At 34.1% G+C, this 72,089-nt stretch overlaps 2 pseudogenes; both read left to right on the forward strand.

Moving 5' to 3' along the window:
• Positions 1–37,781: 37,781 nt before the first annotated feature.
• LOC124109544 (G2/mitotic-specific cyclin-B2-like) lies at positions 37,782–43,525 on the forward strand (annotated as a pseudogene).
• A 26,217-nt stretch (positions 43,526–69,742) lies between these two features.
• LOC124109540 (zinc finger CCHC domain-containing protein 10-like) lies at positions 69,743–70,876 on the forward strand (annotated as a pseudogene).
• Positions 70,877–72,089: the final 1,213 nt, after the last annotated feature.

Raw genomic sequence — 72,089 nt, forward strand, 5'->3', positions numbered from 1 at the left:
CCTTAGGTACCCTCTACAGTGTATAAATAGAGTACAACAACATGGTACTTTCCTTTGTAGCTAGGAAACATGCATAACAAGAACATTAGTTGCAATGAAAAAGGGCTTAAGCACTCTGAAACCAACTAAGGGGTTGGGTCTAGTTTCTCTGCAGTTAATGAAGGACCATTCCAGCTCTTTTCAGATGGTTCCTTATTTCAGATCAAATACTTGAAATATATTTTCTCTTCTCTGATACCTAAAATTTCAGCTTTCAATACCCACTGTCAGCTATTATCTGCTATTTTTTTAATTGATTTTATTTTTTAACTACATAGTAGTGGAATATATTATAAATATTATTACACATATAGAGCACAGTTTTTCATATCTCTGTTTGTATATAAAGTATGTTATCTTCTTATGAAAGGATTTTTCCTAACTGATACAAAACAATGGGTAGTTAGTAATGTACATGCCTGAGAGGTACCATATTTACAAACTGCCTCTTTTTAAATAAAAATACTATTTCAATTATTGATTTGCATATTCACAAATGTTTTTGATTTTTTAAAATCAGGATAGAAACAGATTTACCCACATGTCAGTGAATTTAATAATGCAATATTAATAAAAATATAATGGCCTATTTTCCCATACTATATTTATAAGTTCAAGAAACAATGAATAAAAGAGTTGAGAGAATTTGTGTCCATTACATTTCAGATCAACTTTTAGTAATTTGGAGTTATGAAATGTATCTATATAAAAAATACATTAGTGCATCTTCTTGAGTAGTGACCTTTGGGGAAAAAAAACAGACCATTCTTTTTTCAAAGATAATCAGAAATATGTCCAAACATTGTTTTTTAATAGGCATATGAACTTTTAGAAGGTTAAAGTCTCTAATCCTGTTTCTTTGCAGAATCTTCCTGTATGTTTAACAAGCTCAGAACAAGTTGCAACCATCAAATGAGTTGGCAGGTTACAAGATAACTATACTGCAAGAAATCACACCTACATTTGCAGTTATCTTAATGGAATTTGAAATTATAAGACAGTGACTCAATTATTTTCTATCATATAATGCTGTCAGTTTATTAATAAGAGGCTTGATTTAAAAATCATAGAAATTCAAAGAATTTCCTTTTTCTCAGATATCAAGTCCTCAAAACAATCGTGGCACATGAGACCTTGTGCAGCAACAGGGCAAGCTTCCTGTATAAGTTGTCTGCTTTTCACTAAGACTTTGATTAAGAATTTCACATGAAGTACTAAGGAATGTTTCTTTCCAAAAGGTTATATCTGAAATGTAACTAGAATGACATAACATTTTTGAAGAAAAGAAGGCTCCTAATTATCACAGGGTCATGATACAGTGACATTTTGATCTAAAATTTCTGATTTTGATAGTGTCTTTTCAGAAATGCAAAATGACCATAAATTTTCAGACAGCACTAAACTCCACGGAGACATATGAAATTAATGAAAACCCCGCTTAACACCTAAAAGGAGAGAGAAGAACAAGATTTTCAATGAAGTGAAAATGCTCTTGAAAACTGTCTCCTCAGAAATCGCCTTCTCTCTGTTCCACAAAGCTTTTTTCTTACTAGTCTTCCAAACCAGTACTACTTCATTAGCACTTAGATTAAAAATTGAGGCTCTGGTCAGGTTGTCTCTATGGCAATGTGCATGCCCAGGCCATTGATGGAATACAGGTGACATGGAAAGAAGCTTGTCATTTCCATGGTATTCCTGTGCAAAAAGCTACCTTTCTCTTAGAAAGTTTTTAAATGCTATCAAATTCTTAATTACTCTTTGCAGTTATATCCTTTTCTTGCAACCAGAGCATAGCATAATCTCCAGCCATCTTGGAGCTGGAACAGCCAATCATTCTAGGGCTCTCAATCTGAGAATGATGATTGGGTTCAGCAGGAAGATTCCTGTTCTTCTGATTAAACAATTGAAACCATGTCCAAATATGATCAATGTCACTTTTTAATTTTGCTTCCCACCATTCCAAAACATTCTCCAAGGGAAAAGAATGAGAGGAAAAAGAAGTAAACGATGATGGCTGGATCAGCAGGGACTTTCAATATCTTTGATGAATAAGGCAGGGAAGTCACAAGAATTCTTTGAATAGATAGGTCCAAAAGGCGTAAAGGAACAACAAGTGATATGAATGTAAGCCTGGAAAGTAAGGGGAGCCTGCTTTGTAGCCTGTAGGCTGTTATAGTTGCTCAAAAGTCACAAGGGATTATCTATTACTTGTTCAATAGGACACAATTAATTTGTCCAAATCATCTAAAAACAATCTAATTCTATCCTTGATTTTTATTGTTTTCAGATGAGATCAAAATTAAAATTGCCAAAGCTTTTTTTTTTTAATCTTGTTTAACAGGTTAATCATGCTTTCCATGTGGCAGTTTACACAGGGAAAACACTGTTTATAAAGTTCTTTGTCAAAAGGAAAACTATAGAGTAACCCCCTTAGCAGTTTCTGTCATTTCTGAGCCTAGTCACACACATACACACAAAAAAAAAGGGAAATCAAGCTTTCTTTCTTACATGACTGGCACAAATGGAAATGATGCAGCAGAAGGCTACCACCTAAGTCTAGAGTTTTCCCCCAAATTCTTAGGTATACCCTCTTCCCATGACTCACCATCTACTCAACCTCAAAATTCCAAATTCAGTGCTTTCAACTTTCGTAAAGATACTGAATCGTTCCAATGGAAAGGGTGATCTTTGAGGCTCTCTGGTGTTGACAAATTTTTTTATTGTTTGTTAAATATGCATAAATGCAAAACTAAGTATAAACACCTTATGCTTATGGCTTATGTTTAGAGCTTTAATTCTACAAAACAAAGCTAACAATATATATAAACAAAATTATAAAAGAAATAAAATTCAAATTAGCAACATTTAGTGTGAGACACCATGATATTATATTGCAACTAATGTAGTATGACCATTTCTTCAGCACAGGTTAGTTATCTTGGTTCAGAATGTTTGTGTTCTACAATGACAATAAATGAATCAAATGTTCCAAGATTATTCCCTACTAAACTATTGGAAAACTTTTGGTTGTGCAATGCACTATGATGTAGTTTGACATTCACCTGACATGAAAGGCATCATTTACTTATTAAACTCACCTTCTATGTTTTTCACTTATATCCTATGGTCAAAATACCACTTAGCTTAAGCACTTCCTTAGACACCAATGCACAGATGTTCTCCATTGGGGAAATTTTGTTCTTCAGGAGACACTGAAACACTGGGAGATATTTTTATTGCCACATCTAGAAGATAGAAGCTAGGGATTCTGATAAATATCCTACAATGCAAAGCATAGATAAGAATCATCTGGTCCAAAATGTTGGTAGCTTGTAAATTGAGAAATCTGGTCAAGGTAAATATCAACTGCAAACGATCACATCTTATTTTACTACTTAATTATAAGTGGTTCTCTGGATGACAAGATAATATCTCCTTTTTTAGAAGATTTTTAGTTGAAATTATAAAAGAATTTAAAAATGCATTTTGTATTTTGGAAGAGTATCTGAAATCCATCAGACTTTGAAAATTTACATCAAGGAACTCTAATAATAACTATCATTTTATATATATATATATATATATATATATATATATATATATATATATATATAAGTTTTTGGTGGACACAATATATTTATTTATTTATTTATTTTTTAATGTGGTGCTGAGGATCAAACCCAGTGCCTCATGCATGTTAGGAGAGTGCTCTACCGCTGAGCCACAATCCCCGCCCCAACTATCATTTAAAAAAAATTTTTTTCTTACACATATTTTTAAAAAATCTCACCTGGACCTAGAATTTCTGATTCTTGACCTAATTATTTTAAAAATTTACTCCAAAAATGTGCCAGTATGTATACATTTGTAGATTGACTCCACATTGAATCACCACCAGAAGGCATTTACTAATCACTTCATTGACTACAATATTCTAAAAAAGAAGCATAAAATTTACACAGAATCCCTGCTGTAATATAACCTAAGACCTGGATATGCATTCTCACAAATGGGTGATGGCATGAGAAAATTTGTTAACTAAAATTATAGATTAGTATAAAACAATATATGGATTAATAATCCTAATACTATCTTCATTCTATCAAAAACAAAAAAGCATTTATTAATGATTACCAGAGCCTAGAAAGGGTAGAGGGAAAGGAGCATGAGAAAGAATGTGTAACCAGTAGAGGGGTGCAGTTGGATAGGAAGAATAACTTCTAATGTTCATTAATGCACAGTTGGGTTATGGTGTTTGACAACATTTAATTATATATTTCAACATAACTACTAGAGATGCATGTCAATTAATCTGATCATTACTCATGATATACATGTATTAAGATATCACACTCTAATAAATATGTACAAATGTGTGAGTTAAAATTTTAAAAATAAAATGCACTTATTGAATATCTAATAAGTAGTAGAATCTTTATAAAGTTCTAGCTCAAAGCAAGTACAATGTTTTCTCTCCATACCAGTATAGGGAGAGTTTCAGAGGTTGGGGTTGTAGCTCAGTGGCAGAGTACTTGCCTAGCATGCATGAGGCATTGCGTTTGATCTTCAGCACCACATAAATAAATAAAATAAAGGTATTGTATCCATTAAAAAAACTAGTTTCAAAATAGTTTGCATTTCAGTTCTTTTTCAACATCTACTTAGTTGCTACAAATTTTGAGTCATCATTAATATGTTCACTTGTATATTTTCCCTTCCCTAAGAGTCTGCCTAGAATCAAGCATTCTTCATTTTATTCCTGATTGTCCTGGTAACTAATTGTGTTACTCTAAGCAAGTTATCCATCTCCCTATAGCCCAGATCTTCATTTGTATAATAGAGATAACAATAATCTTTCTATTAGCCTTTTGAAGGCCAAGTGAGGTAATACGTAGAGAGAATAGAATAATATTTGGCACTTGAAGAGCTCTCAGTGTTTGCTCTAATTATTTCTGTATTTGAGCTGTTATATGAGGAATAATTAAAGGATTACAGAAACAGCAAATGATTATAAAAACTTTATTTTTAAAGCACAGCTGGATATTTAAGTGGACAGAATTATTCTGCCTAGAATAAACCATTTTCTTAATTCTCTGAACATTATTTCCACTGAAAATGTTCCTATTTACTATTTACTGTTTTCTAATTCAAGTATTATATTTTCATGAACTTCAGCAAATAAACATTTATCTCTTATGTTCCAGACCAGATGCAGTTCAGTGTGGAGATGCAAAGATGAATACAAAGGCTCTGCCTTTGGGAAGTTAATGATCTAAAGGTAAATTGATATTGGCACAGAGCCAAATGACTTTGGTCAAAGTGCCTAATTCACAAATTTACCTAAAAATACCTCGGTGACAGTATTTATAGCCACTGACTCTGCAGAGAAAACAAAGAGCAAAGAATTATGCTTTCCATGCTTCTAAGTTTGCCATACATGCATGCACGCGCATGTGTGAGCGCTCTCTCTCTCTCTCTCTCTCTCTCTCTCTCTCTCTCACACACACACACACACACACACACACACAATGCTATACATCTAAAGCATACACAGTGCTTTTCTTCTAACCCATATAATCTTTAATGAATTACTTAGCAAAGGTTCACTTCAAGAAGACTTTCAGTGACACAGATGATGGGAATCAGCCTTAGTACTGGACAGGCAGAACAGAAAACTGAAATTACAAGTGTTGTAATCAGAACACTCATGCCATTTGCTTGATTCCCCATAGGCTTCTGAAGGAGACTGATCCTAAAAATACACTGTGAATTTACAACCCTGCCTAGCTTCTGCAACATGCTCAGGCTTTGTTTGCTAAGAGTGTCTAAAGAAGCATGTTGAAGAGGTGAAGGTGACAAAGTAGGACTATGTGCAGCATGTTAGAGTTAGAAGCAGGAGATGCTTAAAAAATGAACTAGGAAAATATCAACAAAAATTAATGTGCCATTATCCTATTATAATAAAATTCCTTGGATGATAGTTCTGCCTACTGTACTCAAGTCACCATCCTTTGTTTGCCCCTTTTATAATAAGAATGATGAACATAACAATAATAAGGTTATGTTACCCTTGGGAAGAAAGAATAATGAGGTTATCATACAACTGATATATGATTAGTGAGAGTCCATGTCTTAATGCAATTTGTTTCTTTTTCTTTTTTTTTAAGTATCTCTGATTGTATACAAAGTATATTCACACCATTCATGTCTTCATAAGTGTACTTAGGTAATGATGTCCACCTCATTCCACCATCTTTTTTACAACCCTTGCCCCCTCCCTTCTCCTCTCACCCCTTTGCCCTATCTAGAGTTCATGTAATCTTCCCATGCCCCCCTCCCTACCTTCTATGAATCAGCCTCCTTATATCAGAGAAAATATTCAGCATTTGGTGTTTTGGGATTGGCTAACTTCACTTAGTATTATCTTCTCCAACTCCATCCATTTACCTGCAAATGTCATGAATTTTTGCTGAGTAATATTCCATTGTGTATATATACCACATTTTCTTTATCCATTCATCTACTGATGGTCAACTAGGTTGGTTCCACAGTTTAGCTATTGTCAATTGAGCTTCAATAAACATTGATGTGTCATTTGTTTCTGTAAGAGGAAATCAGTTCTAACATCTTTAATCAGTCAATAAGGATGAAGTGTTTGAATCTTACAACCTACTAACAAACTAACACAGAAAAGTCAATAGAATTTTGGGGGAAAAAAAGCTGGTCACTTTACACTTTCTGATTTAAAATATATTACAAAGTTAATCAAAACAATATGGTACAGGTTCACTGGAGTTTTGAGATGAGACTAGATTCTCTGCTTTGCCAATTTCCTTTTGGGTTCTTGTCTTGCAAATTTTAAGAATAAAATCCATGGACAAGAATGGAGAAGAGTAAATGGAGTAGGATTTATTTTAGTGAAAAGAGAGAGAATTCCAGAGAGGCAGTAGGGGCCAGATAGCAGGAAAACATAAACATATTTTGGAGTGCTAGTTTGAAGGATTATATAATTTGGGGATATGAGCATTGATCAAAATCTACATTAAACAGGCATCAAAAAAGTATCAAGGCTACTGGTTGTGTCCTTTAGCCTGAGTTTGTTCTTCCTATAAATCTCATCTGAGTTCACGCCCACCTTCAATTTTCCCACCTCTCTTGGGCAAAGATGTTGGTTGGAGTGTTCATACAGGTGACTCTTATGCCCTTTTATATTTGAAATAGGCCTAAATGCTGTCCATTAATATCTCTACCAGTAACCTCCTGGTGTGGGCTCTGCCTTTGAATAAGACCAATTGCCTGACCATTTTCTGTTATTATTTACTGGTCTTAAAGAACATAGACTAATGAGGCATATGAAGGGTCCAGATATAAACCCATATCTATACATCATCAGATCTTACACAAAGGTGCCAAGAAAACATGTTGGGTAAAGGATAGTCTCTTCAATAAGTGGCGCTGTGAAAACTGAACATCCACATCCAAGTGTATGAAATTGGATGGTTACCTGTTACCATAAACTAAAAGTCAAACAAAATGAATTGAAGACTTAGATTTAAGATCTGAAAACCATAAAAATACTAGAAGAAACCAGAAAAAAAGGCTTTTTACATTGACCTTGACAATTATTTTTCAATTATGACAACAAAAATATAGAAAACAAAAGTAAAAATATATAATCAGGACTAAATCTAGATAAATACTTATGCATAACAAAGTAAACAAGCAACTGCATGAAAAAAAGAACTCATGAAATAGAAAATATTTGCAAACCATATATTGTTAAGAGACTAATTTACAAACTAAAAAAGGAACTCAAAATTCAATAAAATAATTACAAAGAACCCATTTTTAAAAATGTATCAAAGAATTTGAATAGAAATTTCTCCAGAGAAGACATACAAATGTCCATCAGGTAAATGAAAAGATGTTCAACATTGATGATCATCAGGGAAAAGCAAATTCAAATCTCAATTTAAATAATAGCCACTCCTGTAAGGGTAGCTATTATTTTAAAACAAAAGCAAGCAAGCAAGTGAACAGATAACAAAGATTGACAAGGATATGGAGAAAAAGAACCTTTTACACTCTTCATGGAAATGTAAAATAGTGCAGCCACTAGAAAACAATATGAAGTTTCTTCAAATGGTAATACCATAGATCCATCAATCTCATCTCTGGGCATATACCCAAAAGAAACGAGATCACGATCTCAAAGATATATATATATATATATATAAATTCACTGCAGCATTGTTCATAACAGCCAAGAGATGAAAACAACTCAAATATCTACCAACAAATGAGTAGATAAAGAATGTATTATTTATACATACAACAGAATATTATTTATTCCTAAAAGAGACAGATTCAAAGTTAAATAAGTCAATCACGAAAACACAAATACCCCATAATTCCTCTTATATGAGATATCTAACATACTTAAAAGTTTAGAAATCATGGGAATAGAAAATACAGTAGAATGAATTGTACATATCTTTCTTATGTTCATACATGAATACATGCTCAGTGAAACTCCACATTATGTGCAACTGAAGTAATGGTATCCTAATTAGAATAAGTTAAGCTCTATGTATGTATGTCAAAATACACTCTAATACTATAATTTATATCTAAAAATAACAAATAAAAATAAATAAACAAATGCTTTGCTACAGATCACCTAAAAAAATAAAAGTATAGAAATCAGCTGGGTGTAATGGCTCACACCTGTCATCTCAGCAACTCAGGAGGCTGAAGCCTGAGGATCTCAAGTTCAAAGTCAGCCTCAGCAACTTAGTGATGCCCTAAGCAGTTCAGTGAGAACTTATCTCAAAATAAATGGTAAGAAATGGACTGGGGATGTGGTTCAGTGGTTAAGCACTCTTGTGTTCAATTTGCAGTACAAAAAAAAGTATAGAAATAGACAACAGAATGATGATTGCAAGGAGATGAGAGAATGAGATGAAAAGTTATTGTTCAATGGGCGTAAAGTTATAGTGAGACAAGATGAGTATGTTCCAGAGATCTACTGTACAACATAGTACCTATAATTTACTACATGGTATTGTGCACTTAAAAATTACTTAAAAAGTAGACCATATGTTAGGCTCTTAGCTCCAAAAAGGTCAGGAGGAGGCAGAGGAAACTTGGAAGTGATACATGTATCTGTTTTTTTGGGTTGCAGTAAAATGATCCCATATGTATGTCAAAACTCAGCCATTTATATACAGTAACTGAGATTGGAATTTTGAATAAAGAGAGAAAATTACTGAATCTTAAAGGAAACACCCACAAGCCATTAAGATGTGGAAAGCACAATTGTAAATGCTGATCAGTATACCCTTGGCCTATGCCCTTGTAAAATGAGGAAAATATGCAAACACAGGAAAAACTGGCACAAAATTGTGTACCTCCCCACTGGACCCATCTGCCCTGATACAGCCCTTCTACAAATATTGGCCCCCCTAGTCCAAGTCAGGGCTGCTTCTCACTCTTGAGATAGCCCCTATTATCCCTTGAATGTTTATCCACCTTCCTAAATAAACCTCTGTCTTTGCCTTTGCCTAGTTTGTGCTAAAATTCTTTTGCATCATGTGTACCAAGAACCCTGCTGAGTTGAGTTGTCCCTCTCCTCTGGGAACTCCATGGACCCTTCTCTGGAGACATCTCTTTTCCCATGACATAATTATGTACTGTCTTTTGTATACCATTTATACCTTAATAAAGCTGAGATGGAGGTAATTATTCTGCCATAGTTTCACAGGTACTATCAAAAAAAAAATGATACTACTGAGTTAGAGACAAAGGACTTTTTTTTTTACACACAGCACTTGCAATAGTCAGAGTGCCATAATTTTTACACGAGTTCTCTGAACACAAATTTTCATGGGTCACTGTAAAGAAGTCCAAGTAAAACCTGTAGAGTATATAACAGAAAGGAAACTGTGAAAGTAGGAAACCAAATCTTTTATAATGAATCTTAAGGGAAACACCATTTTATTTATTATATTGAACATTTTATTATGTATTAGATAGAGATTTAATTTATTATATTGAACAGTAAACTAATCTTCTTTTTGATCTGGAGGGAAATACTATCCTCCAAGACTGTTTGCTAAGGCTATAACAAACCTCCTTAAAAAGACTGAGATACAGGTAACAATGCTCATAAGACATGCAAAACCTGAGAAGCCCTTGGAGAATTATTAAATGATTGATGTCTTAATCACTTAAATATCTCCTAACTCTGAAATAGCACACAACATGTTTAAGGTTTAGAAAAAGCTTTACTTGTATGTACTACACAATATGTAACAAAATTCATATATCATAGCTAGTTTCTGAGGTAAAGAAACTTAAATGGCTGCAAAACTAGAAATTTAAAAAAAATGTGAAGCATCTGTGTCATCCTTAAAGAAAAGGGGAAGAGTAAAGTACCATTTTGTCGCGACCCCTTGCCCGCAAGGAAGACGCAACTCGAGAATCTTCTTTCAACAGTTTATTCAGGCCCCTGGATATTTCTTCTTCTCCCTCTCTGATGCCCCTCCCAGCCTTAATAAAGCATCCCAAGCCCCAATGCAAAGCTGCCGCGTGGAGCTTTCTCACAGGGTGGTGAAAAATCATGTGCCAACTTTCCCAGATAAGGAGTTGTTTGTCACAGACCACAGCGGAGCCAGCGTCATCTTGTAATGGCGACCATAATCTGCAGAAACGGCAGAAGCGGCTCACCACAGTTCCCCCTTTTCTGTTTTCTTAAAACAATACAGGCGAGAGTAGAGGTCCTATCCCACTGTGCAGAAGTGGCTGCATAGTATGACTTAGTCCTAAGGAGGCGCCTTCCCCAGATCTGAAGCCATATCAGCCGACGCCTTTTTTTGTGGGGCGGGGCGTGAACGCGTCTAACCCGCATGCAATAGGACATGCTCTCCTTGAGGTCCTCGTCAAGGATCACTCAAGTGCAGTGCCTTGCCTCGTATCCTGTATCGTGACGATGGTGGATGAAGGGGGATAGCTGAGGCTGAACTGTGGCTGTTTATAATGACAAACAAGTTGACAGCACCCTGAAAGAAAGGCACGAACTTTAAGGCGATAGAAAAGTACTAGTGTGGAAACCCATCTGCGTGCAATGGCAGTAAGACCGGCAGAGTGCAAGGGCTTTCCAACACTAAGAGAATAACAAGGAAAGTCATGTCGATCCCAGTGCAATGTTATAATAACTTGGGGTGTAACGACCATGACAAAGGTTTACTGCTTAAGATGCGCAAGCCAGACTTGAGGCGAGTTGCCATTTTCTAAAGCTGCAAGAGCTTGTATGATCATAGCCTTATCGTGAGCACTGCGGGCCTTAAGGCGACAGAGAAACCACAAACAGAGGAACATACCGAAGCAACACATTGTACCAAAAATGCCTACCCCCACCCATTCTTTGAAGAAGGAAAAAGCAGAAGATATCCAATCGGTGAATTGACCCAAAGTCACGGGATCGACACGGGTACTGTTCAAGACAGCTATCTGGGTTAATTGAGACTGGATCATGTTTTTTGCTTCCATGGACCAGGTTCCGGATAGATACTCTCCAATGATGCGGGAGGCATTTCTGGAATCATAAAATCTGACAGAGGTTATACATAAATGTGCACGTTGATCAACACAACCCAAATGTACTAGGTCAGACAATTCCTCAACTTGAGCTTGAAGCAGATCTATCCTTTGATTAGCAGCTAGAATCCCAGATAAAGTGTGTTGATTAATTTTACTTTGGGATTTAAGTATGGTGGATGTTTGTTGAATAACCTGATTAATAGTGGCAGCAGTTTGAACCTGGCTGGCCATGGCTACTCCAGCTATAACTGCTGCAGCAGCAGATACCGCCACAGCTGTCACTATGGCTGCCATAATTTCAAAATCTCTATGGGCTCTAATCAGTTCAACAATAGGAAATGACTCTGGATCTGCAGTAACCGGGATCGGGACAAAAGTTGGAATTTTCATAATCACTGCCGTAGTCCAGGAGCCATTCCAACACGCAGACAAATAACAGGTAATATTAGAACAATTAAGCATCCCCTGTAATGTAACATTAGCCAAAAGAAACAGGAACGGAGATTGGAGACGGACTGCTGCGGAGGGTAATGTAGCATTAGATAATTGTGAATTATTTGTAGAAATTTTAAGCCTCCTACCTCGCTCCGAGTCTTGGGTACTTCCAGAAACATTAAACAGCCAACTTTGGACTCCTAATATTTCCCTGGGGAAACACAAGCGCGGACTAGACTAGCCCAATCTGAGGGAGTCATGCAAAATCTAGTAAGTCCCTCCACCTGAGTGAGAGTGAAAGCAGCATCTATGCCATAAGTGCGGACAGATTCTGCCAAGGTTTTAATTATCTTAAAGTCTAAAGGCTCATGATATCTTTCCCTGTTATTGTCCTGAAATACAGGGTATGCAAGTCCCATATCTGTATTAACTGTCCTCCAAACTTGTGCATGAAAAGATCTCCCGGAACCTTGGCTCCCCCCCACATACGGAGGTGGGGCAATCGGCACCATATTTTTTTCTAGATATTTTACCTCCTCCTCCTCAGAGTTTTGTTGACCGATGTTAACTCCCTTCCCCTTCTCACAGTAGGCCTGCGTGCCCTGTGTCTCCTTTTTCTTCTTTTTCATTTTTATCTTATGTAGTTGTTGTAACAATATATCAAGGTCCTCAGAACTCTCTGAGTCGCTTGTGTTCTCAGGCATTTTTAATTCGGTCAAGTCTGGGTAGAGCCTTTTCCTATTTTTATCTTTAGGCTCTTTTGCCTTCTCACTACTGTTACTTTTAATACTCTCTGCCACTCCACTACATGATCCTTCAGATTTTTCCTCATGTAGTTGCTCAAGAATAGCTTGACCCTCACTCACAGCTTCCTGGCATTTACCATCTGTTATACATCCTCTAACTAACTTCCAAAGTGGTATAATGCCACCCTGCAAGGTACCTTGTTCATGAGCGAAATCTATATTTTTCCCTAATTTGTCCCAGCTGGGAACCGTAAGACTCCCTGAAAAAGCAAACCAAGGAGCCGCTATATCAGCTTCTCTTAAAAACATCTGCAAAGTACTCTGCTTTATCTTAAGTTCTTTTGAATGTAACAACCCATCTAGGGCCAACAAAATTGGGCTTGAAGAAGCAACACCCACAATGTTTTTAGAGCTATAAAGAAAGTGAAAGTACAAAAGTCCCCGCTCTCTTCCTTTTACAGGGGAGCGTTCTGTTCTATGAATTCCCCGCTCTCTTCCTTTTACAGGGGAGCGTCCCTGTCGTCACAACAACAAAAGAAGCACAAAAAACAAAAGCGAAAGTAGAAGCGAAAGTACACAGTGCAGCTGCAATAAAATGTAAGGCTCTCTCTGTGTTTACAGAGGAGCTGCCCCGCTTTGGTCGCGGATCCCACTTACTAGGGACTAACCCCGCTTTGATCGCGGATCCCACTTACCTGGGACTAACCGGTGCACCACCCCTGACTGTTGACAGTTCTGGTTCCCGGGTTTCGGCACCACTTGTCGCGACCCCTTGCCCGCAAGGAAGACGCAACTCGAGAATCTTCTTTCAACAGTTTATTCAGGCCCCTGGATATTTCTTTCTTCTCCCTCTCTGATGCCCCTCCCAGCCTTAATAAAGCATCCCAAGCCCCAATGCAAAGCTGCCGTGTGGAGCTTTCTCACAGGGTGGTGAAAAATCATGTGCCAACTCTCCCAGATAAGGAGTTGTTTGTCACAGACCACAGCGGAGCCAGCGTCATCTTGTAATGGCGACCATAATCTGCAGAAACGGCAGAAGCGGCTCACCACACCATTTCCCTGAATGCCCCCCAAAACCTAGTCAAGTTAAGGGAAGAATGAAAGTCTGGGCTGGAAAATATGGATATAAAACATCTTAGAGGACATTGGCTTTCTCTCATATGTGCTGGGAATTAAGGCAAGTAAGTGCTATGAAGATTTCTTGTGTGCATTCTAATAATGCACACAAGATGCTGTCATAAAAGGAACTGGGATGCTGGTCATAAAAAAAACACACAACTAAGCAAATTAATGAAATCACTGCTTCCAAAAGCTAACTTATAAAGCCCCTCTTCCTGTGGTAACTGCTGCAGATCACAGCATCATGGAGAAGGCAGTGCTCATGCAGGTAGAACTCTTGAACAAAGTGTCCAAAGTTAGGAAACATTGCTTTCTGGCTGGGTACAGAAGCACTATGTGGAACAGAGGTACCCATATCCAGTCCCCACAACTGGCCCTCTCCCACTATCATAAGCTCAATAAATTTATGTATCAAATCCCACATCTGCAGGTCTTCCTTGGTCTCTAACCACCTATCCCACTTCCCTGACACAACTGAACTGTGAGCATCACCATCATCACAGCATCAAAACCCAAAATGCACTAAGAAATGAGTACAGTTTGTGTTCTTTGGGGTTTATTCAACCACTGGCCCATGTTGATTCTCATTCTATCACTATCAACATATAGAAAAACATCAAAAGATTTTTCTGGGCTTTTTTTCAATAGATATTAATTTGCCTTCTTTATTACAGGGATATAAGTACTCAATGCAGTGTTGTTGAGTAAAATAGAACTTAAATGCTGCTCTGTCAATATTTATATGATCAAGTTGTTATAACTTTCAGTGACTTAAGACATTTAATAAAAATGCTTTTTCACCTGGATTGACAGTGGCACTATTGAGGTAAGTTTCATAAACATCAGCTAAATGAGACAAACACAGTAATACTGTGTAGAGGCTGCGTCAATCCAAAGATAAGAAATTTAGTCTCTGCCCTTCAAAAATGGACTTTATATCAGAAGGTTGGAAGTATGCATAAACCTTATTATTAGAAAAAGAGAATTACAGTAAGAGATAAATTTTATATGAGACATCAATTTCATTCTAAATATAGAAAGCCAAATTAGTAAATTTCTGATCTATAGACTATTTGTTACAGATTGAGTTTCTGCTTCACTGTGGCTGGCTAAATACAAAAATTAACTTGTATATCCTAAAAACTCACTGGATTAGCAGATGAAATATAACAAGGAACTTATTTCATCAAAATATTCAGAATATAATTTTGACATATTAGTGTTCTTTGTCAAGAAAAACTCCTACTTGGAAAATTCTAGCTATTTCTATTCAACCAGCACAAGTAAAAACTCACCTTAAATTAGAAAAAAAAAAAGTTTGGCTATGAGAAATATTAGAGTACCTGAAAAAAATTCAGAAATTTCTCTTCAGCTAATCTTTTTTTTTAATTTGTTTGTTTGTTTACAATGAGTTAGGAATTTCAGGGAATCCAAAGACAAAGAGGAGAAAATCCAAAAGAATTTACACCATGCCTTTATTTCCTTCCCAAGACAATGTCCTGTAGCATCATCCATCTTTCTTCCCAAGTCATAAGTTCTCAACCAGAGTTAACCAGGACCCTCCATTCACCTGGGTTGTAGAGAAAACAGGGAGGTCATAAGGGTAGCACAATCCAATCTAGTAATTAAAAGTCAAGCTTGGTAGCGGCTTTTAAAGCAGAAAATATTTCCAAACATTTTTATTATTTCCCTGGGTAGAGATATATTATGTTGATAATAATTCAATTACAACACTCTCAAATAATTTTAGACAGGTTCAACGGTCTTACCCCATTTAGAGCACTGAGAAGGTAAAGAACATCTCAGTTCTCTGAGAAAAACTTAAGCAGCAAACAAGTATAATATCTACACAAATATACCTCAGAGACACTTTGTAAACATTACATGCAACATCTCCTTTTATATATATGTTTTACAGTCTCATCTATGGAAAGATACTCCTATGATTTGGATGTGCTCTGTCCCTGGAAATATTCATGTTGAAATTTAATATAGTGTTATTGAGAGGTGGTAGATCCTTTAAGAGGTATTGGGTCATGGGGGTTCAGTCTTTATGAAGACTACTGGACTGCTGTAGGTCCCATGAGTGAGCTGTTATCATGAGGTGGGTTGTTAAAAAGTGTCTAGACCTTTTTTTCCCCTTCTCTCTTCTGTACATACCTGTTGCCACTCTGCCATGAGTCTCTCACCAGAAGTCAAGCAGATACTGGAGCCATGCTCTTGTATTTCAAAAACTATAATCCAAAAGCAACCCTATTTTTGTTATAAATTACCCAGTCCCAATAATTCTATTATAGCAATATAAAAAAAACAGTAAGAGATAGACACCAAACTTTACCCAGAAAAAAATAGTTTAGTAAATCCATTTGTTTCCCAAGAGAAAGATAAAATACTATGTCATCTTATTAAAGAACTCACAGTATTTTCTGATGGTCTTCTATAGTTCTAGGACCATTATCAATATTTTCAAAACACTAGTTCACTGAAGAACACAGTAAAGAAGAGTCCATTTTCACTCTTATTTCAGCTGCCCAGATCAGACCACATTGTCTCACGATTGCAAAATCTCAACAGTCCCATGACTAGTCTGATGGACTTCAAGTAACCATTACATGGCATTCATCTTCCAGTTGTCAATATTTTATTTCTAAAATTGCAGCTCTAAAAATATCATACACCCACTTAGATTGTCTTGTTGATTCCCATTTCCCATTCATTTAGATGACCTAGGTTTGGCCCACCTTTCCAGCTACATTCTCCTTAACTCTTCATCAAGTCCATAAAATTAAACTCCTTTTCCATCCCTGAAAAAAAAAAATCATTCACTTCCAAGTTTCTGTGCCAAAGATAATTTATCCAGACGTGTGATTTTGTGATACAAAATAATACTAGAAAGTAAGCACAAGCAAGTCTGATGCTAGGATACCTCCAGGGCTAGAAAGTGGTGAAACTGAAATACCAGAAGGCACTAAGGGTGAGAGAACATGGTGTCATGTTTAGAAGAGTCTAGGTTAAATATGTAAATAGGATCTAGAAATGGCTGGAAGACCAGAATAGTAAGGCAAGGAGCAACCAATGTCTTCCACTGAGGGAAAAGAGCAACTTCTGTTAGCAGAAATTGAATTTTAAAAGTTCGGGATCAAAGACACTGAGAACTTTGAATCTGGGCTATTCTAGTTGATAAGCTTCAGATATCAAGTGGAAATTGCTAAAAATGAATATATTCCTAAGGTATTTTAATGGAAGAAGGTCAAAGGGACAGAGTCTAGGGTTTTGAAATGATCATAAAAATAAAATGAGCCAGGTGCAGCCCGTAAAATGCTTTCCTGACCAAGGAGGGGCTCTTGGAGAAGGTGAAGAGAATGACATTGAAAAGGTAAAACAACTACAGATCTTGAAGACAAGGCCCTCTCAGCTCATTGAAAAAACCTACGCTTAACACCAAACTGGATTACATCTAATTTAAATCCTTGAAATAAAGTATAGCTAAAGAGAACTGCGTTTAAAAACAATTCCCCTTGAAAAATAGCCATGAACTTGATTTGTATTTTTTTTATAGTTGATTATATTTTGAAGCATACAGTTACTACAAATAAATATCTCCAGGACCAAATACACAAGATAAAGAGAGTTTAAACTCAGTAATAACCACGTGAAATGCTCCCAACTGAAAAGATTGCTCATGATCCAAGTTAAGATAACTAACCATTTAATTTTTGGCAAAATTTAAACTGTTGACAATAGAAATAGCTTGGTATATTTAAAAAAAAAAAAAACAAGGAAGAGAATACAGCCCCTGCTGTTTGAGTCAAATTTTTCTTCAGAATCTTTATTAGCAGAAGAAGCACTGTTGACACTCAGCACTATTTCATGCTATGCTGTGCTCACCCACAGAGACAGGAGTAGATTTTTATTAGAGGTATATAAGATAAACTGAAAATATGTAAATCAATGGATGTGTAACTGATGTGATTCTGCAATCTGTGTATGGGGTGAAGGTGGGAGTTCATAACCCACTTGAATCAAAGTGTGGAATATGATATGTCAAGAAATTTGTAATGTTTTGAACAACCCACAATAAAAAATTAAAAATAAAAAAAAAGAAAAAAAATATTCTAGGCTGTCTGTCAAAGAAAAGAAAGGTGTCATAAATCACTACATTACCAAAAAGAAAAATGTTATTTCAGTAGACACCTTAAAAAAGGCTGTAACTTTAAAATCAACATTAAAGTCTTCATGGGATAATGAGATTTTATTTCTACAGTTGTCAATCTGTATCTTAAAAACTAAATAATAAAATCTAAATTAGAGAGGGTATTAACTAGGCAAAGGAATTTAGATATAGCTATGTATCTTTAAATTCAGAAACAGTATTTAAGTAATTGGTCAAAGTTTTATGTTATTCCCCATTTATTGAGACATTGTAGATTGTTGACTATGTTAATGAAAATTGGAAATTATCAACAGTAACAAAGATGTTAATGAAAATGGGAAACTATCAACAATAACACCACTTTAAAGTTCAGCTTTCTCAAAAAGTAAAAGGCAGCAGAAAATAATTGCCTTACTGAACAGCCCACTGACAATGTAAGAAATGGGGTAATAACCATGTAATCAATTTCATACCTTAAGGATGGGGAGAGGTTACAAAATGGGTACTGAGTTACAGGTTCCAGTATTCTCTTGCCAGTAGGGTGACTGTACTTAGTAATGATATGTTGTACATTTTAAAATAGCAAAGAGGATTTTGAATACTCTCATCACAGAAAAATGACAAATGTTTGAGGTAATGAATAGACTAACTACTCAAACTTAATCACTACACATTGTATACATGTTATTGAAGCATCACTTTGTGTTCCACAAATACATACAATCATTAAACATCAATTAAAAATAAACAATACATTTTTTTAATCTGGGCTTTTTTCTAGAATATGGTAACAACATAAGTGATAGCCTAGTGTTAGAAAATACGCTGTTTCTGTTTACTATCACATATTTAATAATAAATTACCAAATTATGAGACTGATCATGTCATTTGCCCATTAATAAGTAGACTATGTGAGGTATGATAAACTTAGAATATATTAAATTATGCAAATAAAGAAACATTGACTTGGTGTTTTTATTTCCCTTTGCTGACCTGCTTTATATTTGTACTTTAAGTGATGGAGTGATTATCCTAAATGATTAAGGTCCCCTTGGTGCATTTAGGAATTAATAGCTTTATCTCATTAATAATTCACAATCATCATAGATATGAGAAATGAGACATGAGTTCTAGTGTCAAAGTGCCGCAGTCTGGCTGGGCACACAATCACGAGCCACCACACAGCTTGTAGATTCAAACAGCAACTCTTTATTCCTGAACTCACACCAGCCGTCTACAATCACGTTCTGGGGAAATCCACGTTCTCTTCCCAAATCCACCTCCACTGGGCTTCTATCTCCAAAAATACACTGTCTGAATCCCATGAGAACTCAAGGGGAACTCAGGCAGCAGGATACGCCCTATTCCCAGCAGGAATAATCTTAAACCTTAAACCTGGAACCTAAACTGGGAACGCCCTAAACACGATTATCTTAAAACCAGGAACACCCTAATCTGCCTTGGTCCTTGAGCAAGGTCACCTACATTCAATGTCACTGCAACATAGGGTACGCTGGCAAGGAAATTGTCATACCTACTTGGCTAATGGCTCCCAGCATCAAAGGGCATCACAATCAAAAGTAGTGGCTCCAGCACTTAGAACCTATGAAATTTAGAGCAAGTGTCTTAACCTCTCTGTACCTTTGCCACTTTCTTCATAAAACATACGTACCTCCTTCAGTTGTTGCAAACAACCAATGAGACAAAACTTTCTCACACTTCCTGACTTTAAAAGCAATGCTCAATAAATGGCAGTTTGCATTACTACTAATATATCAAACCAATAGATGAGAAGGCAGGCAGAAAAGGAGATAAAGTCCAATGAGTTATGGATAAAAGTAGCAAACGCTACAGAAATCCCCAGTAAAGGTGCAATCAGGAGCAAGGCCATGCCACTTGAGATGCTGCTGCTGTGTGATTCACTGGCAGAAGAAAACTCCAAAGAGACAAGGGGCCATACTAGGTATGGTGGAAGCTAAGGTCCTGGGGCTTATACATAATAATATGTTTGGCAGCAACCTCAACGTGGTCAGAGGAGGCTCTTGGAGAAGCCTTGGGAACCTGAAATTGAAACATAACGTAGAAATAGGGGAAGGCTAAAAATGTCAGAATTTGGATATGTTAAACCAATAAGAAATGAAGGAAAAAAAATGAAAGAAACTTCCCAAATGCAGAATTCTTATGAAGTGTATTTATGTTCATTGCTGTTAATGCAAATTGCCAACAATTACTTCCTGAATTTTATCATATTGGATATTTAGTAAAATGTTAGGGTCTGTAAACAAGTCAGGATGGCGCCTGGCATTTTGCCAGAGAGAGTGGTTTGTGAAGTAGTGGCAGATGGTGGCCCATACAGGGAGCCCGGGGACACTCGGGGGTAAGTTGATGAGAAAAAGCTGCCCGTCCCTAGATAGGGCGAGAGGAAAAATGGCCAATTTGAGAAAATGGAGAGGATTGATGCAGTATGTTTGTGTCTTGTTTTGTCTCTGTGTATTGTATTGTCTTTGTGATGAAAATATGGAAGGGGTGTTAAGTAAATTGTTGAAAAAAGGAGGCACCCCAGTGGAACCAAGAATAGTTAGGACATGTGTTGATGGAAGCCCAGGAACTCTAGTCAGAAAGAAAAAGAAAGTTCAGAAGAAGAGGGATTATCAGGAAAAAAGTTGCAGAAAAAGGCTATTACTGAATACTTTTTATTACCAGAGGGTGCGTGAATCTGTGCGGTGGCTGCCACGTGCGCGAGCCAGTCATGGCGCAGAAAGGACTTTCCAAGGCAGCAGCCGGCTCTTCCCCGTGCCCCCCCCCCAGGGAGTGGGACGCCACTGTGAGAGCCCAAATCCAAACCTGACCCGGAGGCACAGTCTCGCAGGCTCTTGCTCCCTGTGCCCAGTGGCAGTTTGAGTCTGGAACACTCGTGGACTCTCCCTGGGGCCATCTGGGGCTGCCCAGGAAGCTTCAGGCAGAAGATGGCCCATGTCCCTGAAGTTTGATCATTTCCAAGGCCAGTAACTACAATTGTTCTCCCACACCTGGAAGCTAATGAGTAATGAGCACTATTAAGGCTTATTTCAAATGTAAAAAACCTTGATATAATGTACTAAATTGTTCAGAAGGTTGTTTTCTTAGTGCCTGCTGGAATACTACAGGATTTTCTTTAACATCATTGCCGGAGTTTCTGGAGTTTCTGCCTTCGTCCCAGTGCCAGTGAGGATGAGGTTGGAAGAATTTCCAGTGTTGCTGAGAACCGGACGAGACTTCGGATCAAGCTAGCTGCCTGCAGAACTTACCTGGACTGTGATTTAAGCTAGCTGCCTGCAGAACTTACCTGGACTGTGAGTTAATCTATTGAGACACTGCTTTACCTGTACTGAGACAACAAACTGTAATCTACAACAAATTGTAACTCCGTATCTTTGCTAACCGTGTCATTGCTGGTATAATTTTTCCAAGGGCTTCTTGCATGGAGCCATCAATTGGCTTGGTATTGTGGCATTTTGTATCCTCCCCTTCTGCTTGTAGCAGATTATTTATGGTGTTTGTGTAAAAACCACTATGGTCGTTATTTAAATTAAACAAAAGGGGGAAATGTTAGGGTCTGTAAACAAGTCAGGATGGCGCCTGGCATTTTGCCAGAGGGAGTGGTTTGTGAAGTAACCCAGCGAGCCATTAAGAGTGGAGATTCCTTATTGGTTGACTGATGTATCTAGTTTATGTTAATTAAGATAAGCTGTGTGGAATGTATATATACCCCTCCTGTCCTACAATAAACGGCTCCCACTCCTGCTGTATCAATGTACACAAGTTGTTCGTCACCCCCCGGTTATTTTCCTGCAGCCGGATTGTGGCAGTAAAAAGTCAAAATTATATGATAAAGTTAATTCTTCCTGGCTCTTAATATAGCAATTATTACAGTCCAAAAAAGTATAACGCATTGTAGGTACTCAACACAGGCTCGAAATATTTTAAAGATTTTGGGTTATTGATCATAATGGAAAATAAAAATGTAATATAAATTATCACCTTATAATCTCAGGCATCATGTTGTCCAAAAGTTTCACCTTTTCTGACTCTAGCAACAAAAAAGGAGGGAAAAATTCAATGATTAAATTTCATCTCCTCTTTCTTCTTCTACTGGGCATGTTAATGAGCAGAGGAATTGTAATATACAAGACTGATGGGGCAAAGGTGAAGTCAGTAAGTGAGAAAAAAAATCAAGTCACAAAAGTGAATTATAATTTCCTAATTTATGTAAGTTGATCATGTACTATTATAAATAATTATCTTTCAGAAGCACTTCAACAATGAAAATCATTCTCATACAGTTACCATTTCCAAAGTCCTAAAGGGCTCACATCCTAATTGCCCCTAATTACACTTGTTACTGCCAAAACTAACGTATGTACAACATGGGCTAGGATCTTCTTTTAATGTCAAGGATATGTCTGGGACAAAACGTTCATCCAGTATGAAATACTCTTGGGAGGCAACAAGAAGGAAGTGAATAGTTGCAAAGGTAAAGAAGCTAGACTGATTAGCTCAAGGCCCAACTCCACCACCAACTAACTTTGATCCCAGAGTTCTTTAACCACTTTGTACCTGATTTTCTCATCCTTAAAAGGCGGATAATTGTAGCAAGTATCTTCCTTCCTATAATGTGTACATGAGTTCACACATAAAACATTTGAAAGAGTGTCAAGAACATGTTAAAGTCAACAAAAGTCAGATTATAATTAGCTGTGTATATAAACAGTAAAGGATATCCGGAGCAGGATTACTTCTGTATATGATAAGTTGTGCGAGTCAAGGAAAGGTTTCAAAGCAGAGATAATGGGCCTGAAGCCTTGTTAAAGGCAATGTCTGCAGGAAAAAAAAAAGAAGACCAAGGGACAAATAAGACCAAGATCAGTTTAGAGAGGAAGAGGAGAATAAACAAAACCAATGAACCAATGAAGAGGAACATACCTAACTTCCAGAAGTGGTGGAAAGCGAAAATGTGGAGTTTGAGATGTAGATTTCAAGTACATAAAAATTCATCAAACTTCAGAAATTGGAGATGTTGTAGGTTTTTAAGCTTGAAAGGGATTTAACTAGACCTAAGATTTAGAAAGAATTTGGGCAGCACTATTAAGGCCGCTTGAGTTCAACGATGACAACCAGATTTATCAAAAGCTACCACTGCTAGTTTTTTAAGTACTAAGATGTACCAGGCACTGTGCTGTGAACTTTATCAACATCATTTCTAATATTTATGACAATCATGTAAAATAACTATTTATCATTTTTAGATTGAATTGAAATCAATAAGCCTACATAGACTATCCAAGCAGTATAGTTAGTATAGCTAGGTCTGTGGGTGTCAAAGCCCTTCTTCTTGCTGCAATCGCCTCTCCTCACTTTATTGTATGACATGAATCTAAGGCATCAGTCAACAATCACGATCTGTACAGGAGTGTCAACAGTATAGATGAAGAAAGATGTTTGCATCCAACACATTTAGGGTCTGGGATTTGGAGATGTTTGATGATGGACTACGTGAAAAAGGAAGATATTTAAAATAATTTTAGTGTTCCTAGCATGAATAACAAGTTTTTGAGAAAAGAAAAGCATTTAATAAGAAATATAATGGAGTTGAAGATTTGCTTGAAGTATCTGTTGTACATTAATTTGGGAAGATGCAGTTGACAGGTAGGAATGGAGCTTGGAGCTTAGCGGAGAGGTGAGCCTGCAGAAAGATTTATGCAATATCAAGCAGTGGACAATATCTGAGAATAAAAATAAGTTTGCACATGGTAACATATGAAAGAATAGGAGAAAGAAAAAGAAGAGTTTTTGTGCAAGATACTAAAAATAAGGTTTTACTACTTGGAAAACCAGAAATTTTAATCCTTGTAATGGTTACTCAGGTGTACCAAACTAGAAAACTGTCATAACATCTGTTAATGACAGATATTTTTCAGTTCTTGTCTGTATTTTGATAAGTCAAATGCACTAAAAACGTACACAGTATTGTCTTGAAAATTTATGGAACTCTTTTTTTATATAATGAATTGACCATAAAAATAACTCTACAGGAAAAAAAAGCAAAAATTGCAATATTATCCATAGATAAACAATTGCTCATACAAAATAAGAGCTTTGCAAAATTATTGGTAAAGTTGGAATGCAGACTCAGTTTTCCTGATTTGCACTCCAGAAATTATTTGGTAGAGTGACTGCATCTGTTGATACAAAGCACATCTGTCCCTCCTTGGGACTGAAATGAAACCAAATGGTTTACACTGTTGTCTTAATAGCTCTAAAATTATAATTGCTATTTAATCACTACTAAATTGGACTTGGCCTTGATTTCTTGGCAATTGTTTTTATTTCATTAGTAAAATAGTAAATTTCTTTTCTTCCTCCATCTTCTGCCAAACATTTCATCCTATAATGACAATACGCAAAATACCATTTTTATAGAATTATGACCATAATTTAAAGCAAATAATATTATAATTTATCTTCTTTTCACTTAAAGATAATATTGTTATTTAGCATCATAAAAATGCAATACTAAATAACAAGTGTGATCCTGGTGAATATCATTTTCCAAGCACAAATTTCTTTTTGAATGGCAAATCAACTTCACTAATATATGTAACATGAAAATTGTGAAACTAAAATACATTTGTGTTTAAATTATATCAGATTTCTCATTTACAAACATATTATGTTGCTTCCAGTTTCCTTAGAAATCATATTCTTTTACACCCTATGAGGAGAAAGCATTTCAGTATTGAAAACCAGAAATGTTGAAAAATAGAAATTGTGGTTTGATTGTGCTCTTTTGATACCTATTCAGGAATAATGAATGAATGATACATGCATATTAACAAGTAATTTGTCTTAAAATTAAGAAGTATTTTAACATTAAACATTAGACATTAAAGCCTAAAAGCTGAACTATAACCTTAACTGAATCACTCCAACTTCTAGGCCTCAGTATTATCAACTATAAGATGAATTATTCTTCAAAATAATTTTGAAGTCCCTTAATTTCATTTATTTTAATATGAAGTAGGAGTATCAAGAAGAGTATCAAGGGGATAGTACTGGAGAAGATTTAGACCAAATTCCCAGGAGTACTCAAGACCACTCCCAAATGAACATACCAATGACATAAGAAGAGTGGACACTATGTATGCAAGCTCAATACCAACCTCACAGCCCACCCCCACCACAGATTGCTGCCCACAACCTTCTCTGATGTAGACATTCCTGAATTTCACTGCTCACTTTCTTTATTCTTTAGCACTAATTGGTTTTTAACATGTCATCACAGGGCTTGTGCCAAGGTTAGTATTTGCCAATCAATGAGCATTATAAGGCACACCTTCTTAATTAGAAAAGGCAAGGATCTTTTTTATTCCTATAATTCAAGACAACTGAAATAAATGTTAAGATGTTTTTTCTACTATGCCCAATTTGATTTTTATCATTCATTATTCAAAGACTCATTCCATAGTGTGGTTTAATGTTTTATTGTTTCCCAAGAGGACACAGGAGTTCTGCTAATAATGTCTTCTTTTCAAGGTCATTGACATATGCAACAGAAGCACTTGGGAGAAAATTCTGTGTTTGATTTAAAAGGCAGAAGTTGAACTAAAATAAACATATTGAGAAGCACTAGATGCTAAATTATTCGTTCAGGTTCTGCAACTTGAAAACTTGAATTCACTAGTGCCCAGGACACTGATATGTTGAAGTTTTAATATAAAAAGTTCTGCTCATGACTTTGCCCTGATGACATTGTGTCACTCATGTGCCAAAAAGGGCCATATGGAAAAGCACACTAGGGCATGGGCAATAAGTAATTAACTGTACCTCACTTAAAATCTTCATCATACAAGCCACAAACTCTGCTTCCCAGTGACATTAACTTACTTAAAATGAATAATGCATGGCAAGGAATGAGTCCCTTAAGTTCAAAAACGGGATTTGACTCTGTTTTAGTGCATTGCGCAGACAAGGCAAGGGCAATTCTCATTAAAAAGTTGAGCAAAAAGTCATACACTTGTGAGACACAGAATAATTACACATCCTCCCCAAAGACAAAGAACGTTAATAATGTTACCTCACTCATACCTTAAGGATCAGGCTAAAGGAAGTGATTACAGCATATAGCAATTGTCTCCAAATGTTCCTGCAAGAGATCTGATTAAATTTTTATGATATGCTGAGATACTCTTTCTTTCAAATATTTTGAAAAGACAATAAGTATAAAACAAATGTATGGGGAGATGAAGACAAAGAGAAGGAGTAATTTTTAATCCTTTTCTAGGTAAATTATTTCATTGCATTATTAAACATCTAATATGTTTACCTCATCATTAAAAATCTACTGCATTTATTAAATATATGCTTTTAATGGGTAACTATTAAAATAAAAATGAATACTATTTTCTACCAGATACTAAACTGAATACTGTATTAAAAGTATATATTAAATTATAAGTATATATTATAAGTATATATTATATATTATATAATATATATTATATATTAAATTATAAGTATATATTAAATTTTAAGTATATATTAGACAATATTTAAAGAATTGGTAATAAGAATATTCTACAATGCTTGCTTTCATGTTTAATATATCTAAACAGTGGACAAAAGTTGATAAAATTTAATTCTATCACTATATGAACAATTACTAAGTAGTTAAAGCAGATCACATAAAAAGTAATCCTTCATCATAACTTCATATTTTTTCATAATACTTAGGTTTTTGAATAATATTTAAATATAAAAATATGCCATGAAAAATAATAAAAATATATTATCCATGAGATGATGTCTTCCAAAAGTATTCAGATATTATTATAATGACAATACTTTAAATAGTCCTTATGTAGGTTTTAAAAATGAATCCTTATTAACACCCAGAATATACAAAGAACTCAAAAAACTTAACGCCAAAAAAGCAAATAACCCAAATAATAAGTGGGTAAATGAGCTAAACAGACACTTCTGAAAAGAAGAAATACTAGCACAGTATTCCACCCCTGTAATCCCAGCGGCTCCAGAGGCTGAGGGGGAAGGATCACAAGTTCAAACACAGCCTCAGCAACTTGGCAAGACCCTGACTCTAAATAAACACTTTTTTTTTTTTTTTAGGACTTGGGATATGGCTCAGTGCTTAAGCGCCCCTGGGTACAAAAAGAAGAAATAAAAAGAAACAAAGGAAGGAAGAAATACAAATGGTCAACAAACATAAGAAAAATGTTCAATATCTTTATCAATTAGAGAACGCAAATCAAGACTACACTGAGATTTTATCTCACTCCAGTCCCAGTGGCAGGATCAAGAATACAAACAATAGCTGAGTGTGGTGGCACATACCTGTCATTCCAGAAATTCAGGAGGCTAAGACAGGTGAGCACAAGTTTGAGGTCAGCCTCAGCAACATAGCAAGGCCCTAGGCCACTTAACAAGACCCTGTCTCAAAAATAAAACTGGGCTAGGATGTAGTTCAGTGGGTAAAGTGCCCCCAAATTCAATCCCCAGTGTGTGTGTGTGTGTGTGTGTGTGTGTGTACACAAACACTAATAAATGATGAAGAGGATGTTAGGGAAAAGGAACACTTTTACACTGCGGGATTGCAAATTAGTTCAACCATTAAGGAAATCAGTATGGAGTTTTCTCAAAAGACTAAGAATGGAACTACCCTATGACCCAGTTGTACCACTCATGAGTATTTATTCTAAAGAATTAATATCAGAAAAATGTATGGATACATGCAGATCCATGTTTATAGCAGCAGAATTCACATAGTCAATTTATGGAACCAGCCTAGGCATCTATCAATGGATGAATGGATAAAATGTGATATAATACACAATGAAGATCTATTTTGTAATAAAGAAGAATGAAATTTTGTTATTTTCAGGAAAATGGATAGAATTTGAGAGTATTATATTAAACAAAATAAGCCAAACTCAGAAAGTCAAGGGTTGTTTTTTCTCTCATATATGAAAGCTGGAGAGGAAAAGGGGGTGGGGGAAAGGTGGGTAGGAGCTCTTGTGAAAATAGAAGAGAGACCAGTAAAGAAAGAAACCAGGGAAGGGAAAAGGGAAGAAAAAAGGGAAATACTGGGGAAAAATATTGATCAAATCAGTTTGCTATATCATGGGCAAAAATGAATATGTAACAAAAAATCCCACATTTTGTATAATTATAATGCAACAATGGCCACATTTTTTATTTTTTTTTAGTTATAGATGGACATAATACGTTTATTTTATTTATTTATTTTATGTGGTGCTGAGGCTTGAACCCAGTGCTTCACATGTGCTAGGCAAGTACTCTACCACTGAGCCACAACCCCAGCCCAAAGGCCACATTTTTAAAGACATCACATTTGATTTTCATTAAAAATATTTTTAAACAGGGAGGAAGGACACTAACTTAAATAAATACATAGAATAGAGATAAAACAGTTTAGTGAGAAGAGATTATTACTGCTGCACAGTGCCTAGGTTAGGTATATTTATGTATTTGTGTTTCTGCATATTACATGTTTTAAATCTAGATTTAAATTAAATCACTTTTTGTTTCCTTTTCCAACACAGAAAACAAAGGGAAAGATTTACTAGACTAAATTCAGAAAAATCATTTTGAACCATGCTGCTGTATGTAAACAGTAGGTCAGGGGATTGATATTCACCAAAACCACATCACCTAGTAATCTCTTGTCCTCATGTATGAAGTAAACTCAATCCAGTTGTGCAGACTACTCTCTCAGCCTCATACCAACCAATGCTTGAAGGACAGTTCAAGTCAGGCTATTTATGGATACAGACTAATAGTAAATATAGACAAAATGAATTCATTGTATTGTTTTGTCCTGGAGAATAAGGAGCACAGGATATGAGAATGCAAAGAGGGAACCCAGATACTTGAAGCATATAAAAAGATAAGAGTTTATTTGTGCTACATAGCATTTGGATAAGTAGCTATTAATTCTCCATCATGAAAAACTACCATTAGAAATCTAATATTTGGGCTGGGGATGTGGCTCAAGCGGTATCGCGCTCGCCTGGCATGCGTGCGGCCCGGGTTCGATCCTCAGCACCACATACATACAAACAAAGATGTTGTGTCCGCCGAAAACTAAAAAATAAATATTAAAAATTCTTTCTCTCTCTCCCTCCCTCTCCCACTCTATCTTTAAAAAAAAAAAAGAAATCTAATATTTACCTAAATAGTTGTTACCTAGCTTAAAAAGCAGAACAGAAAGAATAATTGAACTCTTATATTACCAGATATTTTATTGTTTGAGTACAAAAATATTAAAACATCCGTAAGACAACTCAAGTACCAGTACATGAAAGTAAACATTGGTCAGTCATAAGAAAGAGATACAGGAAATGTGTATGTGTGATCACATTACCCCATTCTAAATTGGCAGTTTAGTTGAGATTTGGAAACAACAAAAGATAATTGTGTTTCCTTTTGAATAATTTAGACTTCCAGCTCTGATTCATCGTGGCTGAGTTTACTACAACTAGTCCATTCATTTCATCTTTATCAGAAGAAAGTACAAAACAAAAAGACTTTAATTAACCAAATAAGCAGAATCTGGGAGCTAAGCAATTTCAGTCTTAAATTGGATCAGTAATATATCTGAAAACATCTCGCTCACATTAACCTAAGTTGTATAGATGGCTGTAGTAGTGCTGAAATATTTATCTCTCTCTAGAGATGGCTGGACTTCAGTTAAAGAGACTCTTTCTGTAGAAAAAGTATATGAGATATATGCTTATAAAGCTGAAACATCAGGTAAAACCAGTCTGTGGGTGATCAGCAAGGAGTTAATTTAAACAAGTAGTTATCAAACTTCAATGACTATGACTTCTTCAGGGAGCTAGTTACAAGGATAGTTTTCTGGACTTACCCCCAGAGATTCTGATTCAGTTGATGTCGGATTGGATCCAGGAATTTGCCTTTAATAAGTGACTAAACCATTAGGAACAGTGGGGCACACCTGTAATCCCAGCAACTTGGGAGACTAAGACAGGAGGATTGTGAGTTCAAAGTCAGCCTCAGCAATTTAGTGAGGGCCTCAGCAACTCAGTGAGACTCTGTCTTTAAATAAAATACAAAAAAGGGCTAGGGATGTGGCTCAGTGGTTAAGTGGGTTCAATCCCCGGCACGAGAAAAAAAAAAGTAACCAAACCACTGCTGGGACATGAGGCAATTTTGAGGAGCACTTATATAAAAGGCAAAAGCCCAAACTTAAGTGATTCCTACAAAATTAATCTACTTAAATTGTTTCCTTAATTGCTTAGATTAAAAGTAGCTGAAAGACGTTAAATATAAGAAATTTTTGTGGGAAGCACGAATCTATCCAGTGTTTACTCTCGCAAAGATAAGTTTCTGAGAGCCTTCATGCTGTTTTGGTTTCTCTCTCCTCTTGTGTGTACAAACACACACACACACACACACACAGGATTTATTGTCCCATTTAAAAGTAAAGCAAAGCATAAACCTTCACAATTCTTGGTATAGGGCTTTGTAAAGTAAGAAGTACTATTTGAGCAGTTTTCATTCTATTAATGTCAACTGAAAAGGCCCAGAAAATATAAAATGTAAAAATACTCATTGGAAGCCAAGTGTAGTCACCAAACTCCAAAATGTTTGAAGAGCCATTACCACCTAGTGAGAAGATAAAAACAGACTTCATGCCAACAAATGAAAAATTTAGATGTAATGACTAACTTTAGAGACACAGAATTCATAAAGATTGACAAAAAAATATAAAATCTGAATTATTCTATATATGTAAAATAATTATATCTATAAAATCATTAAATATAAAATTAAATACTTTTCTACAAAGAAAATTCGAGTACAAATTTTTTTACCAATGACTTCTGATAAAACATTGAAGAAGAAATTATGTATATCTTATACAATCACTTTCAGAGCAACAAATGAGACTACTTGAGTTTACAACATTGCCATAACTTTTATAGCAATTATTGAGGGCCATGTCAAGAAAAGAACTATACAAATCTCTCACAAGAACACAGGTACACACATCTTAAGCAGTGTATTAGTGACTGAATTCAGCAAGATATTAGAAGGAGAAGGAGAAGAAGAAGAAGAAATCATGACAATGTTGGGTTTCTTTATGGAATACAAGGTTATTTTGACACTTGAGAAACATCATATATCATAACATTAATAGTCTAGAAAGAAAAAAATTGCATAATCTTTCCAATTCAATACGCATGCCTCCCCAAAACTAATCAAATTAAGAGGAGGGAGGTCATTACTAATACAAAAAGGAGAATATTTTTTAAGATACATACATTTTACTTGAAAGAATAATACTAAAAACTTTCCCCTATGAAATTGAGATCATGATTATAGCTCTGTTTAGATTATATTGAGGGTTCCAGTGTGCAATAACATAGTAAAAACAAATAGTTGGAAAAGAAAAGAAGAAAAGAGTAGTTATTCAAAGAGAGACCCATAAGCGTAAAATGAAAAAAATACAAGTGGTGTTACATTCTACTCAATTTTTCCCAAGAGGTTCTTTTTCCACTATCATGCACCTAAAAATGTATTGTTTTCCATAATCAGAAAGTGAACAACAATGTATATAGTGGATTAGTATACTTTCATATACTTCCTTGTGCTGTAATTGAGAGGGCCCAGATGCAATAACACTCCAGGGACAATATCACACCTACTCTCCAGACCTTGGCTTCTAATATCTTTCTCCAATAAAAATAATTAGAGTTTGTTGGGGGCGGAAGAGTTGATTCTAGGACTGGAACAAGAAATACACAAGAAAAATCCAGAGTAACTTGTAATGGCATAAAGCAAGGAAGTTCTCAAAGAAACTCTACAACCATGGGAAGAAGGAGGTCAAAGGTAGTTAAAAGAGCTAATGATGGCTAAAGCTAAAGTAATTTAAGCAAACAAATAAATAATATTGCTTTATAACAAATTTTAAATATATATATATATATATATATATATATATATATATATATATATCTTTGTGTGCATACAGATATGAATACATGATTAAACAATAAACTAACAGTAAAGAGTAGACAAATTTCCCATGCATAAAAATTCCAGATAAGTTCTATAGATGCTCTGCCATCAAGGAAATGAAGCATAAAACTTCACTTTGGCTGTGCATAAGGACTTGCTTCCAAAGAATACAGTATGAAAAGGAATGTAAAACAATAACTTTTTAGAGGAGACAACTGAAAAAAAAAAAAAAAAAAAAAAAACACCACAGCCAGGTGATCAAGTTTAACATCTACAGTGATAAAGTTGATAGAAAGTGTCTTTTATATTATTTGATGAGAATAGCATATACCTTTCTGGTTTTCCAACTGCAACCCCATAACCCCAGCCTAATCATGAGAAAAACATGAGGCAATTATCAATCTGGGAATGTTCTATAAAATATCTATTTTAGTATGCTTCAAAACTGTGAAGGTCATGAAAAACAAGAAATGCCTGAGAAACTGTCAGAGTCTAAATAAGCCTAAGCAATAACTCTGATGAACATGGATACAAAAATTCTAAGCAAAATACTATCAAGTCAAATTCAGCAGCACACTAAAAAGATCACTCACCATGATCAAGTGGGGATTCATCCCAAGCATGTAAAGATAGCTCAACATAAATCAATAAGTGGAATGGTTAACATCAACCTAACAGAAGACAAAAAACATATGATCATTTCAATAGACACAGAAAGAGCATTTGATAAAATTCAACCTCTCTTCATGATAAAAATTCTCAATACTTTAGGTACAGAAGAAAAGTACTAGAATACAAAACTACGCAAATAATATCATACTGGAGAAAAGCTGATTTTTTTTTTTTTTTGTAACATCTGGAACAAAACAAGAATGGCCATTTTTACAACTTCTATTCAACATTATAGTCAGAGTAATAAAATAAAACCTATCCAATTTGAAAAGGAAAAAGTCAAATTGTTCCTATTTGTAGTTTACATGGTTACAATGTAGAAAGTCCTAATGATTTCACCTAATAGTATTAGAATTAATAAATGAATTCAGTAAAGTTTCAAGCTGCTGCAGTCTGGCTGCAGCAAAATAACCCGGGGGGTGGGGGGGGTGACGAGCAACTTGTGTACATTGATACAGCAGGAGTGGGAGCCGTTTATTGTAGGACAGGAGGGATATATATACATTACACACAGCTTATCTTAATTAACATAAACTAGATACAGCAGTCAACCAATAAGGAATCTCCACACTAAATGGCTCGCTGGCGTTACTTCACAAACCACTCCCTCTCACAAAATGCCAGGCGCCATCTTGACTTGTTTACAGACTCTAACATTAAGCTATAAAACCAACATACAAAAATAACTAGTGTTCTGTTCATCAATAGCAAACCGTCTGAAAAAACGAAGAAATCAATCTCATTTATAATAGCTATCAAAATTGAAAACTAGGAATAAATTTAACCAAGGGGGATAAACATCTCTAGGATTGAAGAGAAAAACTGAAGACAAGTAAATAAGTTGAAAGACATTCTGGGTTCATGGATTAGAAAAATCAATATTACCAAAATGTCCCAAAGGCATATTCATATTTAATGCAAATTTTATCAAAATATCAATGTCATACTTAACTGAAATAGAAAAAAAAATCCTAAAAATCATATGAAGCAGAAAAAAAAATATTAGCTGAACTATCTTGAGCAAAAAGGATGAAGTTGGAAATAACATACAAACTGTCTTCAAAATGTACTACCAAGCTGTAGTAACAAAAATAAAAGATACTGTCATAAAGTATCATACCCATAGTCATTGGAATGTAATAAGGAACACAGAAATAAACTCACAAACTTACAGTCACATGACTTTCAAAAAATGTGTCAACACATTTAGCCAAAGACCTTCTCTTTGGTAAATACTTCTGAGAAAAATGGATATGGATAAGTAAAAGAATGAGACCAAAGAATTCCAAGATGGTGGTTCAGAAGAATTCACAGTGTTTTAGCAGCTTTCCCAGAGTGAATTAAATAAGCCAGTTTGCAGCAGTAGAGAAATTTCTCTACCGAAGTAGAGAAATTGGAGAGAAAGCCAGGTAATAACTCAGTGAACTAGTATTCAAAGGAAAACAAAAATATTGTTTCCTAGAAAAGAAATCAATAGAATTAGTGAAGTCAATGGAGGACAGTGGTATTATCAGTCATGCTATGGCTCAGTAGGGGAGGGGAAGGATTCCTTCCTCAAGAAGAAAGACACTTTTCCAGGAGCTTAAGGAAAGCAGATGCTAATCAACATATCCACAAATGGAGCAGATCCTAAATTCAAAAAAGCTAGGCTGTGTTTATCAGGGAAAAAGCCTGAAGTTCCTAGTTGGAGAGAGAAATGGCAATCCCAAGAGTTACCTAAATCTTCAGGGGTGATCAGAGCTAGGGAAGCACTAACATCTTGAAAGGACTTATTGAGATGACTTGGAACTCCTACAGCTTACCACTGTTTTTCATTTTCTTCTTTTTTTCCGCCATGTTCACATTTTATTATCTCTTTATTTATTTATTTTTGTTGTTGTTGGATACTTGCTTTTTGAATATACAAGGCCAAAACCCACATAGGCAATACTTTTCACTGAATCATTGGTGCCAAACAGCTGCTTTCTGAGCATAGAACACCCTTCTGGGCATAGCAGGTTGGGGAAGAACAAAGGGTGCTTCATTTGGAATCTGACAGTCTGATCTGTGAAATACAGTGTGTCTGACAGGGGACAGGAATCTGGGTAGGAGGAGAGTAGATGCAATATCCCAAGCCCACCCTTCCCCAAGCTTAGCACAAGGACAAAAGGCACATTTCAAGCCAGATCAGTCTACAGAGAAAGAAGGTAAGCTTGTTGATCCAATGCCTTGACAGATTCCACTCTCACCCCAGGACAAGACAACAAAGCCATTCTGAAAGAGAAAAACAGTTTACTCATCCCACTCCCCGCTAAAAAGACTGGTAAGGCAAGATGGGTGTTTTAGTCAGCTTTTTCACAGCTGTGACTGTGAAAAAAAAGACCCCATTGGAACAACTGTAGAGGAGGAAAATTTTATTTGAGGGCTCACAGTTTCAGAAATCTTAGTCCTTAGAAGGCTGGCTCCATTTCTCAGGCCTCAAGGTGAGGTGGAACATCATGATGGAAGAGTGTAGCAGGGGGAACCAGCTCACCTGGTGGTCAGGAAGTAGAGAGAGAGAGTGAGAGACTCCATTTGTTGGATACAAATATATACCCCAAAGCCACAGCTCCATTTAACCACTTCCTCCAGCCACACCAGACCTGCCTCCAATTACCACTCAATTAATCCCATTAGGGATTAATTCACTGGTTAGGTTGAGGCTGTAACCCAATCACTTCTCCTCCAAACTTTCTTTCATTGTCTCACATGTGAGCTTTGGGGGGACACCTCACATCCAAACCATAACAAGGGGATTGAAATCTGCGTGTAATACTCATCCTAACAAGTTTGGTTGACTTGGAGGAAGAGCTGAAATCAAAATAGATTTACATTTTAAGGTCTTCTTCACAGATGGCAATTTCTAAAAATAGAAACATCAGAATCGAAAGGCTATTTTCAAAAACTTTTGCAACAATTAATCTGAACCTCTGAGTGATGAACAGCATATTAATTGATTGATGTTAACTAATAACTAGTCTCACTCACAACTATTCCACATCAACCTCGTTTTCTGCACCCACTTCACTCTTCGTATTTTAACCTCTGTCTCCTCACCCACTATCTTCTTTGCATTTTTTCTTTTCTTTTTCTTTTCCCTCTCTTTATTTTTTATCCCATTTCAAATTCAACATAAAATTATTAGTATGTAGCCATTTTTGCCTATGTTATATTAGTCCTCACTCAATTCCTCCTCAGTTAATAGAATTATATAGATCTTTAGAAAATACATTTATAGTATATGTTAATATGTGATTTATTTTTAAACTACTGCTGTTACTTGCACTCTCTCCTTTCAAAAAGTTGTTGGAGGTTGAAATTAACATTTGGATGTCACTGAGCATCTGTTGACACTAAGATACACTGACAGCACAGGACAAATGCTCCCCTCATAAAAGAGAAAGAGAAATCCATTTCAGCATATGTACAAGTCTAATACCTCTGAGAACACCAGAGAAGAGCAAACAAATCTACTCCCTCCACAGAACTTAAAATTCTCCAACAAAGGAACTCATAGTTATTGAAATGGATGAAATTCCAGAAAAAAATTACAAAAAAATATTGATTTTTAAAATGGTTACTGAGCAAAAAGAAGACCTAAAAATAAAAGAAAGAATGAATGAATAAGGAGTATAAACATAGGAGATAAAAGATAATGTCAATACGGGAGATTCTGAAAAGAAGCCAATCAGAACTCCTAGAAATGAAAGACAAAATAAATTAAATAGAAATTTTACCTGAAAACACCAACAGATTAGATTATGTAGAAAACAGAACTTCAGACCCTGAAGACAGGGTATATGAACCTTAACTCCCAGTAAACAATAAAGAAAAAAATAGGACCATGTCCAAAATATATAAGAACCCAGGGACAACATTAAGAAACTAAACATAAGAGTCACTAGAATTGAAGAAGGCATGGAAATGCACGTTAATTATATTATGAATTTTTTCAATGAAATAACAGCAGAAAACTTTCCAAACTTTAAGAATGAGAAGGACATCTGCAAAAAGACCACATAGAACACCAAATAGACAATAGCAGAAAATAACTTCCATAAGATTCATTCTATCAAAATACCTAACACAGAGAACAAGGATATAATATTAAAAGCCAGAAGAGAAAATCAAGTCACATTTAAAGGAAAACAAATAAGGCTGACTTCTGATCATTCAGCTCAGACTCTAAAATCCAGGAGGGCCTGGAATTAGATAACCCAAGCTCCAAAAGAGAGCAATTGCTAAACAAGATAGTTATATCCAGCAAAGCTATCATTCAGAATTGTTAAAAAATAAAAAATAAAAAACAATTCTTTCAATACAAAGATAAATGAAAAGAATGCAAGACCACTTAGCCAACACTACAGAAAATGCTTGCAAAAATGTTCTAAACAGAAGAACCTTAGAACAAACCCCAGAGCTCTCAAATGGATAAAGCTCACTGGAAGAGCAATCAAGAAAATGTAAATTAGGAGCTAATTAAATATATGAAACAATCAAAATGGAAAGAAATAATAAACATTGCTCCACAATAACTTTGATGATAAATGATCTCAATTCTCCAATTAAAATATATAGAATGGCAGAATGGATTTTAAAACGTATCTAATTATAGCTGTTCTCAAGAGACTCATAGGCAAAGATCCACAGGCTGAAAAAAAGACATTCCATGCAACTAGTTCTTGAAATAAACAGAATATTCGTATTTTAAAAAAAATTCAAGCAAACAGAAGAGAAAGCAATTTTACTAAATAAGGGTAGAGAGAACTCTCCAATAAGAATATGTAATAATGAATCCTAGAACAAGGAGACTTGGCAGAATATTCCAGCTGTGCCTTCCCAGAGTGCAGGCCAACTGCACCACAGACAATAGCTCCCCTCCCCTCCAGTCCCTATCCCTCCCTGGGCCAGGCTGGCACACTTGTCTTTTTCTTCCCGAATGGCCCTGCTCCGATGCCTACAGGTATCCACTGATTTAGAGAATATTGACACAGGATTTAATTCTAAAGCTAAGAGTCTTGTAACTATTAAGCATGGGGTTTTACAAGAAATTAGAAATAGTTACAACCAGAGCAGCACAAGTAGTGAAGAAAACTCAAACCACCAATGTATCAGTTCAGCCCACCAATGCAACAAATATCAACAAACAACTGAAACCTACTACTTCTGTGAAACTGCTACAAATGGAAATGTTGGCCCGAAAGGATCCTTCTCCAACACCTGAGGATGTTCCCATGGAGGAAGAGAGCCTCTACCAAGCTTTTCCTGATTCTTTGCTCTGCAAAATCAAAAACAAGCATAAAGAGGATTGGAAAAATCCTCAGCTCTACAGTGACTACATTAAGGATATCTACCAGTATCTAAAACAGCTTGAGGTTTGTCAGGGGCTAGAAGGAAATTCTCCTTCAAAGAATAGCCTGACAGCCCCCTGGGAGACATCCTGCAGCTACCTATCTCCCTGGGACATCCTGCGGTTATCAGGATCAGACATCTTGCAGCTGGCAGTTTTACCACCCACATCCAGCAATTGCTGATTAGAGAGCTTCCCCATCCCCAGCATATAAATACCCCTGTGTGAACAATAAAAGTTTGCAGCTTGATCAGAATTCCTGTCTCGCTGTCATCCTTCGTGTCTCTTGTCCCTTCATTCCTCCCCATCTAGGTTCGCTGCCCACATTGATGTGTCCTGCCAGTTGGGACAGAGGTTTTGTAATCCATTAACCACATTTCTTAGATGGAAGAGATATAAATGGACATATGCTATTCTGGTGGACTGGCTGGTTCAAGTCCACTCCAAGTTTAGGCTTCTGCAGGACATCTGTACATGCACATTACTGTCATGGATTGATTTTCACAGGTTCAGCCAGTCTCCTGTTAGAAGCTTTTGTTGGTTGGGATTACAGGTCTGCTATTGGCTTCCAAGTATGAGGAGATGTTTTTTCCAAATATTGAAGACTTTATTTACATCACAGACAATGCTTATACTAGTTCTCAAATCCAAGAAGTGGAAACTATTTTTGAAAGAACTAAAGTTTGAGTTGGGTCGACCCTTGCCACCACACTCCTAAAAGCCAGCAACAAAAGCTGGGGAAGTTGATGTTGAACAGCACACATGAGCGGAATATCTGATGGAGCTGACTCTTTCAATCAGGCAAGAGAAGGAAAAGAGAAGAAAAAGGAAAAGGAATTTTTAAAAGGATCTCAGAAAAATAGAGAGAAGACCAGAAGAGTAGAGGAGGGGGATAAAAGGGGAGAGAGAGGGAGTTAGGACATGAAGAACTACAGAGAAATAAAATCTACCAAATTATACTGTCTATGTATAAATACACCACAATGAATTCTGAGGAAGTTGGATGAATCGTGCCTACTAATACTGAAATCAATAGGAATAATAAAAGGACTCGCACCAAATAGGTTTTAAATCAAATCCAAAATCCTCACTGTATTTTGGGAGAAAACTGAAAGGCAATTACTAACTGTATAATCAGAAGATGTGATTTTTCAGTGGAAAAAATATTTTATAATAGGTTATGAGAAGCATAGCATAAATTTTATAGAACTTTAGCTTCATTCTTCCAGGTCAGGAAATGCAGAAGGTCGGGGTGAGAAAAGAGCTCTGAGCAATACTGGTACTATAAGAGCATGGTCTTATAGACTTGGGACTAAATGACAAACTTGTCATTCATGAGTTTGTGATTATTACCAAAGTACAAGGCCATCTCATTTCCTCATGTGAAAAAAATAGAAATACTGTCTCAAAAGTGCCTGGTAAAGATTAAACAAAATAGTGTTGGACTCTTAATAAAATCTCAAAAAAAAATGTTTACATTCTACATTCTCTTCCTCATCTTATACTTCCTAATCTGTCTAGTGGGAGTTTGATTGTAGTCCTATATAGAAAAATTTAGAATATAAAATATTTTGATAATCCATTAACTAGCCTTACCAGTTAAGAAGGTTCATATTAGACTTAATTTATGATCAATGAAGAACTTCTGTTAGGTCATAAATTAGCTTCTTGTTTTTCTTCGTACACTGTCTTAGGCATTAGGAGAAGAAGGGTGCCGTGAGTCTCAATGCCATGTATGAAGGATAAGCAAATATCTTTCCAGGGTGCCACTTTGCTAAAAGCCTGCCATATGTCCATGATGCACTGAAGCATTAACAGCACATCTCATTTTATATCCCCACTTGACAAGCACAACTTAAAGCAAGAATGAGCTTGCACTAAGTATGCTTGTCTAATTCCCATTACTGCTAATTATGTGCACACAGCAGGAAGGCCACATCTCTTCAAAATAAGACTTATTTTTCAAGAGATAGAGTACAAAAGTCAGTAAGCTTTCAAAACAGAAAATGATTTAAGACATTTATTAACATTTATATACCTGCAAATAATGTATTTTAGACCTTAACTACAATTCAGTTGTGGCCACATACCCTATATGAGCTTTCAAAAAACAAAAATTTTTACCCTAATGCCTAGCAAGACCTAGTGGCAATTTGTCTTCATAAAGAACCCTGGCAATGCTATTTTCTGAATTGCAAAGTAGAAAAATTGTCTCAAGGCTAAGTTGCATCAGTAAAAGGAATGAAACACACAAAAGTAAAAACCTCCCTATATCTCTTTATTTGAGTTCTATTAAACTAGAGTGTGCCATTTTAAAAAGGAAATGAGAAAATTTTCAACCAGTTTTTCAGGTGATTTTCAATTTTGATCTTTCTGATTATATAAGGAAATACTCATAAAATGTTTTGGGCATAACAATACAATATAAGACATTATAGGATATACTATATAAACACTTTTTTCAATGCAATTTCCCCAGGATATTTATGATGTAATCAAAGGTTAAAACCTAACATGTTTTCAGTCATTCACTATGAAGTACCTATTATCAAGGTTTTTAAGATTATAGGACTTCAGAGAGAAAGTATATTATTTTCATAAGGTGTGAAAATATGATATTGTCCAAGATGCAGAGGCTTACATTATTGCTATAGTAAAGAAAATTGAAAATACTCTTTTATTAAAATCTGCCTATATTTCTATGAGAAATCATTTTCTGATGGAATATTCAATAGAAAAACAAAATTCCTTTTTACACCACAATAAAAATAGCAAAAAGAGTCAAAATTCAAAGCTTGGAGAAAAACAGAGTTTACACTTATCTTCTTTATCCCTAGTTGACAGAATATATATTGTTACTTTCATCCAAATCCCAATCCAACTCAGTATCTCTGAAGATTGATTGCTACTATTGTGCCTTTTGCCAAAGGATCTCTCATTAGATTTCCAACCTGTGAAAATTCTTGAGATTTTATAGTTTGAGTCTTTCCACCTTAAATTTTATTGATCAGAAGTGTTTGAAGCATTTTATGGAAGGGAAACCTTATGTCTACCCTATGCTTACTTTAAAGTGTATTTTTATAAATGGATGTTCTCTATCCAATGAAGTGGAATCATCATATTCAGTTCACATACAAGTTACTGTAAGTGCCTCAGAGGAGAGAGCAGAGACCCATCATTAAGTAAGTTCATGTATGGCAAGAATTGAACCATTTGCTTCTCTAATCTTATCCTATTCTCAAATTACACCCAATTTTATCTGTGTCATCTTCAAAATGGAAAAATAGCAAAAACAAAAATCACAGGTTATTGTCTTATTTAGATGGTTAAGTCTTTTTACTGTTGTCAACACATGGGCCTAAAAGTCTCAATTGAAAAGCAGGGTTTTTATGAGTATAAAACTGACCCCCCAAACAGCAATTGTAATAGTGAGCAACACATTATTTGGCCCCCACATATCCTCTCCAACTAAGCTTCAAAAGCTCCTCCAAGTTAAACTGAGGGCAATTTATGCTTCAAGTGGATAGAGACAAATATCCTGAAAATGATAAAATACCTACTTCTCCTCTGCTTCAAAACAATCAGTCTGTTTAGTTCTCAAAAGATCAAAATAAAGTGTATTTTCTAAGCCAGGTTTAGGACTAGTCCTAGAACACTGTTCAGGAAAAATGTACATGTTCAATGGTGGAATGAAATTGGCCAAACTATCTCATGTATAGAATAGACCATATTGAATTTCACCTTTATGTATATCTATAAAGCACTAATTAAAAAAAATGTAAATAAATAGATGGAAGACCAGTAGAGTAGAGGGAAGAAAATAGAAGGAGGGAGGAGGGGAAGGAAAGGGAAATACTGGTGATAAATTGGAGCAAATTATATTCCATTTTTGTATAATATGTAAAAATGAACCCCAATATCATGTACAACTGTATGTACTAATAAAAAATGCATTTATCCAATAACTGAGAATCAGTTTACTAAACTTCCACAATTGAAGATAAAATGTGAACATGCCGACTCTATTCATGTTGATGGATAAACAGATAAAGACTTCTAAGAACAGACAAAAGAGCAATTGTGAACTAACAAGGCATTTCATAAGTTGAATAAATGCAAAATAATTTTTAAGAGGCTTGGAATTGGTTCAACCTGGTTGGTTATTCTAGGCATAATTAGGATTGGTTGATTCTTTATTCTTTTTAAGTGAATTGGATGAATACTTGAAAGTTGACGAGGGGTACAAATCAAGATTCTGGAAACAAAATAAATAAGTAGTTCTAAATGTGTGTGGTAGTGCCTGGTTAAAGGGAGACTCAATGACATAGCTGTAGCCTGGTCCTTTGACTCACAGGAGAGAACCAATAGGTAGTCATTAGGCTGCTATCAAAGTGGCAGGAGTCACAACATCAACTGTTGTTTGCTGCATATTTCTTCCTTATCTCTTTAACAATCCTACCCTGTTAACAGTAGAAAAACAAACAAACAAACAAATAAATAGGAAAAAGCTTTAAAAATGTGATTTCTCCACATAGCTAATTGACAATCCTTTCAAATCAGCACATTTGAAGGAAAACAGATTTTTCTCTATACTTATATTACATAAAATTTTCACAAGATTGCTCATTACACTGATCAGTATTATGATTTCCTTTAAAAATAAGCATTTATTAGCTGAAATTTATAAATCACATTCACATGTCTATAGGCAAAAACTTCTTTTCCAAGAGTTCCCTAATTCTGACACAGAAACCAAACAAATCCTCATTCCAAGCCTCAGATTGACTTTTGCCATTTCATTTACCCTAACCAGTAAGCCTAGCCCTCCTTTTACCATCACAGGAGATCCTTTCCTTCAGTTTCCTCTTAGGTCCAGTAACACCCTCCCCCTTGCCATTCAAATACATCATGTACGTTCCTAAAGGAGTAAACTTTACATGTCCTACTGTTGGTTATAGCCTCTGTTCAGATGGCTTCAACAGTTCTCAAACACCACAAGTAAAGTCCAGGTACCATGGGAAGGATAAGAGGAAGACATCCAAGTCCACGATATCATCTGACCACAGCCTTTGACACAATCTTTCCCATTGCTCCTCTTCAAATTGTGTTATGCTCTAAACTGTTAGATTCCCACCTCAGACTGTACTGCAAGCCCTTCTTTGCAGCCTGCATGATATTCACTTTCTAAGTGCTTCTTTCTCTTCCTCAGGCTCCTCAACTCTTCTATAAATTATTTACTTGCCAATTCTGGCTTACCTTCCTCAGATCTCTGCTCAGATTCTATCTCCTCTGGAAATGAAGAAACTCCTTCTCTGAAAGTTCAGACCAGATAAAGACCTTTGTTCCATACTCTCCTGGAATGTATGCTTCTTCTTTATACTGTTCTTAGCACAGGTGACAAATTAAATATTCACATAATTATTTGTCTAATTCTGCTTCTGCCTCAAGGCAGCAAACATCATGAGGGAAAAGACTGAATTTATTTTTTTCCTATATTCCTAATACTTGGGAAGGCAATAACCATTTCTCCTTCTTACCTTTTCTGTGCAATTTCACAGTTCTTAAAGAGAGTGGTTCTCAAACAGACTGTGCATGGTGTCATGATGATGTGTAGGTGTCTTATCTGTAGCCTTCATGCTTTATTTACCTGCTTCTCTCTGGCAGCACATTGCACAAATATGTGAAGTTAGTGTGTGGAAATGATTGTATAATCTAGTTGAATTTAAAAAAGCATTAAATAAATACTTTTTCATGCTGAAAATTCACATCTAAAAAAATCAATCTCTGCCAGATTGAGATTATTAGCTCTGACTTCAGATAATTAGTATAAATTTCTATTCAAGAGATAATAAATGAAGGGATCTTTTTTCTTCAATTTCATTAAAGTGAAAGTCTTAAACCCTGAACTTCTCTATTGATTCTAAATACATTTATTTTTATTGTGGTGTATACCTTATAGTTACTTTTCATTTACGTACTTCAAATTCCTTTCAACATTTTCTTTTTTGTCTACATGTTATAGATGACTTCAAACAGAAATATGTCAATATGCTAAAGGTCAGGTTTTTCCCCAAAACATGAAATATTTACTATACTTTTGGTTCTCCTTCTTTGTCAATTGCATCCTACCAACTTTTGCTGAGGATTGACAATGTGCCAATAGTTCCTGAATTTCCATTGCAGCTCCAGAATTACTACATGGAAATACAGTATCATGCTTGAGTCTAACTCAGGGACATGTATAGAATTTTATAGTAAATATGCTGTTTTTATTTAAACTCTTATGTCCATTTGGAGTGACATAGACCAAAGTTGATAGAGATTATGGGGAACATACTTTCTCACCACCATCAGTTGATGGCACCACTAGCAAGGTCAAGAAAATCCTAGTATTACTATAATATTAAAGGCAAGTTTTTCTCTTGTTCAAAAAGTGAAAAATAGGCATCCATTTTTATTCTTCTCCTGTCAACAGCCTTATAAAAAAGGTAGAATATTTACTTATAAGGAACTGGATGTTCTATTGAATTGAGTCAAAATGGTAAATTATACAAAGTCCAAATTTAAAATAATTTTATTAACACTTAGTTAAGTAGCATCCAAGTGTGTGAAGCAGGATCTACTGGAGGTAAAATCTTGCAACTATCTTCACTTACAAATAAACAAATGTCTACTTCATTTATCAGGAGAGGCAACCCTTCCTGACCTGGCTCAATAAATATTACACAGTAAATCATTTATAAAATACATGCTTCCTTTCATTCTTGCCCACCTAATAAAAACATTTGTAAGAGAAAACAGTAGATTAGTCAGTTCAGAGAGAGAAGAGCTGAGCAGAGCTTTAGCACATGTTCTGTCCATAGAGATTATCTTCTATCCTTCACCTACTTCTCCAATCTAATTTCTCAAAGCCGTATTTTTAAATTAGGGTATTTTACTACTAGTCAAAACATGTGTTTTTTAGTTTCATGTATATTTTAAAATAATGTAAAATATTACACATAAGCACATTCTGAATATGTGATTTATATGTGAGTGCTGCTCATCATTTCAGACCTGTCAAATTTTTCTATTCTAACATATAGAGACTCAAAAATTTACTTTAATTGTTGAGACTAATGACAACTGCACAGATGTTAACTTAACCCCTTAAGTTCCATTGTCCCAGATTTGGGGGTAACTACACAAACTTAAATTGAGCAACAAATATATCACTTACAGTAAGTTTTGAAATAAAATTTTTAGGATTCTATATTTTTGAAAAAGTAGGTGAATGATTAGAGGGTTTCAAAAATATATAAGCATATATATACATATGAAAATATATGTAAAGGATTTATAAACTTTAACTTATGATTTCCAACCTATTTTAATGAGCCTGTATCAATTTTGTTTAAATAGTTGCAGAATTGAAAACTTGGATTTAATGGGTTAGTACATTAATAATTTTTTCATGCAGATTAAGGTTAGATGGATGTCAATGAGCTGATCACTTTTTAAACAATGGTCACAAAGCTGTTTCAGTGAAGAAACATAGAGGACATTTTGAGCTATTCCTGAGCATATGGTGGAACAGGCATGCGAAACTTAAAAGAACCTGCCTTGTAGCAGTTGGTTTCATATTTATATTTTGAGCAATGATTCAGTTTCAGCAAACAACATCATCTGTCACAGAAAATCAATGTTTTTAAATAAAATTTTATGTTCTCTTTTAGTTTGGGTTGCATTTTATTCATAAGATTGTTTTGGAGGTTATGGAAGGGTAGAAAATATGGGGAACTACACCCCATTCCCAGATACCAGTTGACAGGATCTTTGGGCAGGACAACAGAAACTCAGTGTTACTGTCTTAGATGTAATTTTTCATATTGTTTTAAATGAACTAATGAAAAGTGATATCGTTGTTTTTTTTCCTTCCATATTCAGCAGCCTTATAATAAGGGATAGTACACTGATGACTAAGCAAAGAACACTTCCACATTTTAAAATATTGACAATAATGACAGATAAAATAATTTAAAATTTCATTGAGAAGGAATGTGCCATTTCTTTTTCAATTATAAGAGGACATGCACTTCTGAATTTTGATAAACACTGTACTCATTTGCTCAGTATTTTTCCCCTTCCTTCAGGAATAGCAACCCACTCTTCTCTTGAAAAACTGTTCCCCTATTCCATGTGGTTCTAACAGAACTACAAATCATGATGGTGCTACTTTCCTTACCCAAGGTATAAGCACATGACTCACATTAGAGCAGATCTCTCCCAGAAATGTGAATATTGAGTGGAGACACATAAAGGTAGAGGGTAGATGGAAATGAGTTATTTCCAAAGAAAATGACTAATCCTGAGATCCTTGGAACTACAATGGGTTTTTGTTCTTTTCTGAATCTATGTTTATTTTGTCATTTTATAAGTAATGCACTATCCTTCCTGTAAACCTCCACCTTTTTTGCTTAGTTTAATCAAAGTCAGTTTCTGTTGGTTGCCACCAAGAGTACCAATCCACACGCTGATTTAAACAAAATAACCCAACCTCACAAAATTCAAAGAAGATCAAAAATACTCAAGAGCTTACAAAAGGATAAGGAAAATACAGCAAGAATGTATAACATTTCCATCCTTTCTGTGACTGATATGTTTTAGATTCACTTATTAATTAAAACTAACATTCAGCTCTACACAGTATCACACCTAACTGAACATTTCTTGAAAGCAGGAAATAATTCTTATTCAGGTAGTATCTCCAACTTCTCACAGATCATTCAGCACAGATGATAGGTAGTCAATGAGTAAACTCTAAAACATTTCAGCTCCAAGGTAAACAGTTATAACTATGCAAATAAACAAACAGTTTTAAAAATTCATGGAATTTATAAAACAAGTGATTCTTCCAATTTTCAGATCTATTGTTCTTATGGTTTTTAGTCAGTTTAATTACAATGTAGGCATTTACATAAGCATGATTATGCTATTTGTAGTCAACTCATTGTTGAAGTTTTATTTTAATGACTGCAGAAGTTAAAGAAAAACATGAACATCATTACCATCACAGCAGTTATAATTGAGTTTTGAATAACAAGTGAAAAGTATGCAAAAATATTGTTTAAAAGAAGTTTATTATATGCATTTCTTTCTTGATATGTATTAATACCCAATGGTTTATTGCTTAAAAATGGTGGAAAATATTATGACATAACAGAAATGTCAATACTAATGATATCACTGAACTTAATTTAAAAATATGTATTAATGAAATTCTATTTCAAGTATTCTTTACTATCAATGTAGTGAAATCATGAGTATGTCATTTAAAACCTAGAAAGAAACCACTTATCAGGAGACTTTTAAGTATTTGTTATTTTTTGGAACTTTGTACCACAGCAAATACAGAAGAAATATCATTCCTGCTGATGTTTGTTTGTTTCTTTTTATCATTCCTCTATATTTTATTTTCTAATTGGAAAAGAACATGTTTTTGTGGTCTAAGCCAGAAGCGCACTACTTCCAATATTTTGAAGATGCATGTATATGGAAATTAATAGTGTGTCACGCTTGTAATACCAGTGGCTCAGGAAGCTGAGACAGGAGGATTGCAAGTTCCAGGCCAGCTTCAGCAATTTAGCAAAGCCCTATACAACTGAATGAGACCCTGTTTCAAAATATAAATAAATAAATAAATAAGTAGGGCTGGGGATTGTCACAAGCCGCCCATGAGTTGCAGGTGGGTCACCACACACAGAAGCCTTGTGAATAGAGACATCTGGTGTCTGGGAATAGCCAGTGGACATTTCCTCCGGTCAATTGCCCAAGGACAATGTGAATCTCTTTCCCCACTTAGTACCTGAGATGGGTGTGACCTGCCAAAATGTCAGTAAACCTGCTGACTGCCAGACACCACAAAGCAAGATTCAGCCATGAAAACCTTATCTCTGCCTTTGATGTACCTCTTAAGCCACCAGAGCCCTTTTCCCTTTGTCTAATTCCAGAAGCCACATGGGCTAGATCTATCAGGGGCTTCACATTTTGTAAATATATTTCTGAGTATCTGTGTTTTGTTACTTATTAATTATCTGAGATTTAAAGTTTTAGGGTAACTTGGATTCCCCTGGGCAAAAGAAAAACCCCTTATTGAGACACTGGCCAACGTCCTCCCTGCAAAAGGGGATGATGTTCAATTCACAGTACAAAAAAGAGAGAGAGAGAGAGAGAGAGAACCTGATTTTTTACTATGATTATAAATAGAAAAAAAAGAAGAGCTAAGAATTTGAGAATTTCTAAATTTGTTCTTCTTTATCAAAGTAATTAATACTGTGGTGAGCAGTGTTCAAAAAGTTAGGTGGACTTTATAAATTCTTAAATAATAATAATAATGTATATGGAGGAAAAATAAGAGATGGTACAAAAACAAACGATAAGTCATGATAATTTCTGTAGAGCAGCTAACTAGTAGCATATCTGCAACCATGTGGAAAACCGCTAAAAAGAAATATGTAAAGAAATCTTCAATTACTACTATTTCATTGCCTTGTATACTATACATATTGGTGCTTATTTATTTTCAGTATTTTATATCTGTTTTCTTAAATTTGTCAGTATGGAATTGGGAACTAAGTGTAATTTTCTTCTAGAGTTGTGATAGCTCAAGGTAACTATAAATTTGAGGAGAAGTAAGTTGGCAACAAATCTGATTCTGCATATTATATCAAAAGGTCAAGAATTAATAAGTAATGTTAAAGAGAACTACCACTTTACAGCACAATTTAATTGACCAATGCAGCACAAAATATTACTGGTTGTACCTTAATGAAACTGGGGCTATCCATTTGAAAACAAAAGTCTTATTTTACTTTTTCTTCTGAAAACGTTTCAAGGATATTGATAAATTATAGAAATTGCAAAATTATCTTGCTTTTCTGGTTACCTGGGTCACATGAGTTTTGATATGTTTTCAGTTTCATTTGTTTTAAGGATTTTCAGATTTTCCCTTTTATTTTTCCATTGATTCACTAGTTATTCAAAAGAATGTAGTTTAATTCCCATGTATCTTTAAAACTTATAATGTTCCTCTTGTTATTGATTTCCCATTTTATTTAGTTGTGGTCAGAGAAAATATGTACTATGATTTTGATTTTTTGAATTTTTTGAGATTATCCTGTGGCCTAACATATCTGAGGAGAATGTTGATAAGAAAGCACTGTATTCTGTAGCTATAGGATGAAATATTCCTTAAATATCTCTTAGGTCTATTTGGTATACAATATAGTTTAATTTTTCTAGATAAATGGATAGATAAACTATCCATTAATGAAAAAAGGGTATTCAGTTCTTCAACTAATATTGTTAGTCTGTCTTCTTGTTTAGAGACAATAACCTTTGCTTTATAAAACCAGATGCTCCAGGATTATGTGTGTAAATATTTACAATTGTTATTTTTTCTTTTTGAATTGATCCCTTCAGCATTATATAGTGACCTTATTTCTATCATTTCCCAGTTTTTAATGTATAGTCTACTTTGTCTAAGTATCGCTATTCCTGTTTATTTTGGGCTTCTGTATGTGATATAGATTTTTTTTTAATTTTAATTTTAATTTGTTATATATGACAGCAGAGTGCATTACAATTTATATTATACATATATAGCACAATTTTTTATATCTCTGGTTGTATACAAAGTATATTCACACCATTCGTGTCTTCATTACATGTACTTTGGATAATGATATTTATCTAATTCCACCATCATTTCTAACCCCATGCCCTCTCCCTTTCCCTCCCACCCCTTTGCCCTATCTAGAGTTCCTCTATTCTTCCCATGTTCCCCCTCCCAACCCCACTATGAATCAGCCTTCTTATATCAGAGAAAACATTTGGCATTTGGTTTTGGGGGATTGGCTAACTTCACTTAGTATTATCTTCTCCAGCTCTATCCATTTACCTGAAAATGCCATGATTTTATTATATTTTATTGCTAAGCAATATCCCATTGTGTATATATGCCACATTTTTTTTTTTATCCATTCATCTACTAAAAGGCATCTAGGTTGGTTCCACAGTTCAGCTGTTGTGAATTGTGCTGCTATAAACATTGATGTGACTGTGTCCCTATAGTATACTGTTTTTAAGTCCTTTGGATATAGACTGAGGAGAGGGATAGCTGGGTCAAATGGTTCCATTCCCAGTTTTCCAAGGAATCTCCATACTGCTTTCCATATTGGCTTCACCAATTTGCAGTCCCACCAGCAATGTATGAGTTTACCTTTTCCCCCACATTCTTGCCAACACTAATTGTTTATATTCTTAGTAGCTGCCGTTCTGACTGGAGTGAGATGAAATCTTAAAGTCGTTTTGATTTGCATTTCTCTAATTGCTAGAGATGTTGAAAATTTTTTTGTAGTTTTTTTGATTAGTTGTATATCATCATCTGAGAAGTGTCTGTTTAGGTTCTTGGCCCATTTATTGATTGGATTTTCTTTTAAATTTTTGTTTGTTTAGTGTTTAGCTTTTTGAGTTCTTTAGTGCTCTATCTTGCTGGGAGCCATTAGCCAAGTAGGTATGACAATTTCCTTGCCAGCGTACCCCATGTTGCTTAGTGGAAGGACTCTTGGAAATAGGACATTTTGCAGTGACATTGAATGTAGGTGACCTTGCTCAAGGACCAGGGCGGATTAGGGTGTTCCCGGTTTAGGATAATCGGGTTTAGGGCGTTCCCAGTTTAGGTTCCAGGTTTAAGGTTTAAGATTATTCCTGCTGGGAATAGGGCGTATCCTGCTGCCTGAGTTCCCCTTGAGTTCTCACGGGATTCAGACAGTATTTTTTGGGAGATAGAAGCCCAGTGGATGTGGATTTGGGCAGAGAACGTGGATTTCCCCAGAACGTGTTTGTAGACGGCTGGTGTGAGTTCAGGAATAAAGAGTTGCTGTTTGAATCTACAAGCTGTGTGGTGGCTCCTGATTGTGTGCCCAGCCAGACTGCAGCATTTGTGCCCAGCCAGACTGCAGCACTATCTGATGTGTGAGGGGTAAAAATTTGCTCTCAAGATGTAGTGTCTCTATTTGCCTCACTGATTGTTTCTTTTACTGAGAAAAAAATTTTTAGTTTGAATCTGTCCCACTTCTTGATTCTTGATTTTAATTCTTGCACTATAGGAATCTTTTTAAGAAAGTTAGGGCATAATCTGACATGATAGACATTAGGGCCTACTTTTTCTTCTATACACATAGGGTTTCTGATTTAATTCCTAGGTTCTTGATTCACTTTGAGTTGAATTTTGTGCATGGTGAGAGATAAGGGGTTTAATTTCATTTTGTTACATGTGGATTTTCAATTTTCCCAGCACCATTTGTTGAAAAGGCTATCTTTTCTCCAATGTATGTTTTTAGCACCTTTGTCTAATATAAGATAGCTGTAGTTATGTGGGTTAGTCTCTGTGTCCTCTAATATGTACCATTAGTCTACCAGTGTATTTTAGTGCCAATACCATGCTGGGTTTTTTGTTTGTTTGTTTGTTTGTTTGTTTTTACTATTGCCCTGTAGTATAGTTTTAGGTGTGGTATAGTGATGCCACCTGCTTCACTCTTCCTGCTAAGGATTGCTTTAGCTATTCTGGGTCTCTAGTTTTTCCAGATGAATTTCATGTCTGCTTTTTCTATTTCTATGAGGAATGCCATTGGAATTTTGATTGGAATTGCCTTAAATCTTTATAGTACTTTTGGTACTATGGTCATTTTGATAATACTAATTCTGCCTATCCAAGAGCAAGGTAGATCTTCCCATCTTCTAAGGTCTTATTTGATTTCTTTCTTTATGGTTCTGTAGTTTTCGTTGTATAGATCTTTCACCTCTTCTGTTAAGTTGATTCTCAAGTATTTTAGGCTAATTTAAATGGGGGTAGTTATCCTCATTTCTCTTTCAGAGGATTTGTCACTGATATACAGAAATGCCTTTGATTTATGGGTGTTGATTTTATATCCTGCTACTTTGCTGAATTCATTTACTAGTTCTAGAAGTTTTCTGGTGAAGTATTTTGGGTCTTCAAGGTATAAAATCATATCATCAGCAAATAGTGCTAATTTAAATTCTTCTTTTCCTATCCAGAATCATATAATCAGCGAACAGCGCTAATTTGAGTTCTTTTTCTATCCATGCGATATGGCTTTTTCTGTCCCTCCTCTTTTAGTGTATCTGTGTCTTTGGATAAGCAGTTTCTTATAAGCCATGTATAATTTGTCTTTTTTAAAATCCATCAACCAGTCTATATCTTTTAATTAGGAAAATTAACCATTTGTATTCAAGGTTGTTATTGTTGAATACTGTTATGCCCTATTATTTTATTAATGTTTTCTTAGTTATCTTGTTTATTCCTAGTTCCTTTCTTCCACTATTGCTCATCTTTATAGTTTGGTGGTTTTCTGTATTGATCATATTTGGTTTAGCTACATCAAAGAATAAAATTATCTAATTTGCAGCAAAAATGGATGTGACTGAAGGACATTAAATTAATGGAAATAAACTAAGTACAGAAAGACATATGCTGCATGTTCTCACTTACTGTGGAAACTAAAACTTGATCTCAAGGAAGGAGAAAATAACAGTGGTTATCAGACCCTCAATGGTTGAAGAGGAGTAGAAAGGGAGGGAGAATAGGAACAGAGGTATAGTTAAATACAAGGAATACTTTCAATATAGCAGAGTATGTCAATCATGGCTAACAACTGAATTTTTCAAAAGAGCTATTAGAAACTATTTGAATATTTCCAACCCCCAAAATGGTAGATGTCTGAGGTGGTATATATGCTAAATACCCTAATATGATCACTCCACATTTTTATACACATATTGAAATGCCAGACTGTCGCTCACAAATATGTACAGTTACTGTGTGTCATTTAAAAAGAAAATATATTTTTAAAAATATTACTTCATATAGCTTAGATAAACCTTTTTTATTTTAATGGTAATGCGTTCATTAAATATGTAGCCAAATATATTAATAATACATCAAAATTGTGACATTATTGTTTGGATAAATCTGAAATATTGTTTAGATTTTTGTTATGTTTTTTTCAAGAGTCCCAGTTTAGCAAGAAATCTTAAGTAATATATGAAGATTGGTATATGTACAAGGAAAAGCTTAGAAAAATTCTACAAGAATTTACTGCTTGAAAAAACAGTGATAAAATTGCAAAAATAATGAAAAGTTGACTTGTCTCAAAAAAGAATCAAAATTATATCCTAAATTGCTGTACCTAATTTGTATCTTATTATTAAAAGCAGAAAATGGAATAATTTGTTCCCATATTGAAGGACATCTTCAGTCATATCTTGAAGGTACTATTCGATTAAATTTAAAGTTACAAGCATTAACTTTTAAAACTGAGCCCAAAAGTAAAATGTGCTGCATTTTAAATAATGTATAGTATTTACAGATTTTCCTCCCATTCAAATATGTGCTTTACTCTATGAGGACAATAAATACCAAGGCCTGAAAAGATTTGAAAGTGGTTCCTTAAAAGCCTTTCTGGAAATTTATTTTAGCCATAAATATTAAGAATCAAGTAACATAAAGTAAAACTGAACATAAGCTGAATATGATCCTAATGCAGCATCACAATAAGATTGTGAGGAAAAGCAGGTTCCATTTAACAGTTGCAAAAGGGAATGTGGTAGAATTTCTGTTGGTCACATTAGGGGAAGTTTTGAGCTTTGTCCACTCAAATTATGAATTTGTGACCCTTTATTACTCAGAAAAGGGAGTGAAAGCATCTAAATAAAAGGCAAAATATTTATTTTGTTTATAATATGAACAAAGATTACCACTTGGAGCTATTATTTTCAGATAGATGCATGATTATAAGTACTATAAATACAACTTAGCTATACCAGAAGATTATGACACAGTGGTTCAATCTGAAAGGTGAATAGTACAATAATTCAAAATCATATAACACGTTTATAATTCTAAACTGAAAAGTTATAAAATTTGCTACATGTAAATGATATATCAATAAAAATAACTTGAGGTGGGGACAATATAGGAAGATCTAAGTAGTAAAGCTAATAGAAGAATTATAGGATTAGTCAACTCCTAGTAATAGTGAGTGCTGACTAAAAATTATTCTATGGAAGTAATTTATATATTTAAGATATATTTTAAATGGTTTGGCATAAATGTTGTGATAGACAGCAGCTGGGGAGATGCAAATTAGAAAGCTGAGATTTAGGCACACTAGCCTGCCTACAAGAAATCAAATGCAAGTTCAGTGAGACCACAATATATCCAGCTCCAGTACAGTAAATTGACTCTGCATCATTGCTAGCAAAATACATCTTCACACAAATAGTCATGATCATAAATCCATCATCTGGATCTTTCCCTTCACTATCCATCCAGGGGAGAGGAAATGGTAGAGACTGAAAACAGAAAGCCCACCTGCTTAAATTTATGAATGTAAAATTCGGACCCAGTACTCATTCTTATCATTTGAATATTTTACTTACAAGTGTTTATTCCCCCTTCTCACATGGTTCTTTCAGTCTGCCTTTTCCCTGCTTTTCATTTTTCAAATATTTCCTTCTTAATTTATTTTTGAGGAAATTCAATTGTTTAATTATTGTTAAAACTGCCATGATATTCATCAGAACTTTCAAGGTCTCTACATTTTATATTTCTTGTTATATCTGCATCAATTGTCTTCAACAAACTTCCAAGATGTTTAGTTGCATAAAGATTTATATGTAAAACATAGTGTTATATGAGAACATAACACATAATTTAAAATTATGATGTTCAATAAATCACTGTTTTTTGTTCTTTCAATTCACATTGTATTTCTTTGATATCTCTGTTGCTATGCAATCCAAGTTTACTCCTTTTGTCCTCTGCATATATCCCAAAGTAAACATGTGGCACATTTACTTATCAAATAACTCTCCAGCAATGGACATCTATATATAAGCCCTATTACATACTTGTAAGAATGTGTCTTAGGATAGATATCCAATTTTTGCAATTCTCTGCTTAATGCCATAGCACTGTCACTCTCAGATATGTACATATAAATGGAAACTTCTACTGTTACATATGAGGAATCCATTTTCTGCATTTTAACTTGTTATTGATTGTATTTCTTTTTAGTTTTGCTGATCACACAGAAGTATAGAGATAAATTATTGTTTTAAATTTGCATTGTCTGAATATTATTGATGGTGAAACTCTCATTAGCCATTGTTTTTTACCTAAAACAAACATGTCTTTAAACCTCTGTTTTTTGAATTGAATTTTCTGAAATCTTACTGATAGAAGTGGTTCCATGTTCATTCAAGATATTAATCCAGGTTGAACATTAATCTTTATTTCACCTTCTGCAAGCTTAACTTTTGCTTCAACTAAACAAAATAATTAGTTATATTGTAAATAATGCTTTCTGTGTTAGAAATAATTTCCCAATTATAAAATTTTCTGTAACATTTCTTTCTAGTAACCTCATAATTATATATTTTATATTTAGAACTTTAATCCCAAAATTTATTTTTGTAGCATTGTGAAGTAGGTATCCAACTCAACTATTCTTCATATAATTTACCAATGGTCACTACTTATTCTTTCTTATAGTAATCTATCCTTTCGCATTAATTGGTGATGCTATGTATAATTTTTATTCAGATTTTATACTAAAAAATAGAGGTCACAAATTTAATCAGTGTTTAAATTTCCTATATAAAATTTTTAATTTTGCTATATTTATTTCTGAATAGTGTGTAATGTTTTCTATGCTATGTGGATGTTAATAATAGCCATATAGTGGTCTTAAATGTTTTTTTTTTATAAAAACTTATTTATTCCAATAGTACTTTGATTCTCTTGATTTTTCAATGTAAATGATTAAGTATTATTTGAAAATTAAGTGTCTTTTACTTTCAATTTCTGTGTTTATTGGGGTTTTGCTTGTTTTCTTGTCATTGTTTTGTAGTTCATGAAGGAAATAAATTTAAATTTCTCCACTAATATTTATTGTAGATTTTGGTTGTATAATTTTATGATTTTCTAATCATGATATGTAAAAACTTTCCAAAAGATTTTAACATGTATAGACTTTGAACTCTTATTATGTGTTTTTATTCATCTGTGGAGTTGATCAGAAGTTAGTTCTTTTTATGGTAAATTACACTGATAATTTTTAATTTTTTTTTTATTTTAGCATTATAAAAAATGCACAGGATTAAAAAATTATAAAATATAACCAATTTTAATAGAAAAATTATCACAAATAATCTTAACATTTAGAGAAAATGTCTTAATAAATCTGTATATTTTGCTCTAGGTTATATATATATATATATATATATATATATATATATATATATATGAAATACCAGACACCTGGGAAGCTTAAAATTGTGCTTTGCACATTTAATATTGTACTTTAGACATTTTCAAAATAATTGCTGTATGATATAACCATATTGTTTGTAACAAATATTTTTCAACCAGTTCATATGTTAAATATTTAGGGGTTTTTTAATTGATTAAATTCTTACCATATATTTATTTAAATACCTGTTTGTTGTTCAAAAATTTTCCATTTCTGGGGAACATATTCATTGAGACTTTTTCATAATACAAATTTTCAAGAAGTTTTTAGAAATACTTCCAATATGCTTTCAAAATATAAAAGAAAAGCTAATGCCACCAATATACAAATGCACATATAATCATAATGGTCAAATTTAAGTAAAAAATATCAGTAAATGATTACTAACCAAACTTCTAATGTCTCCTATCCATAAATGTGACAGTATTTTAAATTTTAAAAGAATTTAAAAAATTTTAAATATATATATATAGAGAGAGATAGATAGATAGATAGATATATCTATCTATCTATCTATATATATATATATATATATATATATATATATATATGGAAATAAAGTTCACAGTTAAATAGCCTAGATAATTAAATATTTCAAGAAATATTAGCATATTTCTGGCAGGGGCAAAAAAAATGTTCACCAATAGTAATTAATACACTACCACTCACATTTAGTATAGCATAACCCGATTCTGTACCTCAAATTCTGTGTAATCTAAGTTTTGTTCCATATTTCATAGGTACCATCACTTGTGTCTTCATTAGTACTATTTTTTAATTATGCAAAGAACTAACTTTGGGCTATATTATTTCTCTTTCTTTCTACTTTCTGTTATCTCGTATTATATCAATTTCTGCATTTCTTATTAGTTTCTTTCATCTACTTCCACTGGCTTTATTCTATGATTCATTTTCTTCTTGAAAAATTTAGCTTATTAGTTTTATCTTCCATCCTAGTGTAGGTATGTATGAATATAGATATTCTTCTGAATATTACATTAATAGCAACCTATCATTAGAATGAGACAGACATTATTACCCTGTATACATGTATGATTACACTACTGGTGTGACTCTGCACCATGTACAGATGAAGTAATGAGAAGTTGTGCTCCATTTGTGTACAAAGTATCAAAATGCATTCTACTGTAAAGTAAATTAATAAAGAAATAGCAACTTATCAAAAATATTCCTGTAGTAGTTTTAGGACTTTCTTAAAGTTATAATTATATAGGAACAAGAAGTTCTTGTGTGCTATTGCACAGTGGAGTGAGTGTAAATAACAATAATGTACTGCATATTTCAAAAAGCTGAAAGAAAGGATGTTGAGTTTTTACCATTAAAAAATGATAAATGTTTGAGGAGATGGATATATTTAAATAATTTGAACATTACATAATATGTACATGTATCCAAACATTACATGGTACCCCATTAATATGAAAAAAAATATTTGATTCTTCCTTTCATATCAACTTCAAAACTTAACTTTTGACTGTCTAGACACACACACACACAATAGGGATTAAATTAGGAGCACATTACCAACGAACTACATCTCTAGTCCTTTTTATTTTTCACTTTGAGATGAGGGTCTTAATAAGTTTCTGAGGGTCTTACTAAGTTACTGAGGTTGGTCTTAAACTTGAGATCCTCCTGCTTCAGCCTCCTGAGCCTCTGAGGTTGTAGGCATATACCACCATACCTGGCAAGTTTTAGTAGTCTTACTAAAAATATTTTAGTTTAGGTTAGAGGCTAGGTACTTTAAAAGGTTGGACATTTAATTAGTTTTTTTTTTATGTTCTATATGAATCATGAAATATTTTAGTAAATTTTCTTCATATTCTTAGAGTATACATTCTCTAGTTCTTGGATTTAAAATCAAGTTTTATAAATATATCCTTCTCATTATCTAATTTTATTATCTAAAATTATCTAATTTTATTGTACAACAGTTTGATCAATTATTGAAATGTTTGAAAATACTACTATAATACAAACATCCCTAATTTCTTTTGATTTTATAAATATTTCTTTTGTGTCTTTTTTGACCAAGTTTTTCAGTGCGTACAAGATTAGAATTGTCTCAAGTTATTATCATTATCTAATAATTTTCATCACGTATAACTACATATATATGATCTTTATCCATCTATCCATGTATCTAGCTAACTAGCTAAACACAGAATTTTAGATACATCTCTTATATAAAACATAAAAATTTATTTAATCATGTTTTATAATGTTTTTTACTTTATTGTTTTACATTTACTGTAGCTAATGATTTGTTTTCATTTATTACTACATTTATACCACAGCATCAGCCTTAGTTTTATAATTTGTTATCCTGTGTTTCTGCGTATGTTCAGTTAGAGAGATTTTGCTTTGCATTTCATTCCACTTTCCTTCTGCAAGTTAATAAAGTACACTCTCTAAATTTTTTCTTGTGATTGCCTAAGGTATCTTAACCTGCATGTTTAACAACATCTAAATTTATTCATCTTTGTCTTTCAAAAAACATATGGATATACCTTGAATGATTTAACTTTGTAAATTCTTTGCCATTTTATGTCAGTTTTTCTCAGGCAGCAGAATACAACAGACACTAATATAGCAGTATGTACAAATGTAGCTGTATAACCAATGTGATCCTGCAATTTGTACACGTGGGAAAAATAAGAATTCATACCCCAATTGAATCAAATGTATGATATATGATATGTCAAGATCATTGTAATGTTTTGAGCAACCAATAAAAAAAAAACACAAAATAGACATCATCATTTTACTTTTTAAGGCCATTGATGATTTGATGATTTGAATACCTATTTTTTTAACATCTTTGATCTTTTCTTACCTTTATTTTGCCCAACATAAATTATTTTTTTGTACCAGCCTTTGGTGAATTTAACACATTTTTAATATTAAATGTAGCATTTTTAGTTATCTTAATATGGAGAGTCTTCCAGATTGGTTAGTAGCCCGTTATTTTCTTTTTTTAAGTTTAAATTTTTAAAATTTTTTTTTAATTTAATTTTTTCTAATTTGTTATATGTAACAGTAGAATGCATTACAATTCATATTAGACATATTGAGCATAATTTTTCATATCTCTGGTTGTATACAAAGTATATTCACACCATTCACGTCTTCATACATGTACTTAGGATAATGATGTCTATCGCATTCCACCATCTTTTTTATACCCCTTGCACCCTTCCTTCTCCTTATCTTCCATTATTCAGATAAATATTAGTGGAAAATCATATTTTAATTTAATATATTCTTTGGCTCAATTAGCTAATATATTATCAAAGACTTTGTATCTGTTGATAAATGGAATTGTCCTATAACTTACTAAAACTATATGTAGTTTTGCCACCAACTTTTACTAGCCTCAAAATATACAGTCTTTTTGTCTTTCTTTTCTCTCTTTCTGTCTCCCTTTTTTTTTTCTCTTTGTGGTACTGAGGGTTGAACCCAGTGTGTTGTGTATATGAGGCAAGCACTCTACCAACTGAGCTATATCCCTATCCCTTTAAGTCTTTGAATTTAACTATTATTTGATTGACTTATGAGAAACTATACAAACGTAAAATATAAAGTCAAGCGAAGGATAGATGGAAACTTCAGTGGGGGCAGAGTTGATGAATTGGCAGTTTAAGTAATGCTGAGACACAGAAATTAGTCATTATTTGTAAGAAGAAATTCTGCCATTCTCAGTTTAGGGTTCCTACAATCAGCAAACCTGACTTCTGCATATGCCACCTTTGTAGAAATACTAAATAATCAATAATAGATACACTTTCCTAGAACATTTAATATTGAACAAATAAGGAAAAAACATTGAAAGTTTTCTTTGTCTACATCTGTCTGAATGGAAATACAACTTGTGGAAAATAGATACTACATAGCATTTCCTCTTTTAAAATAACAAAATCCCTCTTGGAAGAGTTCCAAAACATCCAGGTAATACAAACATATGATTTAGCACAGTGTTCTCTTTTCCTTCGTCTAGCACAATATCTGCAGATGGCAGTTACTATCATTCAAATATATTTATTAGCATATATCTATTCTCTTCTCCCTACTTGTAGGATTCTGGTCAAGAAACCATTGTTTTTTTAGGGTAGAAATATATTTTTTGCTCTAATTTTTAATCTCCTGAGATAAAATTCATTTCATTTTTGTTTGATTCATAGATTTAATGCAATTCCTACCAAATTCCAGCACTAGTATTTCTAGACATAGACAAGCTCATTCTAAAGTTGTATAGAAAGCATGAACCCTAGAATAGCTTTAAAAAATCTTGAGAAAGAAAAATTAAGTATGAGAATCATTCATTCAGTTCTATTTTGGACATCTTCAAGTAATTTTTTTAAAAACAGGAAATTATGGATCACAGACTTTACTCACAATACTGAAAAATTGATTTTTTTTAATGTAAGTATTCATTTTAATTTATTTTGAAAGACTGGAATTTCTTGTACGAATATATGCTTTGACCATTCCCCTACTTTGGAGTATATAATTTCTTTACAGCTTTGTTTTGCTTTTATTTATTTATGTATTTGTTTTAAACAAGCAGCTCTTCAGTGATGTTATTTTAGCCTAAGATCTCTGCGGTATCCTTATTTATTACCTTTGAACAGATTTCTAGAAATTGAGTTGCTGGGTTCAGGGGGATGCACTTCTAGGGCTTTTGATATGCAATAATAAGCTGACTCCAAGAGAATTCTCAAGTAGCACTTCATCAATAGTATAAAAGAGAGGTTACTGCAATCATTTTTTTTAATTGTTGTAAAATGTACCTACCATTAAAATTACCATTTTAACCATTTGTTTAAGTGTTCACACCAGGACGTTAGGTGCATTCAGATCATTGTGTGCTCCCTACCCATCTCCAGAACTTTTTCAGCAAAAACAAAAGAACTTTAAAAAAAAAATCTCTGCAGTTCAATGCCAAAAAAGGATATTATTGTCTTAATTCATGTTTCTTTTTTACTGAGAAGGTGTAAGGTTTTTGGTGCTGGGGATTGAATCCAGGGCCTGTGTATGCCTGGCAAGCGCTGTACCACTGAGCCACATCCCCAGATCTTAGAAGCTGTAACATTTTTAAAATTTATGTATGCTATTTATTATGTGACAGCAGAATTCACTTCAATTCATTGTACACAAATGGAGCACAATTTTTCACTTTTCTGGTTGTACACAAAGTAGGGTCACACTATTCATGAAATCATACATGTACCTAGGGTAATGATGTTCATTTCATTTGTTTTTAATATTTCTTGTTTTATAATATGTTTGATATAAATGTTTTCAGCATTCTGCTTTAGCCACAACTAGAAGTTTTGATAAATGATGGGAATACTGTTAGGCCAAATTATGAACAGTTTATATCTACCATTTTAATTTCCTTTTGAACACAAAGGACCTAGTGATGCATTTTTTCTAGTTGTATAATTTTTAGACTATTGACATATCACATTGTGAACAGAAAATATGTTTTCCTCCAGGTAAACAATTTCTGATATTTGTTAAGACTTCCAAACAATCTTGAGAGTTATCTTTTGTGTGTTTTTGCATACTCTATGTTGGGGGAATACAAAAATTTATGCAATTCTATTAGAATCTAGTATTTTATGCTATAATATTAATTAATTTAATCCATCCTGTCTGAGGGATAGCTATCAGAATTTCCTGTTATGATTACATAATATTACATTTGTAAACATTGTATAGTCTGTGTTCCTTTTAACAAAAGGATGAGCATAAATGAGACATGATTTTTGCTAAACTTGTCCCTTACTGGGTAAAAATTTGTCCTGTTTTTGAGAATTTGAAAAAATTACAATGGATTATCTTAACATATCTGAATGAAAAAGACAATAAATATTGTGTAAATCCTGGTTTTAAATTTTGATAAATATTCCAATAGAAACACTCAGTCTCTTCCCAGAACAGGAAAAAAAAAAAAGCAAAACTGTAAAAGAAGTAAAAATGCTGACAAGACATGTCCATGATAATAAGAACTAAGGATGTCTTCTAAACATCGACTAAATTTTAATCTGTCTGAAACCAGTGTCTACTGTACAGTAATTCACCAGTTTAGATGTTGCAATTTTCCCTCCAAGAAGAGTAACATTTCACAAATGATGTAAGGATCTACTTATGTTGTATTTTTTTCATTTTAATAGAAAGGAATGATTTGGTAGCAATAAAATTACAGTAAACTTATAAAAACTAAATTGAAAACCACCACTTACCTTGGTCCTTCAAACCCACATTTAATTAGTATGTTTTTTTTAATGGTAACAGTTACATGCTTACTGAGAAAGCTTAATTAAGAAATGCAGTGATGAAACTAGTAAAGATATTAAAGGAAGCCATCTGGATATTTAGTTTCTAGATTCATAGACTATTTGTATTCACTTTATGTTTTTAAAATGCATGTAGAACAACGTGGAGAGCCAATATAGCAATACCAGATGTACTTTGCAAGCTGATTATGAAACAGATGGTTTTGTGATCACATTTGTGTTCTAAGAGGTGTTATTCTATTATATAAGTTTCCTATTTATGACACATGCTTCTTGTTTAGAATGATGCCATCCCCTCAAAGCATCTCACATAATTTTCTTTCATTGCATCTGTTCAGCAAGTGCACTGACTGATTATCTCAGCAGGAGAGATAAGTCATCCAATTACATTGTTGGAAGAATGGTGTATAACACAGTCCTAATTTTATTATTAACATTATGACATCAATACCACTTATAGGCAACCATGGGAAAATTAACACAGACATCTAAAAACCAAGTTGTGTCACATCAGTTTATTAAATATCTGACCCATGTAACCTATAACCTAGCAGGATTTGATATGGACATTTTATTTCTACTGGCTTCTTTCTTCAACATGTAATATGTTTTCTTTAATTGAGTTCAAAGGTACAACAATATTTACAAGTAATTCTGTATTGAGACTATAACCAAATTATTCTCAGTATGCTGAATTAATAATAACAATACATAACATAATAATGATATTATGTGTTTAACCGTAACAGAAAATAAATGTGACTACGAAAATAAGTTTTGTTCTTCTAAAGAAACAATTAAGCATTATGCCTTTTGTTCACATAGAAAATTTCAATTTTTTTCACCTCTTTAGGATATAATGAAATATAAGAAGTGTGCTGAGGAGAAGCCTTCCATGTTTATAAATTTAGCCTAATCTCTTGACATCCTGGCACTATTACCTGCCTGAATTGTAGAGGAAATTTAATTTTGGATTTGAGTGATTCAGTGAGAATGATTCTATAATCTGAATTGACTAGATCACCGTGACTATGAGAAGATCCTCTCATTAATTCAATTTATTTACCACCCACTAAATGCTCCTTGGCTAGCCACTGGGAATACAAATATAAGTGGATTATTGTACATGTCTTCAAGATGATTATAGTCCAGTGGTAAAGTAGTTATGCAGATAATATTATATGTATATGTGTTTATATGCATATGTAAATATTTCAAAAAGAATTCATATTACATCTTTAGTATGCATATAATTATGTAAATATTATGCATAATAATTAAAAGCTTATGATATAATAATATAAGATATAATTATACAGATGAATATATATGAGAGAATTACAATTATTATAAATAAATATTAAGATGTAGTTTATAATATTCATTCTGAGATATAAAGGAGGAAGTTTCCTAGTACCTGCAATTTACTTTGAAACACACCCAAAATAAAATGGATTGATCAGAAAGAGAGGGACAGATGAATAATAGATTGATAAATAGATAGATAGTAATTAAGTAGGTATATATTGTAGTAAAGAGATGTCAGTGATAGAATACACAGAGTGGGTATATATATATACTTACCTCTAAAATTTTTTAAACTTTACTTGTAAGTTGGAAAATATTATAAAATTAAATGGAAAGGGAAAAAATATTGTGCTTGAGAATAGTTAGGAATTGAGAAAACAAGGCAAGAAACTATAAGGCTCATTTATTTAAATTCACATGAATATTAAAACCACCAAATTTTATGTTTATTGAACAAGAAATAGTAATAGTGAGTGGCATTTAAATATTCAAGAGTTGAGGGAATGACCAGGGTACAACTGAAAGAAACAGTGACAGGAAGTAACAGAGTCTGGTGTCAGAGGATTCAATGCTGGAGGCTTTTAGAAGGAGAGAGGGAGATGTTAACACAACAGAGAAACAAAAGGGCACTTACTTCATTTTTAGGCTCAGGAACATTAAGGGCTATGGGAGAAAAAAATAATGACTTTCTGAAAAAGTAACATAAAAAAATAGTACGATACTGGTTCATCCAGTTTTGGATTAGAACATAAAAGTAATGGAATTTTTTTAAAGGTTGAATATATAAATTAAGTACAAATCACAAATCCAGAGAGTTTAGGGAATGAAACTGAGCATAAAGGTGGAGTAGAAAATGGTGCAGACCTTAAGAAAACAACACAGAATTTCCTCAGAAAATTAAAAATAAAAGTACCATATGATCCAGCAATTCCATTTCTGAGTATAAACCAAAGTAACTGAAATCATATCATGAAGAAGTGACCACTTTCCCCAGTTTATAATAGCATTATTCACAATATTCAAGATATAGTATCAACCTAATTGTCCATCAATGGACAAAGAGAACATGGAACATATATGGCACTGGAATACTATTCTGCTTTAAAAGGAAGGAAATCCTCTCAAATGAAATAACATAGATGAAGAACCTGTAAGACATTATGTTAACTGAAATAATCTGCACACAGGACAAATATTATGCTAACACTTCCAATGAATTTAAAATAGTCAAACTCATAAAAGACAAGGATGAAATGGTGGTTTCCTGGGGTAAAAATAGAAAGGTGTTAGTCAAAGAATGTAAAGTTTAGGTTATACAAGATGAGTACATCCTGGAGACATATTGTACAATATAATGACTATAATTAACAATAGTATATTGCATATTTAAAATACATTGAGTGTAGGTTTTTTTTGTTGTTGTTTGTTTGTTTTTTGTTTTGTTTTGTTTTTTGGTACTGGGGATTAAATTCAGGAGCATTCAACCACTGAGCCACATTTCCAGCCCTATTTTGTATTTTATTTAGAGACAGGGTCTCACTGAGTTGCTTAGTGCCTTGCAATTGCTGAGGCTGGTTTGAACTTGAGATCCTCCTGCCTCAGCCTCCTGAGCTGCTGGAAGAGGGTAGATCTTTTAAGTGTTATTATCACAAAAATAATTATGATGATTATGATGAGTAAGAAATTAGGAGGAAACTTCTAGAAGTGATGAATAGGTATGTGGATAGATCATAGATCACAGCATGGATTCACAGTTGTAAACCTATCTCCCCAAATCATCATGTGATATACATTTATGTATGTCTTTTTGTCTGTGAAACATATAATTTTAATACAGTGTTTCTTTTTAAAAAAATACAATCTAGGATGTTCTTTGGCTGCATAACATAAAAATGTACGCATTATTTTAAGGACAGATCCGATTTAAATATCTAGGGAAAAGAAAAATATTCATGTTTACTCTAAAGATTTTAGGACTATCTTCCATGAGATGATAGGGGAGAATCTCCCAGTTGAGGTATTTTTGACCTTAATATTAACTATATTCCAAATAACCAGGCCTGATTTGTGTTATGAACACTCTGAGCTTCAAAATTACTGTGTTTATCCCTATATTTTAGCACTTAAACTTAGAGCTTAACCCATATCTCCTTCCTAAAAATGCGTAAGAACTCATGCCACTCATTTTTTTTATGCCACTCATTTTTTATTATTAACATTTCTTCTGGCTTCATTTACTTTTTCTGCCTTCTTTTCCCTTTAGTCTCATTTACTTTCTAAATTTATCTTACAACTCATTGTTCCTATTTTGTAAACCACAAAATGGTTCCATCCCATATGTGATTTCAAAGTGTTTTTGTTTGTCCTACATTGAATAGATGCAAGGTTTTCCTTCACATTAAAAACCAAATCTCAGTGTTCAAGTCCCTCCCTACTAGTCTTCAAAATCAGGATTAGGTCCTCCTTCCCCCATGTTGATGATTAATCACCCAAGAAACACCAAGCAAGAAAACAAGTTTTATTTAAAGGATAGAACAGAGAAAGAGAGACTCCCCCAGAGAGGAGGGGATCCAGAGCTGGTGCCAAAGGAGGGGGCGTATCTTGCCCCTTTATAGAGTTCAGTTTTCTTTTCTTTCCATTTTCTCTCCTCCTCTTGTCTTGCCTATGTGACCAAAGTGACCAAAAGGGCAGGAAGAGATCTGTCTAAGGGCTGATTGCTTGTGTTGGAAAGTGTGATCCTTCCCCTCCCTCAGAGGCTGTTAGCAACCAGGCAGTGGGGAGTCCTATCTACCCATTTCCTTTGCTTTGATAATCAGCTACCTGTCCTTTGCCAGGTCTCACTATTCCTTTGTGAGGCTTACAGTCAGTCATCTTGCATCATCAGAGAAACTTTAAGAGGATGCATTTGATGAAGGTATTACCGGCACAATCAAGCTCTAATTGATACACTCGGTAAATTAATACCTGACTTCTGGAAATCAAGGAAGACTTTTCTGAAGATTTAGCAGAGGTGCTTAGTTTCTGTAGCACACTTTCTTTGGTCCATAATACTCTGAACTCCTTTCCTCAACCAATGCACTATCTTTATCAAGTTAATCCAAGCAAGATATTTTAACATTTCTGTGTGTGTTCTAAGATGTCTGAATTCTGCTTTGCCAGGGGCTATTTTGTTTTCTTCCTCTGCTGTGTGTTTAGAACTTTCTGTAGCCTTTATCTATGCGTTTCTCTGAGTGATTTTTTCCCCTTTGTTTCTGGGGAAAGGAAGAGCCCCTTAGAGTCCAGGTGAAAAGTATTAGGTGGGATGGAAAAGGGAAGAAGATATTATTTCCTTTTTATATATAGCAGTTGGATGTTTTACTATATTATCCCACCAAATTTCATTTAGATATTTTTGAATAGTTAAGTCTATAGAAATTTTAAAAGAGGCACTGGATGCGATGGCACATATCTATAATCCCAGCTGATTGGGAGGCTGAGACAGGAGAATCATGAATTCAAAAGCAGCCTCAGCAACATCGAGGTGCTAAGCAACTCAGTAAAGTGCTAAGTTAACTCAGTGAGACCCTGTCTCTAAATAAAATTAAAAATAGGCTGGGTCTGTGACCCAGGGGTTGTGTGCCCCAGAGTTTAATCCCTGTTACCAAAAAGAATAAAAAATTTGAAAAGACAGGTAGGTAGATAGATTGATTGATGGATAGATAGGAATGGCCTCCATTATCATTATACCAAAAAATTAGATTCACCAGGATGTTTTGGTGCAGGCGGGTGATGGGGATTGTTGTTGTTCTGCACAAGGAAAAGCCCAGACTTCCTGATATGACAGCCAAAAGAATCAATCAGGGATAATACAGTTACTGCCACTGTCTCATTTCTTTCATCATCAAGGAGGAAGTACAGCAAGCATTTCGGCTTCAACCTAAATTGTACCCACCACTTTAGTTATACCTTTTGAAAGACTCTGAAATTAGTAAGGAAAGCAATCTATAATCTTGTGTAGCAGGCTTTCATTCTGGGCAACTGAATAAGAAGTAATGGAAGATTGGAAGAAACTATCAACTGTTGTCCTTGTTATTATAGAATTATCAATCTAGGGTATTCTACGCTGAAGTGAAGTCTCAGTGTAGAAAGTTATATAACCACTACATCAGAGGATTAAAAAAAATAAAACAGAATCAACTAGAAGTCATATATGAAAGAATGCAATAGTAACTTTAAAAATTTGGTGGCCCAGGAGCTAATCAATGCATGCTGAACCCTCAAGGACCTGTACTGATGTTTCTTTGAGCCATTTTGGTCTTTAAATCAGGAGAAGCAGAAATAGAAGGAACACCTTGAACTATCCTTGACCGATTTTTGTTTTAGATTAAGTAGAACATAATAATGATAAGTGGGAACCTGTCACTTCTTGTAAGGTGATAGGCTGAGAAGCCACCTTCAATTTGTCAAAGATAAATTTAAAGTACACTTCTAATGTGTTTAGGGTGGGAAGGGGCTGCCATACATTTACCTCATAGAATTAAATGGTCCATGTAGAGGATCCACCTGCTACCTCAGTTTTACAGATAACAATTTTGAGGTTCAAGAAGATGAAGTGACATTACTATGAAAACCAGACTAATAATTTTTAATATTTGTGTTTAATACAGAAACATTCAGATTTGTAGTTCATGACTCTTTATTTTTCTTAAAATGTCTCTCCACAGCATGTAGCTATTCATCAAACTTCAACTTTCTTAATTTTAGAAAGGTGTTGGCACATCAATTTAAGATTCTTATTTTCAGATCTATATGACTTTTAGTCAAAAATCTGGTTTAACATAGATACTTTATAATTATCTAAATTATGAATTTTTTATGATGAATTCAATTAAACTACTGCTCAACCTGCCTTTATGCTCACAAGAATCTGACTTTTTGTTCATCTTATGACTACCGGTAATGGTCTTGAATATTAAAAAAGTCTGAATTTGCTATTTCCTATTCATAATATTCTCAGTTTAACAGGTACTCAGTCCCACACTGCACCCATCACATGCCTCTAAAGAACAAAATTCACATAGTAATCTATATTAATAGCCTGGATATTCTGATATATCTTGGGCATAAAATGGGGAGAAGAAGTAGAAATGGTTCCTGCTGACATTGAACTTAGAGTTTAGTGAGAGACAGATATTTAATAAGTAGACTAATGTCATATAGTTTTTAAACTTTGAGGAAATGACATGGCTTAATGAAAGTGCACAATATTTCAATGGATATTTTTGAATGAATTATTTGATGTGGATCATATATAGGGATTGATGGAATTGATATGAAGTGGGATGGTCATTTTAAGATTCACAGAATTGGGGCTGGGGTTGTGGCTCAGCAGTAGAGTGCTTGCCTAGCACAGGTGGGGCCCGGGTTCTATCTTCAGCACCACATAAAAATAAAGGTATTGTTTTGTGTTCATCTGCACCTAAAAAATAAATATTAAAAGAAGTATTAAAAAAAGATTCACAGAATTGTTAAGAATTGAATAGAAATGAAGTGAGTCAGAGATGAGATGGAAGAAAATGGATGTAAGTAACTTGATTTTCATGGAAGTGGGATATATTTAGGAGTAGTGGTTGAATGAAAAAAGAAGTCAAATATGATGGTAAGCTTAATAATAAATTTCACTGAGATTATAAATTCTCATTTGTTAGCTCTTTTCATGGGGATGTGTGAAGGGTAAATGGAGAGTTTAGTTGCAGATATATCAATTTAAAATATCTCTGGAATATTAAAATAACAGTGGCATGATCTATTGTGTGTGTGAGTGTATATATATACAAAATATATATATTTGTGGTGCTGGAGATTGAACCCAGGGCCTTGTGCATGCAAGGTAAGCACTCTACCAACTGAGCTATATACCAGCCTGATCTATTATATATTTGGCAAAAATACTTTTAATTCCACCCTCTCCTTATGAGTTACAAATAAATGTATAAAGAAATAAATATTTGTTTCCTAGAAATGGCCAGGAAAAAAAGCAAAGAATGAAATTATTTTTATTTAATGTTATCCATGAAGTCATGTAGTAAAATGATTTAAAACTGAAAAATTTCACTAAATGATGCAATACAAAAAAATTGAAAAAGGATTGGACCAAAACCTTTAATTATATTAATATATCCCTTAAAGATGGGGGAAAAAACATCCTTCGTATCAGCTCATACCCTGGAGATAAGTTGAAGCAAATTAGCAACATGTAGGATGTCTAAAATGCTTGGAATTTGGACATGGAACTTATGAATGCACAGACCAAGAAAATGCTAACATAAGCCTCCAAGAAAAGCAGTACTAAGAAAAGCTTTAAAAGAAAGAGAAAAACCAGATTGTAGCAACAAACTATGGGAGAAAAATAATGTGGAAAGAAAGGTGAAGGATAAAAGTTTTAAGTGTAACCAGTTCTAATACCAACGGCATTAGAGTTTAGCTAGAGATTCCTCATCATGGTGATGAAACGTCTACTTCACCCTCCTCTGCAGACAGTGACATGGATGAAAACTCCTTCAATTCATCATCTTTGGTCTCCTCCACAAACTCTTCTTCCTCCCCTGATTCAGACTCAGGCTCCAGCTCTTCCAATAGCAGCAATACTAGCACACATAGGAGTTCTGAGGATGAGCCAACAAAGAAGAAAAAGAAGTAGAATGTTAACTGGTCAAAATTTCTACAGATCAAAGTTTCTAAATATTTTATATTTTAAGAACAAGAGGGAAGTAATATATATATATATATATATATATATATATATATATATACATATATATATATATATATATATATATATACATTTATTTTGAGGTTAAATCTTATTTTTTTTAATTATTAAAATTTGTTTCTTGCCAGCTGTGGTGGTTCATGCCTATAATTACTCCCAGCTACTTGGGAGGCTCAGTCAAAAGGATTGCAAGTTTGAGGGCAACCTCAGCAACTTAGTGAGACTTTGTCTCAAAATAAAAAATGGAAAGGTCTGGGTATGTAACTCAGTGAAACAGAGCCCCTGGTTCTGACACACACACACACACACACACACACACACACACACACACACACACCAATATTTCTAGGACTTAATGCTGAAATCAAGTAAAGTCATATTTGTCGCAAAACTTATCTTTTCTCTCAATGAAATAAACATCATACTTTGGTATAAGTTAATACTCTGCATCATACATGTTTTCAGGATAATGCACCAGAATATAAAATTCTTTTGACTGTGTATTATGTAAGATTTTATATGTTGCTACCATAAGTTTAAGAATTTTCTTAGTGTTAATAAGCAGGCTCTTTTAGATGCAGAATGTCAGCAGCAAATAGTGATAGTTTGTGTTCTTCTTTACCTATTTCTATCCCTTTAATTTTTTTCTCTTGTCTAATTGCTCTGGCTAGAGTTCAAGAATGATGTTGAATAGAATTGGTGAAAGAGGACATCCTTGTCTTGTTCCAGTTTCTAGCAGGAATGCTTTAAATTTTTCTTCATTTAGAATGATGCTGGACTTGGGTTTGGCATGTATAGTTTTTACAATGTTGAGGTATGTTTCTACTATCCCTAGTTTTTCTAGTGTTTTGAACAAAAAGGTGTGCTGTATTTTGACAAATGCTTTTTCTACATCTATTGAGATGATAATATGATCTTGTTTTTAAGTCTATTAATATGATGAATTACATTTATTGATCTTTTTAATATGTTTTTGTATGCAATTTGTCAGAATTTTATTGAGAATTTTTTCATCTATGTTTATCAGAGATATTAGTCTGAAGTTTTCTTTTCTTGATGTGTCTTTGTCTGGTTTTGGTATCAGGGTGATATTAGCTTCATAGAATGAGTTTGGAAGGATTCCCTCCTTTTCTACTTCATG

The sequence above is a fragment of the Marmota monax genome, unplaced genomic scaffold, assembly GCF_021218885.2.
Source record: "Marmota monax isolate L192 unplaced genomic scaffold, Marmota_monax_Labrador192_F-V1.1 WCK01_AAM20220418_F8-fsc00461, whole genome shotgun sequence".
In the NCBI taxonomy this organism is placed as follows: Eukaryota; Metazoa; Chordata; class Mammalia; order Rodentia; family Sciuridae; genus Marmota; species Marmota monax.